Below are 71,434 nucleotides of genomic sequence, written 5' to 3' on the forward strand. Positions count from 1 at the left end.
TCTTCATGACTACAATGGTGTGGTGACTTGATTGGGATGTCCCTATCTCAGCCATTTGAATATTTGGTTCCTGGTTGGTGGATATTTGAAAAAGATTAGGACGTGTGACCTTTGTTAGAGGAGGCATGTCACGGGGGAGGGGGGTAAGTTTAAGTTTTCAAAGACTCTGCCATGTGCTCTCTGTTTCTTGTTTATGGGTCAGGAGATGAGATATCAGATGCTCCAGTTCTATGCCTGCTTGTCTTCAGCCATATTCCCCACCATGGTGGTCATTAACTCCAACTCTCTGCAACTGGAAGCTCCAAATAAACTCTTTCTTCGATAAGTTGCCCCAGTTATGGCATTTTATCACAACAACAACAAAAGTAACCAATACAGACTGTAAACGGGAAGTGTAAGCAGAGACTGTAAGCTCCTTCCTCCCAAGTCCCCATGGTCATGCCAGTTCATCACAGCAATAAAAATCTAACTAGAATACGTGGGTTTTAGGATCTAAACTCAGGTCTTTATCCTATCACCGAACTCCCTCTCCAGCCTCTAGAATTCTTTAGATTAACAGAAAGGCATCTGAAAGCAGTGTGCTAAACTAACAAAACTCACCTTTTCTTTATTCCCCTTGGTAAACTGAAAATCAAGTGAGGATTCTACAGGATCAGATATTAGGCTAGTCTCATAATTAAGACTATCAAGAAAACTTGACACTTCACGCCAGAGTTGCTACCATTCCTCCCTTAGCTTTCCAGGCAATACTATGGGTAGTAAAGAGAGATGTGTATCTGAAACCTCAGTGCCTGGCCTGCCAGTTTCCACACCCCATACCACACAAACGACCTCCACATTCCAGTGACCTCTAATGTCCACTTAGAGTCTACTATCCCTCCCTAAGACCGAGCAAGCCTGCGTCAGAGCAGCTAGCACTGCACTGCTTCCATTGGACATTCACTGCCACAGCAACTTTAAGATGTCTGGGACAAACCTCCGAGATCCCTCACTGCCCTTGGCTGTCCTTTGCTTTACATTTTTTTCAGAGCTCCATGAAGAGCCACCATTAAGTGTGTACATGCCCAAGGTTAAAAAAAAATTTTTTAAAGGAGGGTGTCTTCTGACTTTTTTCTTGACTCTCAACTAATATATCAGTGAGTTATATTGGTTCTAACTCCAAAATGTATATCCTAAATCTATAGGATTTATAGATTCATTTATTGGTAGTTTCAATAAAAATGGTCATCCTAAGCCCGTAGGAAGTGGCGCTATGAGTAGGTGGGGCCTTGCTGGAGCAAGTGTGTCACTGGGGGTGGGCTTGAGGTGTCAGAGCTCAAGCCTGTGGGGGATGTGGGAATAAACCTGGTAGAGGAAGAAGTAGGATGGAGAGCAAGGTGCCACAGTGTGCGATCTGACATGGATCCCAGCATACCAGTGAGAAGTCCAAAGGACCCAAGGCCAGGGTGCAGGCTGCCTCCTGTCTTCACGTAAGACATGGGATTGAACCCTCCCCTACAGGCTCATGGACAGGTGAGTCAGATTCTGCTAAGCAACACAGGTTACCCCCCCCAACATACACCCTCACCCCTGCCTACACAGTTTGCCCTTGAATACATAAACATATCCTAGCTGGCTAAAAAGCTATAGACAAGCTTATGTGATAAACAATAAAGTTAGATCTTCTCTGGTGCTGGTTTCCAGAGTCTGACTCCTGGCATCTTCGTGGGCTCTAGCTCCACTTTCTTCCCACACAGCCGGCCCAGTGCTGCTACCTCCAGATCCAGATGTGGAACTCAGCTGCCTCTCCTGTACCGTGTCTAGGTGCTGCCATGCTTCCCACCTTGACTAAAGTGGACTAAACCTCTGAAGTGTAAGACAGCCCCAGTTAAATATTGTCCTGTATGAGAGTTGCTGTGGTCATGGTGTCTCTTCATAGCAACAGCAATCCTAAGACATCATCCATTTTTACGAACCATATGAATGTGCTTAGACCCAGGTGTAACCCTCTCCCCACCTAGATTACTGCAAGTTTCCTGCTGGTCTTCCTGCACCTTCCCTTGCTATATAAGATTTATTCTTCACACTACAATCAGATTAATCACTTTAAACTGTTTAGAGGCTGTTCAAAAACACTCCAATGGAATTCTATAATTAAAATAAAATCTAAACTTCTTTAGGCCCTGTATGTTGGTGCCTTCTCTTTAAAGATATGGTACTTTCTTCTTCACCCACCAATTAGCTTTACTGTTTATCTTTCTGCTCCTTTCATGGGTTGCTCTGACCTAAAAGAAACTGTATGTCTCTCAAGTTAATATGATGAAAGCCTTATCCCCAGAAGGATGACATTAGGAGGTACAGGAGCCAGTTGGTAGCAGAACACACACATAGAATTCCTACAGCCCTGGAGTCAGTTCCTAACACCAAAAAGTAAACTAGGCCATGATTAATTGCCTTTATAGAAGAGGCCCCAGGCTTTTCTCACACTTTGCACGAGGAAACAATAATGTATATATGAAGCAGGAAAAGGGCCTCCATGGGATATGACCTTAGCATCCCAGCTTCCAGAACTGTTAGGATTAAATCTTTGTTGTTTACAATCTACAAACAGTGTACAGTGCTCTGCTGCAGCAGTGCAAAGGAGCTAAGATGTGGTTCATTTCCATTCGGCTTCGTGCTCTCTTTTCCCCACCAGGAACTCTCTCCTCAGCCCTTTACCTGACTGGCATCTTCTCAACCTCAGCTCTTTGGTTCAAATACCACAATGAATTTTCTCCCTGAATTTCCTCCTTCAAGCAGGTTGTCTCTCAGTCACTCTCCTCTCGGGCTACTGCACTTGTCCAAACTTGAACTTATATTACTCATTTGTTTCCCTGTTCACCGTCTATCTTCTTCTAGTGGGATATCATCCCAAGATGTCTAGACTGTTGTCTGGTTGCTACGTTTGAAAAAAGTCCACCAAAGTTTCTCTAGGAAACACTTGTATTTACTCAGTGAATAAATATTTAGAGTTGATAGAACATTTTAAAAATAATGGTATTTAATTAAACAGAGCAGCTTCTGTGGTGAAATGAAGATAAATCTCAAGAGGACTAATAAACGAATGAGGATTTAAAAATCAAAATGTAAAATGTAAGCCTTTAATCAGCATGGCTGCAAGAGCCAAAGAGGCAGAATGAAAGTTAAAGGAAGATAAGGCTGTGGAAGGTTCACTGCCAAAAAGGAGAAAAGTGTGCTTCTTTCTTTTCAAGAGACACCTTTCAGAATCAAACAAGTACTGTGTCTCTCAATAAAATGCAAATAAAGTCTGCACATCCATAGTCTGAAAATCCAAACCTGAAACCCTCACAATTCCAAAACTTTCTGAGCAACAGCATGAAGCTACAAATGGAAAAGTCCATACCTGACCTCAGGAGAGAGGCCAAAGTCAAAACCCCAGTATACCAAAAGTGTTATAGAAAATTACCTTCAGGCTATTGATATAAAGTTCATATGAAACATAAAGTAATTTTCTGCTTAGATTTGGCCCCATCCCTGGGATGCATCATGTACATGCAATATCCCCAAATCCCCAAACTCTGAAACTGCAACACTTCTGATTTTATTTCTGATAAATTTATTTCTGATGAATGATATCTAATCTGTATAAACAAAACCACTTCAATACTTCCTTAAGGCCAGGACCAGTGAGATGACTTAATTGATAAAGGCACCACCAGGCCTGACCTGATGACCTGCGTTTGATCTCCCAGGACTCACACAGTGAAAGAAGAGAACCAACTCTCACAAGTTCCTCATCTACATATGTGCACTGTAACAAGCATATACCCTGGCAAACAAGTGTGCAGGCACACATACACATAAACACACACAGTTGTTCTCTAACCTCCTCATTCATATAGTACAGGCGCGCACTCGCACACACACACACACAGCTTCCCTAAAGTAATGCAGGTAATGAAGTTCTACAACAGAGAAAGAATGAAGACATACATTAACATTGATTGTGGAGGGGCAAAAAGGTGAGTAGCATGAGGAAATTCAGGCAGTGAGTACGCTGTACTCTGACACAAGAATGAGAAAAGCAAAGGTACGTGAAATTTTAAATAAGCGGTAAATTCTGAAGAACTTTCTATCTAATGGTACTTAAAATTTTCAGTGAAATACAAGCTAAGCATTATATGTTTAAAAATTATTAGCAAATGGTGAGAAGGGTAGGGGGGTAGGATGGTATACAAAACCAAGATAAAACAATATATGTGTATGAAATGTTAGTGTGAGATGTTATAATAAAAAAGGCTATTTGTATACTAACTCTCCCCCCTTTCTGGCCACCCCCTCCCACTGTATACTAACTTTTAAAAATTAGTTTTAAAATGTATCATCGGGGTCAGGAAAGTACGCACTGTACACGTATGGGGATCAGAGATCACAGCATCCTTGTAGAAAAGACTGGGCACAGCAGTGGCATGTGCCTGTAATCCCAGCACTGAGTAGCAGGAGACAAGAGGGTCACTGGGCATGCTAATCAGCCAGACTAGCTGAACTGACAAACTCCAGGCTCAGTGAGAGATGCTACCTTAAAATTAAATAAGGTAAGGATTGAGGGGGAAAAAACCCACATTTGTTTGTGGCCCCCACACACATGGACAGCATGTGCATATAGCACATAACACAAAGTATTGTTGCACTTTAAGCAAACTGAGTCACATAATATATATTTGGCAAGCACCTATTATATTGATAAAATAATTAAAAATACCGGAGTATTTTCAATTCAGTCCTGAAAACTGGTTCTGCAAAAGCTAAACTTTTTAAAGCTAGTGTTAAGGTTTTGTTTTGCTTACAATTCTTTCCAAAAGTTAGATTTACAGACTCATCAAAGTAAGAAAGAACTGCCTACCAGGAGATGTGGATAACCATACAAAAATGTTATGAATGTTGTGTTTATATTTATGACAAAAATAAGTATGTTTTGAGAACTCACTTCAAACAAAATATTAAAGTCATTAAAGTTTGAACTTAAGGTAAACAACAACATCTTTCCAGTCATTCCAAACCAAGCTCTTAAAGTGTCTACAATCCAGTCTCTAAAGAAACAAAGTATGTCCTCAATACAGAATGAAACAATGGAGAGGTGGTGTTTATCAAGACCTTAGAAACACAAGAATGAGGTTAGTTGTTCTCTGAAGGCTTCTCTGGATCAAAGGGATTAGTAATTTAAGACTAAGATTAATGGTGTAACTAAAACAAGAAGCCTCTCCTCAAACCTGAAATGCATATATCTTAATATCCATAACCCTGTCAGTTATTTTAAAACCTACTGTCCACCAACAGTAAGTTGTGATTGACTTTTACAAGTAAATACCTTCACATGGAACACTAACCGGCAAACTACTTAGAAGCAATAAGGATACAACCTCTAAGTGTTAGTACAGAAGCCGTAGATTTCCCTTATATAAGCATAAGAGGCAGAGTGTAAGCTGTGTGTTCACCTAAGATGGTGATAAAACTATTAGGAAAAGCAAGAAAATGGGGAACAAGGGAAGAGCAGGAACATAAAATTTGTGAGGAAATAAATTACACTTGTTCTGATGGCCTCTACTTGTGGAAAACTTTAAAATCAAATTATTTTTAAACATATTCGAAGAATGAAAACAGAACCCAGAGACTCTCTTTTTGCCTGATTATATGCTGGGCTACAATAGTGATTCTTCTTTGGAAAGTAAGTAAGACCTGTTTCTTATCCTAACAAACTATTCTACTCTGAAATCACTATGACTTTATGTCCTGAAAATGAACAAAATGTACTCGAAATCCTGAAAACCAGTAGAATATATTTAAAACGACAAATACCGTGGGACACGCAGATCTGCAGGGGCTTAAAGAAAACACTGAACACTCGCTTGTGCAAACCTTTCTTAAAGTCTAAATCGCTGACTGAGGGATATATACAAATACATACATACTTATGTGTATACTTCGGCGTTTTTAGATATCAAGTGCATGACAGACGCCTATTTGAGTCTTGAATAAGTTTTTAAACAAAAGCCAGCCTACTCCACCTTTCACCTATACAAACTATAAAGAGATTATGAGATTTTGTTTTCATGCAAAATCTCAATTTATCCCTTCACCTGCCTTCTAGTCTATAAAGAAGAGATTGAGGAGTTCAAAAAACAGACAGGCTGAGCTTCCAAATGCCACAGCTTCATCTCACAGTGTCTCTAAGCAAAACAGTCCCCCAACAGCCAAGCTGAGGCAGGCAGCGAAGCGGTCACCATAGGAACTGGGCTCAACCACGAACTCTCCAGAAACTAGGGTATGATTTGCTTCTGGAAGCCATCCTACCCTGCGGGCTACCCAAGACGCAGCCACCCGGGGAAGCGATGCCCACCCCGGGCCACCGTCAGGCTCTCCCCACCCTCTTGCAGCCGCCCCGGGATGGATCTCTTCTAGTCCAGCGCACCTCCGTAGCTTTTCCCTGGAGCTCCGCAGCCCTCCCCCGGCCTCCGTGGCCTCCATCCTCCCAGGAGCTCATCCCGGCTACTGAGGGACCTCCGGCCTTGCCAGAGATCCAGCCCCACCCCGGCCTCCATTCTCCGCCCCTATCTCCTCCTTCCCGCCCCCTGGCCCCGCCCCGCCAGAGGCGGGCGCTCGTCTGGGCGCAGCGGGAAGAGGGCGGGAGCGGTTAGATCCCGGCTGCCCGACGCCCCGCCCTCACGCTCTGTACCTGAGCGGGGCTCTCCTTCCACCTCCCCGGCGCCTCCGCTCCACTTCCGTCCGGCGCGCCCGTGCGCACGCGTACCTAGCTCGACACGCCCTCTCGCGGGGATAGGGACTACGGATCGTGCGCGCGCACCCGAGCGAGCACGTAGCGACGTGGACAGCCGCCAGCCCGCCTGTCAGGGCTCCGACCTGAGGCCTTTTCCTGGCCCATCCGCGCCGCGCAGGCGCACGGCCACGCAGCGCCGAGATGGCGGACCCGTGCGTCCCGTCTCCTAGTAACCATCCTCCCGCCGGCGCCTGCGCGGGAGGAGGTGTGCTAGCTGTCTGAACGCACATGCGCCGTAGCCGCCGCCCAGCGCTGTAGCTTTTGCTGCGGTCCCGGTAGCTCCAGGCGTTCGTGACTGAGGGAGGTGGTTACTCCCTAGTGCTGCTGGGCTGCGCAGCCATCGTCTGGAAGCTGTGCTGTGGGAGCCTTCAGGTGGTGTGCCCTGTTGCAGCTTCTAGACGGGAGCCGATCTGTCCCGGTGAGCGTGGCACCTGGCCACCGGTCTGCTCGGGTCAGGATGGACCAGGGAAATGTCAGATCCAACACTCATCTCCCCCATGCGGCATTTCTTTTCTACAGGCCAGTACCCTCTAGCACGCTTGGCGATGAAAACCCAGAAAGACAATAAAACCTCGCGAGATGTTAAATACTTTATCTAAAGTTTTTACCCCAAGTCTGGCTTCTCCCAGTGAGCAGATTTGGGTCTTTTCTTGGCCAAAATCTGATGTGGTATTTTTGCTATTCAAGGGCCTTAAGATGGCCTCTTGAATCTTTTTAAATGGAAAGAAATGAGCACCGCGCTATACTGCCATTGGTTTTTCAGTTTAGCATGAAAGGTATTTTTTTCACCGCTTTTACTTGTGTTATTTGGACGCAAAGTAAATAGGTTTCCTTGTGGCATTTGCATTGAGAATTTGTTCCTGTTATTCCTCCTGCCCTTTTTCTGCCACCCACCGCTCCTCTTGCCCGTTTACTCCAATGACTCCAGTGGATCTGTTACCCCCAAACCACTCTTTCCCGCCTCACCTTGCTGTTTCGTGACACCTTTATATACCCTCTACTCAATACATTTAAAGCTAGAATCAGCATGCAAGAAAGAACGTACAGCATTTGACTTAGTGAGTCTGGGTTATCTCTTTTAAAATAATTTCCAAGAGGGCTAGAGAGATGGCTCAGTGGTTAGGAGCACCAGCTACTCTTCCAGAGGTCCTGAGTTCAATTCCCAGCAACCACATGATGGCTCACACAACCTTCTGGAATGGGATCTGATGCCCTCTTCTGGTGTGTCTGAAGACAGACAGCTTCAGTGTACTCATAAACATAAAATAAATCTAAAATAATAAAATAATTTCCAAGACTTTGTTTTGTGCAGGTTTCCTGACTTCATTTTTCTTTATAGTTGAGCAGAGTTTCATCGTACATGTATAATGTTCGCATTATTGATTTATCTGTTCAGGATCTAGGCTGGATCCATTTCCTGGCTATCGTGAATAGTAGAGCAATGAGCATGAATGGAAAGTGTCCCTGTGGTAGCATATGAAGACCTGTGGGCATGTCAGAAGCAGTAATGCTAAGTCACGAGTAGCTCTGTCTTTGGGGGGGGGGTGTTGTTTTGTTTTGTTTTGTTTTGTTTTGTTTGAGAAGTCTTCACACTGAGATGATGTCAGTTTGCATACCCTCCAGCGCTGTAAAAGGGCTCCTCCACATCCTTGCCAGCACTTGTAATTTATTTTCACGATGAAAACTATTCTGATTTGGGGTGAGATAGAACCTTAATTTTCATTTTCCTGTTGGCTAATGCTGTTCAGCACTTTTCAAAACATTTACTATTTGTTTCTTCTTTTGAGAATGGCCCATTTCATTAGCCCATTTACTGATTATCATTTTTATCTTGGGGGGAGGTGTTAAGTTTTAACATCTTTGTAAATTTTAGCTTTAATTTTTTGGTTATTTATGTGCACTATAAGTTTGCCTCATAAAAACCACACTTGGTTAGAGTTAACCTTGGCCAGAAGTCTTCAGTTGAAAACTTTTCTGGTGACAAGATTTGTGGTACATGTTTGTAAGGAGAGTGCTTGGGAGGTAGAAGCAGGGGGAAAGCCAGTATCATCTCTAGTGAGTTCAAGGTCAGCCTGAACTACGTGAACTGGGCTACGTGAGACCAGTTTCAAAAAAAGAAAAGCTTGGGGCTGGAAAGATGGTCCAGTGGTTAAGAGCACTGGCTGCTGCCCTTCTACAGGACCCAGGTTCAGTTCCAAAAGATCAGGTGCTCTCTTCTGGTCTCCACAGGCACTGCATGCACACAGTGTACACATACATGCAGGCATAACATTCATTCATACACCTAAAATAAAAATAAGTCTCAATAAAAATTAAAATTGTATTTTTATTGCTGAAAGTTTGATGTTTTAAAAGAGAAATCTTCCATTATAAAACATTCTGTTTAGACTGGGCAATGGTATCGCATACCTTTAATCCTGGTACTCAGGAGGCAGAGACAGTGGATCTCTGATTCTAAGGCCAGCCTGGTCTACAGAGCGAGTTCCAGGACAGCTAAGACTACACAGAGAATCTCTCTCCCTCTCTCTCTCTCTCTCTCTCTCTCTCTCTCTCTCTCTCTCTCTCTGTGTGTGTGTGTGTGTGTGTGTGTGTGTGTGTGTGTGTGTGTGTATGTGTGTGTATATGTGTATGTAGATAAATAAATTTTGTTTATACACACACAGATACATATTCTTTGTATACTTTGCTCTGCCATTATCTTGGGAATATGTAAAATAGTTTAAATATGTACTTATTTAGTAACCCTATAATTCGTGATATTTTTAAGTTTCTTTCTGTTAGCTTCATTGGCCTCTTGGTTACAGATTATATTTTTTTCCTGCTTGTTTTCATGCCTAAAATGTTTGCTTTCAATTTAAAAATTAATTTAGTTAGCATGCAAAAATGGGTTTGTATACCATTTATGTACATATGTACTTACATAAAACTACAAATTTCTGTTTTGCATGTTTCTCCTATTTACTCCCACATCGCCCCCACTTGTTATTCTCCTCCCTCCCCAGTGTTTCCTCCTCTCTTCCATGTGATTTAGTGCCTTTATTATTCTTTGTATGTATGTTTAGTGTGTGTGTGCATGAGAGTATGTTTATGTGTAAATGGAAGCACACTGACCTATGTGTGTGCATAGGTGTCCTGAAGTTGATGCTTGGTGTCTTCCTTTGATAACTCTCTGCTTTTATTGATAAGACAGGATCTCTCCAAGGTCCTGGGGCTTGCCAATTGGAGCTAGCCCGCCTCAGGGATGCTCTGTCTCCCAGGGGCAGAACTTGGTGGCAACATGCCAGCTTGGCTCTCCTATGGATTCCAATTCCAGTCCTCATGCTCAATGGTAAGAGCTGTATTCACAGAACTGTCTCTCTAGCCACGTGTATGTTTTTTTTTTTAAATCTAGATCATGCATACAAAAGGCTTGTTTTAGCATAATGTTCTGTGGTTCCAAGAGACATAATTTCATCCTTCTCTATGTCTGAATAAAACTCAGTGGTGGATATATGCCACCTTTCTTTTCCACTCCTAACTGTTGTTGGGCATCCAAGCTGAATCTAGACCTTGGTTGCTGTGAATAGTGTAGAGATGTGCAACTGTCTTTCTGGAGTGCGGACTTAGAGTCCTTTGGGAATAAGCGAAACAGTGATAAACCTGGATCTTACAGTTTCTTGAGCCTTGATCCATAATTATTCCACCATTCCTGCTGGCTATGAACAAGGACTCCTCCTCCCCTCCCTTCTTCAGCCTCATTTGCAGCCACAACATTCGGCTAGCAATGGGGCAGGAGAGACCGCCTAGGACAGAGAATAGCTAGGGGTAGCGTGGCATGATGCCCTGGAACTTTATGCCACCATTTTTTTTTTAATTACCCCAACAAGATGTGACCAAGGAAAGGAGGCAAGTGGATGCATTGCGGTTCCACAAAGGGATGAGAGAACTCAGTACTGTAATTTTAGATAGATCAAGTTTTCAACAATGGGATGGAGTTCAGTTTTTAATTTGTGTGTTCTTACATCCTGGTCTCCCTTACGGCATTTCTTGTAAACCTATGTTGCTGGGTTCCTCCATCCCCACCCCCATTTTATGAACAACTTTGACCCCATTTGGGAGAATACTACACTTGGGTGAACATGACTGTCTGTCTTGCACCTCTGGGAGCACAGACTAATAAACTACTAATTCCTGGGAGTAGACAGGGAGCCACCCTATCATGGTGAACTAGTATGGTGAAAGCCATGGCTATATTGAAATATCAGAGGGCTGTAAGGTGGGCTCAGCAGGTAAGGCACATGCCACCAAACCTCACTACTTGAGTTTGAGCCCCAGAACCTATTTGATAGAAAGAAAAAGCCAACTCCTGAATGTCACCCTCTGACCTTCATAGCGTACACACATAAAAAAAAACTAATGGAACACCAGAAAAACTGTGCCCGAGAACATACTAGACACATAAGCCATGGAAATTGGACCCCACAGAGGTGCAGAGGTCTATGACTGTGATGCTAATGGCCCCACTATCCTATCGTCTGACCATCCAGTGTGGGTCTGTGTGAGAACCTGACAACTCTCAGTTCTCCCAGGGGCTTCAGCTCTGCTTTGTCCCAGCTTGTTAACACATGCTACTCAGAGTACCATCTGCATGGCTGTTTGCTTATCTAGACCTGCATCCATCCATCCACCCATTTGTTCCTATGGACCAGGTCCTTCCCTTTCACCTCTGCAGCTGGACTCAACTGTACAGTTCAACTCTGACCCCGTAGCCTGACTCTCTAGTAGCAGCCACATCCCTCTCCAAAAACTTAAGCCGTTTTTGTATCTGACAGCCATAGACTCCTTTGGTTTTCTGTCAGCTTCTAGCTTTGGATTTTCAGGTCTCTTTGAAATGACTTAAAACGCCTTGTTTCTTTAACCCTTTGTAGTCATCCCGTGTAGTGGCTACTCCTGGTTGTCAACTTGACTACATCTGTAATGAACTACAATCCAGAGCTGGAAGGCTCACCTGTGATCCAGATCTCGAAGTTTCTGACCTGGATCTTGGCTTGAAGATCTTGAGGCCTAGTGACTATGAATCCCAGGGAGCAATAATAGACAAGGAGTCTTGCCTGTGGTGTGGCTGGTTTATATACCCTGGATTAGCTCTGTTCATTTACTGTGTTAACAGTACCAAACCGAACACGAGTGCTTCTTACTCCAAGAGGCGAGGCTGGAGGGTTTCCATTCTAACTGAAGAAGAAACTGGATTCCGTGGAAGATCAAGGAATGACTACAGATTTTGGGGGCTCTGCTCTTCAAGAAGTGGGTCCATGATCTAGGTCCTTAACTATAGTCTGACTTTGTTGTTCCTGAGGCCGTAAGAATGTGGTTGGAGTGCTGCTTCCAACTGCCTTAAATCGGACCGCCCCAGCAGCTAAGCAGCACCTGCCTGAGCATGAACAGACATCATTTTGGACCACCACACAGTTTAGCCAACTCTTCCTGAAGGAAACCAGCGTAGGAATCACTCAGCTTCAGAGTCCCTAGGACTTTATATCTTTTGATAGCTACTCGAAAGTGACCTGTGCCCTTTCCATGAATCCAGTTTTAAATGCATTGCCCTGCATTGCATTTAAACACCCTTAAAACTCTTGAAAACCTAGCAGGGGCAGGAAAGAAACAGGACCTCTAACTTCAGGTTTAGCCACGCCCCCTCGATATCCTGGGGGGGTGGTTTATCCAGGGGGCGTGTTTTCCTGAGGGCGTGGCCTCCTGGGGCGGGCTTCTGTGGGCGTGGCTAGAGGATCCACCAGCAACTGAGTCTTGGAAGCTGGGCGCTCTAGGTCTCACGTGTGTTGATTGAGTTTTAATTTGCAGAATAGCTGCTGCGGGCGCGACCGGAAGTGGCAGGTGAGTGAAACCGGAAGCAGGTCCAGTGGATTCTTTGCGGGTTGTGGAAGCACACGCTGAGCAGGAGTGGGTGCTGCGGCCAGCACGCACGCGTCGCTTGGGCCCCTCCTGCTGGTACCGAAAGCTGTGCAGGTTACACCTGGTGCTCCGGACGCCGTAATTTCGTTGTTAGGAATAGCTAGTTTCTAATACGGCGGAGGGTAAACTAAACAAGACATCCAATGATAGTCGCGTGTCTGCTCAAGAAGAGTAAAACTTGCTTAATAAGTCCGTAATCTCCTCCAGGCTTGGATCGCATTGTTAGGAGGGTAGCAGCAAACAGTTTTGGTAAGGCCATGTGAGGAAGGTGGACCTGTGATTTGGTCTTGCTCTCTGTATGGGAGAAACACGTGTTGGCAGTGCAGAAGTGTCTTCCAGACATGGGGAAAATATTAGAACACTATAATGAAGGTGAAAGCAGAGACCTGGGCGTTGCTCAGCGGCACAGCTCAAACCTAGGTTGAGCCAGTTCCTGAGTTCCGCCAAAGCTTTTAAAATAAAAGTGTAGATGGGTGTATCAACCACATCTCAGCCCAGGAGGAGTAGTTAGCCAACATGAAAACAAGCCCCACAGACTTTTGGGGGGAGGAGGGACTGGAGGGGTGAACTTTTTGTTTTGCCATTTTTTTGTCTCTTGATCTTTTACTTATTTTGACTTTAGTTTTTATAGGTTTTTGTTTTTTAAAGACCATAAAGTTGGGTGGCTAGAGACATGATGGGATCTGGGAAAACGGGGAGGGGAAGAAACATCAAAATACATTTTATAAATTTTTTTTAACTAAAAAAGAGAAATATGAGTGTGGGGTGCTATGCAAAGTGACTTTGTAGAAGCAAAATTCTACCAGGCTTTCAAAAGCTGGACTTTTTCATTTAGTCGCAAGTCAGTCAGCTACAGAAGAGAAACCAGTCTGTCTCAGTGGGTGTGTGCAGGCCTTTAACTCGGAGGCAGAGACAAGTGGATCTCTGTGAGCTTAAGGTCAGCCTGGTCTACTGAGGGAGTTTCAAGACAGTCAGGGGGTGGGGAGATTATGTGTTCTAATAACTAAAATAATTTGTGACACATAATACTTTGTCTAACTCTTTAATCTTGGTTCACATGTAACCATTTTAATGAAGCCTAGATTAATAGTCCTATTTAAACTCGACTCATACAGATTTCCCGTCTTCTCTATTCTGGCCCTGGGCTTTCCTTCCCTGAAACTCTGCTCACCTTTCTGTGGTTCACGGATGATTCCCAACTGTCAAGGACAAAGCATGCCTTGTAGTAAAGGAAGAATTTGTCAGATTATTCACCTTTGTTATAGTTTATTCACACTCTATATCTATGCCTGGATGAATGGAGGTTTTTTTTTTTTAATTTTTTGGGGGGCACTGTTAAAATGCATGAATCAAATGAATCAAACCAACATTCAAACATGCAAACCATGCATTGGGCTAGCTCATGAATTGGATCAGTTCTAGAACCCTTATTGAGATTCCAGTTTGGGCTGGTTCATTGTGGACCGTAGTTAATATATCAAGGTAAATTCCAGTTTGACATATGGACAGCACAGTGAAGTCTCATCTTGGGCGGAAAATGATTGGAATAATGGTACCATTACATTTTAGAAGGAAATATGTGTGTGTAAAGATGTTTACACATGAACAGAAACAAAAACCATTGTTTATACTAAAATGTTAATTATCTCCAGATGGTAAGATTCTGGATTTTTTTATTTTTCTGGGGTTTTTTTTTTTTTTTTTTGTCGTTAATCTATTTTTTTTTGTCAATGAAAATGTATTGCTAATTTAAAATAATTTATTTTGCTTTGTTGTACATTAATGTGTTTACTCCATTCACTTATTTCAGTTTGGTTGAAATTAAAAGTTTATCTTTATTAATTTCCTTTGGTTACTCTATTAAAGAGCCACTAAAGACTCAGGGTAAAGATGAAAAGAAGGCAACTGGTCTGGACACTTGGATAAGTTTTGGATAATTACCAAATAGCTAAAGAATAGAATTTAATTGTCTTTATTTAATTAACTAATCTTCTTTTTTTCTTGTTTTTAAAAGCATGCTAATTCCATTTTCAATGAAGAATTGCTTCCGATTACTTTGTCAGCACAAGGTCTCAACAGCTGGCTTTAAAAGCCCACCCACCCATGGGCTCATTTTACAGTCAATCTCCAATGATGTATATGAAAATCTGGCTTTAGAAGATTGGATCCACGACCACATACATCTAGAAGGCAAGCCGATTCTTCTTCTTTGGAGAAATTCTCCTTCTGTCGTCATCGGTAGGCATCAGAATCCATGGCAGGAATGTAACCTCCATCTGATGAGACAGGAAGGAATAAAACTGGCTCGGAGGAAGAGTGGAGGAGGAACGGTGTACCACGACATGGGTAACATCAATCTCACCTTCTTTACCACCAAAACCAAGTATGACAGGATGGAAAATCTGAAACTAATAGTGAGAGCTCTGAATGCTGTCCAACCGCAGCTGGATGTGCAGCCTACCAAAAAATTTGACTTGTTACTCGACGGGCAGTTTAAAATCTCAGGAACCGCATCGAAGATCGGCCGGACTGCTGCGTACCACCACTGCACCTTGTTATGCAACACCAACAGGACAGCACTGTCTTCCTCGCTGAAGAGCCCGTACCATGGGATAACGAGTAATGCCACGCCCAGCATCCCTTCTGCGGTCAAAAACCTCCTGGAAAGAGATTCAACGCTGACCTGTGAAGTTCTGATGGGTGCCGTGGCTGCAGAGTACGCGGCATATCATCAAATTGATGATCACGTTAACCTAATAAACCCTGCAGATGAGACGGCGTTTCCCGGAATAAACAGCAAAGTCAAGGAACTGCAAAGCTGGGAGTGGGTATACGGCAGGACTCCCAAGTTCACCGTGGACACCACGCTGCATGTGCCGTGTGAGCAGGCGCATTTGGAAATCCAAGTGCTCATGGAGGTAAAGAACGGACGAATCGAAACCTGCGAAATTAAGGCACCTGATCACTGGCTGCCACTGGAAATAGGTGACAAATTAAACTCAAGTTTTATTGGCAGCAAATTCTGTCCTGTTGAGACCACGCTGCTGACAAATATATTACTGAGGACATGTCCAGACAATCATCACTTACAGAGTAAATGGAACATTCTGTGTGAAAAACTCAGGGGGATAATGTAACCCACTCCTCCCCCATAACTTTCTTTACACTGGCAATTTCAGTGAGAAAAAGTTCTAAGTTGCAGTTTATTTTATGTCTCTTTAAAAAAAATAAATAAAGGTGTCAGGTTCAGCCTGCTTCAGGCTTGAGGTGGCCTGTTCCTAGTTTCCATTCCTCAGGTTTTGTCACAAACTTTGATTGATAATCTGTTAAGAGTTTTGGCCCTCGGAAATGAGCCTTGCAGGGCCCGTCTTCTTTCATTTCTCCTTCCATTAAACTTCAGAGATGAAACTGTTGCTTTTCCTTAAGGCCCACACCCTGTCTGGATTTTGTCCTCTCCTGCTTGTAACCATTGGTTTGTTTCTGTTAGGCTTTGTTTTTAAAAGGGGGGGGGGGCGTTAGCCGGGGTTTCTCTTGCTGTGGTCACACACTGTGGCCAAGAGCAGCTTTTTACTTCATCTCACAGTTCCACATCACAGCCCATCACTGAAGGAAGTCAGAGGAATTCAGGGGAAAAACTGATGCAGAGGCCATGGAGGGGTGCTGCTTACTGGCTTGCTCAGCCTGCTTTTTATAGCCCTCAGGACCACCAGCCCGTAGCTCTGCCCATAGTGAGCTGGGCCCTCACTAAGAAAGTATACCACACCTGCCCACAGTTCGATCTGAGCAGGGGTGTTTTTCTCAATTGAGGTGCTAGCTTGTGCATAAAACCAGTCAGTACACAGTCTCGACATGCTGCCCTCACCAGGGTAGAACTTGCTGTTTGGCCTCAGACTCAGAGATATGGGTGCTTCTGACTCCTGAGTGCTGGGATTAAAGACGTGCCCCTCCATGGCCAGTGATTCATAAAACCTTACACCTGGCCTTTCTATTGGGTCTTTAACCAGTCAGTGAGCAGCATATCCTTTTCCCTAAACTTTCCTGCTGAGATCTCATTCTTCATAGTTTTAATTTTTCAACTTTTCACATCCCAGACTTTTTCAGAGAGTAACGTCACGATTGGCTACTTCTTAACTCTACAACTAATCCACTTTGCTCCTACAGTCCTGGGTATTGAGTATACACTGTATACCAAGCACTATTAGGCACTTCACAGTATATGAAAGTATCCTGTATCAATGTAAAGAACGCTCCCCAATTGTCTCTGTTTGGTTAATAAAAAGCTGAACAGCCAATGAGTGGACAGAAGAGATAGGAAGACTGAACTAGTGATGGAGGCTGGGGGAAGTGTCCAGGGAGAAGGGTGGGAATGAGGAAGAATTGCCAAGGGAGCTCTCCATGAGGACAGACAGCAAAGCAAACCAAGAAGAGACCAAATACAAGTAACTTGAGGACTTGAGGGCAAGTGGCTGGAAAGCAGCTAAGACAGGTTAGTATCTGCTCGGTCACTGTACTTAACACCTGTTGATTAATCAATAGGTCTCTGACTCAATTGTCTGGGAACTAGCCAGGTTAGGAAAAAATGCCAGTCTTAAATTTCATCCTATAGATAGATAAACACAAATTTAAAGAGTGCCCATTTAAAGATATCTGATAGCACACACCTGACTCTCAGCATCCGAGGTTTGAAGCAGGAAAACCACCCTTCAGAGACCAGCATTTGCTAAACAGTAAAAACCCAGTCTTAAAAACAAAAGTGCCCATGGTAAGGCGGTACAAAGGCTACTCCCAAACTTAATGATTCCTGTAGACTGTGTGCATGAACAGATAGTGAGGAAATGCAAAGCCAACTCCTCCAAGAAGTTTTGTTCATGGAAAATAAATACCAGGGCAGCACTTGCTGGGAATTTGTGTCACTGGCTCCTTGTTGAGTAGGTTTCAGGCTCCTGGGTTGGAGCAGGTGTGCGCATGTGTGGACAGACTGAGTTGTCAGAACTGTATGAAAGAGACTAGTTTCTCCTCTGGCTGGTACCACGCTTCAAGTCTTTGTCCAGCACAAGATTCTTGGGGAAAGGCCAGTGTACTGGGGGTCATCATTGCAGCAGGAGGAGGACAAGTCATCTATCAGAGTATCTCTGGGTCCTGTCAGGACAGTTCTAGGAGGATAACCAGACAGGCTATCATTTATTGCTGTGTTTGGAGGCAGGTTACCATCCAGTCCAGATTGGCTTCAAGCTCTGTATGTTCTAGAATGATCCTGGATTCAAGATCCACTGGCCTCTTCCTTACAGCAATGCCCCAACAAACCTGGCTGACAACTGTTTTAGCTGAAGTCACTCTGCTTGTTTGTGGTACCAGACGTGGAAGCCAAGACCTGGCACACGCCAGTCACATGCTGTGCTCTGAGCTACAGCTTCAGCCACACATACATTTCTTTTCCTCATGATTAGGCTCTCAGCCCATATGTCTCTTACAATCACTGTAATCTATGATTTTCATTTAGGAACACTATTCCTAGGAACAAGACTATATCATCCAGTTTTCCAACACCTGGTGAGCTACTCTCCAACAATCAAATGGAAGCGGGTAAAAATCTTTCGGTTAACTCTGTGACTTAAAAGGAAACACCGTAAATCTGTGGAACAGCCTATTACAGAGGAGTGGATCCAGAAATTAGTAGAAATATAAACATTTATTGTTAAATTCATACATTATAAAATATGTTCAGAGTAAATAAAAAGAAGAAGCAAACCCAGTATTTGCTCTGATTTGCATATGTCCCTAGTAGTTTATGAGTTAGACTCTTGGTCCCTAGGTGAGCAGTATTGAGAGGGGAAATCTCTGAGGTGTCAGGCTCTACCTCACAAGCCTGCTCCATCTTTCTTGCATTATGCCATGTGGCATGCAGAAGGAAGATCCTCCCCAGATATCAAACCCCAAACCTCCATCCTTTACAGCATGTAGTAGTCAGTTCTAGCAACAGAAAACGGGCTGAGGTCACCTACAGTGGAAATGTTTAGGTCATTATGCATCATATTTTTTTCGTGTGCTTGTTGTGAAAAATGTCCACCGTTGTTTCATGACAGGGCCTCAAGTCTAAATCACAGTATCCAAGAGAAAAACGACCCTATAAAGAAAAAAGAAGAGAATTGTTAAAGTGAATTTTTCATACAGAAAGCCAAGCATGACATTCCATTTAGAGTGCCAGCCTCTCCGAAGGCTAAAAGCCCAGGACTCCATCAGAACAAGCAAGAAAACAAGCAGTGCTCACACAGAGTCATAAAGCCATAGCCTACCTGTGGTCTCTTAAAATAATCAAGGCCCCTTCCAATTTTAATCATCCATCCATTGTTGAACCTATTGAAATCAGTGTACAGTATTATATTCGAGTCATTGAGTCAGACAGGTTTTTAAAGCCAGAGTCGGTTAAGAATCAACAAGATCTCCCCCTAAACCAACATGAGTGGAATCAGACTGGGGTTGGTCCAGAGCTGCGTCTACGAAAAACAAGAGGAGCATTGGATACCATCAGCTAACCTGATTAAGTGAGTAAATGAGCCAAAAGCCACTTTTGAATTTCAGCTTGACCAAGCTCTTTTCCGCTAACAAGTGGTTTCCAAATGTTCTGTCCCTCTGGAGAACCCTGACTACCACAGCGCCACTATGCGGGGCAAAGATGGGGATTGGGATCCCAAGGACAGCCCAGACACTGACCTCTGCTTCAACAACAGCAACACTGCCATCCTCTTAGTTTCTGATTTACTCTTTATTAGAAACAGGGTCTCTTTGTTGTATCATATGAAGTGTACTATGCTAAAGGGAAGGAAGGCTCTCTAAGAAGCTGTGTATACATTTCCCACATGACATAGAACCAGTAAATATCTCTTAACTAAGAATTAACTCACTCTAAGAGGTAAATCAAGTTTTTTTTTTTTTTTTTTTTTTTTTTTTTTTTTTTTTTTGTCCAGTGTGAAATTACTAAATTTGAGCTTGATTTGAAGTTTGGATATTTAAACATACGTATATAATTATATTACATTAAAATTTTCAAAGTATATGAAAAAGTAAAACATCATACACTAACCTAATTTCTCGGTCATGTATAGATGAAGAATAGTTTATTTCCAACACCACTCCACGACTCCTGAGGGACTGCCTTATTTCTTCCAGGCCACTACTTTGCTGTGTGTTCCCAAAACCCTATTGATAACATGAAGCATAATTTACTGCCTCAATTATTACTAAGTTAAATAATTAATAATTTACAAACTATACAATAAATACTGCAGAGAGATTAAATTGAAAAGATTTATATCAGTTTCAACATTGCTGTCTCAAAGAAGCAATCAATGGATGGTAATTCTTTTCTGTTTATACTGTTTTGATACAAACAGTTAAACAACTGTGAAAAGTCACAGGGCTCCCTCCTATCTCCACCTCCCTGTGGCTGGCAGCACAGCCATGTGGCACCATGCTCAGCTTCTTAAATGTTTCTCCGTAACAATGCTCCGTTATCCACATGAGACTCCCACTGATTAGACTAACCCCGGAAAGTACAAGTCTTCGGATACCCTTCTACTCAAGTCAGAATCAAGAAAGACAAGCGGCAGTCTAACCCCAGGCCCATGACAGGACAGGACAGGACATAGGACAGGACAGTCACTAGCACAGACTGCAGGGTCACTGAGACCACACTGACAGATGCAAATTCATAGAGTTCAACAACATGTCGGGATACAAGGTCAAACCTCTCAAAACAACAGTCTTTTTCTTACGGCACGAAGTGCTGGATCAGGTAACATGGGACAGACACAAAGTTAGGAAAGAATGAGGCTTTTTGGATACCTACCTCATCCCCAGAGGTGAGAAGGTGAATAGTTCTTACTTTACACGGCTTCTTAACCAGCATCTCACAAAACCGAAGGAAGTTATATACCTGGAAGGCATTAGGATGGATTAGTACCAGCTCCACAGTTTTCCAGCAAGAACCGATTCTACAGTCGTCAGCTGGCCGGATCAGAACCATCCTGCAGAGAAGGAAGAGTCTGAACACCAGCACATAGAACTGGAGAAAGCCCACAGGCCCATCATAACCAAGTTGTACCAGAGCTGGCGGCACACTTGGAGGAATGCCTAGTGGCCTCCCTGGTGGGGGAGCTCTTGTGGTGCTTCTTCAGGGCCCACTGGTGAAGAGGTGGATAAGACCATTGAAAAGAACTGGTTCTAGGTTACCTTTCCCCAGACAGAATCTAAGAAATCCACAGATGGTTTCATCCCTTATTTTAGGTGATGCAGTATCAGCCCAGAATGCAAACACCTCCTCCTGAGCCCTTTAAATCACCCCTAGACTACATATGACACCAAACACACGGTAAACATGCATTACCACTGCCTTGTCGTGTCTGTATGTGTTCAGTGCAGATGGAATTTTTAACCTGGATTTTTGATCCTCCACTAACCCATAAACCCAGGCAGCTGACAGTACGTTTAAAGTTACATTTCATTACATTTTAGTAAACTACTTACCTGATGAGTTTGTCTAATGTAAGGGTCTTCTATCCAAACCTCTGTAACCGTCTCGTGCAGGTATTCTCTAAAAAGTGACTCATAGCTGAAGCCAGTTGCATTCTCTTCTATTTTAATTTGCTTGTGGTATTTGCCATCTGCGAAACACAAGCTACAGTGATGTGACCAGTGACCACTTTAAAAAGTTACGTCTTTCATTTTCCCTGTGGGGGCAACTCACATGGGTCCCCAGGGATTGAACTCAGGTCTACCCACTGGACCACCTCAGCAGTGCCTGTGAGCGCTTACTTTATACACAGTTATGTCTCACACAGTGAGTAATCAGGACAAGTAACACTCTTTTAAACTCACTGACTCAGAAGCTATGACATGCCTACTCAAGGCTGCACGCTGCAAAAATGTTTCATACACATAAGGAAAGAAGACAAAATACTATTCCAAAGGCGAGTCCTGCTAAGCAAAGGGGACCATCCTTTTCTTTTTTTTTTTTTAATTAAAATTCTTTAAACCTTTTTTTAAAATTAAAATAAAATTGTTTATCTTATGCATTTAAATGTCTTGCCTGCATGTATGCATTTGAACCACATATATGCAGTGTCTGCAAAGTTAGAACACAGCCTGAGCTTCCCCAGAATGAGTTTAAAATGGCTGTGACTGCCATGTGAGTGCTGAGAACTGAACCTGCAAGAGCAGCCAGTGCTCTGCTGTGCATCCCTCCAGCCCACAAGAGGTTACTTGAAAACGCTTTCAGGAGAGGACTGACTGAGCCAGGCAGCGGTGGTGCTCGCCTTTAATCCCAGCACCGAGGAGGCAGAGTCGAGTGAATCTCCGAGTTCAAGCCTGGTTTACAGAGTGAATTCCAGGACAGCCTAAGCTATATTGAAAAACTACCCCCCACCCCTTCCCAAAAAAAGAGGACTGTGGTGGTTTGAATGTTTGGTCCAGGGAGGTGTGGCCTTGTGAGAGTGGGTGTGGCCTTGTTAGAGTAGGTGTGGCCTTGTTAGAGTGGGTGTGGCCTTGGAGGAAGTGTGTCACTGTGGTTATGGACTTTCCTCCTAGCTGCATGAGGATGCCACCCTTTTCCTGGTTCCCTTTGGAACAAGATGTAGAACTCTCAGTTCCTCCAGCCCCGTACCTGCCTGGATGTTGCCATGTTCTCACCTTGATGATAATGGACTGAACCTCTGAACCTGTAAGCCAGCCCCAATTACATGCTGTCCTTTATAAGACTTTCCTTGGTTATGGTGTCTGTTCACAGCAGTAAAACCCTAACTAATACAAGGACTGACTGTACCAAAGTGTGGCTTAGACCCTGTAACAGTGGGCAGAACGGGATACACCCAGTCTCGGATCACCTTCTTTCCAGGCTGGCCGCTTCATGTCTCATACTTTGGCTAATGTGAGCATTAAACATAAAGGCACCATGGTGATTAGAAGAAGGATCCTAGCACTGTAAGAGGTTTCTTTAAGACTTTGTCCTGAAGACAAGGTCAAATGTAACCCAGGCTGGCCACAAACTTATTATGATGCCACTGGAGTTTGCTTAGCTATTCTAATGATTTTCATTTTTCATTATATGAGGTATTATATATATATACATGAAATATAGATCCAGAATCCACATTCTGAACTCTTCTGCAATATTCTTAAATCGAGGTACATGCAGGATCTTTGAACTAAAGCCCCACCCCCAACTCTAAGCTCTACCCTAAGTCATGTTGCAAAACAGAGCGTTTTACCTTCTTTTTCTTGATCTAAGTATTTCTTTATGTTTTCTGCTCTATCCATGTAGCCAGAGATTTTCGTTCTGAGAGTACATCTTTTACTGGACTCTTTGGTGCCTATGAATTGGAAAAAAGAACAGGGATTTTTCTGAAATTTCAAACAGCTTTTCTATTTAGTTCAGCATTTGTCAGGTTTTCCACAAAGTTTCTACCCTTTACAATGTGCTCACATTCTGTGTGCTAGAGAACATGGAACTGCTAGGTTAGGAGCACATCTTCAGTACTGCTCACCTCTTCCTCATTATCCACACCTTGGGAAGTCTAAATAGTTAAAATACAATTTTCCCGATTACCAGCTTTTCTTTTAGGCCTCTGCACTGTGCATTAGAGTGAATGCCAATCATTTTTCCAGCCACCAAAAAAAAAAAAAAAAAAACAACAAACAAAAAAATAAAACCCATACAAATATTATCAATAAGGCTTACCCTGCCCTATTCCACAATACATTATCAATAAAGTTGACCCTGCTTCAATCCCCCAATCACATCTGGTTTTTTGACATTATTCATAGTTTCCTAATTATTTTTTAATTTCATTTTTTAACATCTTGTGTTGATGTGTGTGTGTGTGTGTGTGTGTGTGTGTGTGTGTGTGTGTGATCAGAGCCTAATGGATGCCCGTGATAACATGACAAATAGATAACATGAGTTATTACTGAGCAAGATCCCCAGGCCTCTGAATTAACTTGTGCTACATACCCAAGGTGAAATGAACAGATAAGCTATGCTGTGAACCTTTCTACAAACCTTAGTTGCAGAAGGTCTGTCCTTTTCAGTCGCCTGCTGTCTTTTCATGAGTAAAGAGAATTTATGCATTGGGCCATGCGTGTGCTTTGTCACTGATTATAACAAGGGTTGGTTTAGATTTCTCTAGTGATCACTATTCCTCTGTAGGAGAGTGCCTTGTGGCCTTCACTGTAGCATCTGCTGATGTGTGGGTATTGGTCTTAACCTGTGGTGCACAATCCAGAGCTTCCGTCAACACTGTCTGATCCATTTTGAATTCTTTCTCCCTCTTAGGTTTTTGAGAAGTGGTTGTTTCAAGACAGCATCACCCTATATATCCCACTGCTTATCCTGCACTGGCCTCAAACTTGTGATCTTCCCACCTCGGCCTCCATGGTGCTGGGATTACAGACTGAGCCAAGAGGACTGGCACTCCCTGACTTTGATGTGACATGTTTTAAACTCACCTGTGTTAATGCAACATGTATTCCTTGTTCCCTCCTTGTGTGACCAACCATTTTTCAGAAACCCAAGTCTTTTTAAAGAAGAGTAGTTTTATAGAAGGGACAATCCTACCATGGCTTCTAGGCTCTCTCAGCCAACCAGCTAGAAGTTCACATAGGTTTGCTAACATGCACACTTTACAAAGTATTTCTGTTCCTATCTGACTTTGTGTGCATCTTAAAGCATGAGTTATGCTGACAACTTTGACCCAGTACAGTTCATTCCAGCCTTGCTCCTTTCCTTCCTTATAAGTTACTTGACTACTTAAAAATAATTTATTCACTTCATTGTAGGGTACACATAAGGAAGTTTCAGGATTCCCACCCATTGCCTGTGTGAGAAAAAAAATTTACCAGCCATCATATGATGCTTGCATGCTACTGGAGTTACCTTTTTGGGCCCTTCTACCTATTTTTCCCCTATCCCCTTAAGACAGGATCTCATGTAGCCGGTATGGCTTCAAATTAGTCAAGAATGACCTTGAACCTCTGATCTCCTGAGTGCTGGGATTATAGGCATCCAACTTGGTGCCCAGTTTTATACAGTCCTGGGAATGAAACCCAAGGCTCTGTGCAGGCTACATAAATGTTCATCCAATTGAGCTTTATCTCCAGACTATCTGCCTCCTCCTTGTGCTCTTCAACTGAGAACCTTAGAATGCTGTCATTCATTCTTGATTCCCCCCTTCCTTTTTTCCTCCTTCCCACCCCTTTCTCACCCATAATGCTTTAGCTATAAACATTCTAATTTGTTTCTGGCTTTCATCCTTTCTGTATTTCCTCTGAACAAATAAAGATCTCCTTTCTTCTCTTGGATATAGTTTAAGTGTACATGCCCAACGAACACCCAACAAAGGTTCGTGAACAGAAGGCTGAGTCCTGTGTGACAACATTAAGAAGCATAGAGCCTCTAAGGGGGGGGGGGTCATGAGGTGCCTGCCCCTGAAATGGATTGATGCAGTTCCCCTATATTGCCAGTTATAGAAGCACAATCCAGGGGCCAGCAAGATGGTGGTATAGCAGGTGTGATGATTTGTATATGCTTGGCCTAGGGAGTGGCACTATTAGGAGGTACGGTCTTGTGGGAGTAGATGTGGCCTTGTTGGAGTAGGTGTGGCCTTGTTGGAGTAGGTGTGGCTTTGTTGGAGTAGGTGTGGCTTTGTTGGAGTAGGTGTGGCCTTGTTGGAGTAGGTGTGGCTTTGTTGGAGTAGGTGTGGCTTTGTTAGAGTAGGTGTGGCCTTGTTGGAGTAGGTGTGGCTTTGTTGGAGTAGATGTGTTATTGTGGGAGTGGGCTTTAATACCCTAGTCGTAGCTTCCGGGAAGTCAGTCTTATTCTAGCAGCCTTCAGACCAAGATGCAGAACTCTCAGCTCCTCCTGCACCATGCCTGCCTGGATGCTGCCATGTTCCCACCTTGATGATAATGGACGGAACCTCTGAACCTGTAAGCCAGCCCCAATTAAATGTTGTCCTTATAAGAGTTGTCTTGGTCATGGTATCTTTTCACAGCAATAAAACCCTAACTAAGACAGCAGGAAAAGGTGCTTGCCACTAACTCTGAAATCCTGAATTTCATCCCTGGGACACAAATGGCAATGAGAACTGACTCTACCAGACTGTCTTCTCACCTCCAGATATGCACACTGTGGCATTTCATCACTAATCACAGATCTTACTGGGGCATTTTCTCAACTGAGGTTCCCGCCTTTCAGATAAATCTAGCTTGGGTCAAGGTGACATAAACTAGCCACCATGCCTGGGGACAGAAGAACTCGCTAACACGGACAATACTGATATTGGTAAGTATGCTGGAGGGTGTTATGTCAACTGGCATAAGCTAAAGTCAACTGAGAGGAGGGGATCTCAATTAAGAAAAGGCGTTGCTGGGCGTTACGGCACATGTCTTTCAATCCCGCACTTTGAAGACAGATCTCTGAGTTGGAGGTTACCCTGTTCTACACACAGAGAGAGTTTGGACAGCTAGACTTACACAGAGAAATCCTGAGTGTGTGTGTATGTGGGTGCCTCCATAGGTTTGGCCTCTAGCAAGCTTGTATGGCATTTTCTTTATTAGTGATTGATGGAGAAGAGCCTAGCCCATTGTGGGTGGTGCCATCTCTGGGCTGGTAGACCTGGGTTCTATAAGAAAGCAGGCTGAGCAAGCCAGAGGAAGCAAGCCAGTAAGTTACATCCCTCCATGGCCTCTGCATCAGCTCCTGCCTCCAGGTTCCTACCCTGTTTGGGATCCCATCCTGACTTTCTTCAGTGATGGATTATAATGTGGAAGTGTAAACCAAATAAACCCTTTCCACCCCAGCTTGCTTTTGGTCATGGTGTTTCATCACAGCAATAGAAACCCTAACTAGGACAGTAAGTTAATTTAAAAATATATATTAAATTTTAAGTGGAGGTATTCTCTATAGATAGATTAAGCTTAATCCCAGAAACATGACTTACAAAAATATAAAAATTAAATAAATAAATAGATTCCAGTGCTGGGAGTGGGCTACCTGTGAGGTCCCTCAAAACAATGCAGGATTGCCCCTGCTTTCAGATGTCCACCAAAACTAGTTCATAAGACTCTATTGCTGGGGCTGGAGAGGTGGCTCAGTGGTTAGGAGCTGCTCTTCCACGGGTCCTGAGTTCAATTCCCAGCAACCACATGGTGGCTCACAACCATCTGTAATGGAATCTGATGCCCTCTTCTGTTATGTTTGATATGGTGTGTACTCATATAAAATAAATAAATCTTTAAAAAATAAAAAAAGGACCCTATTGCTGGAGACACCACACGCCCTGATCATGTCAGAGAGAGAACAAGCTGGAACTGGGTTGAAAGCTTCCACCTTGTTGGACAAATAGCTCCATGGTGCTGAAAGGTGCTACCCAGGCTGCTGGGGGAGAATTGCCTTATTCAGTAACATACTCTGTTAAAAACCAACCAGATGGGCAAGATGAGCCCATTGGTGCAATCATGATAAATGTGGTACCCAAATGCTTTCCGATTGGATGTGAAGTCTGCTTGACAAGAGGGAAATCACATCAGGTATTGTACACCTGACTAAAAATCAAGACTGTGGCGGTCCTAGGTCTTAGGGGGGATGCTACTGCTGTAGTTTTAGTAAATCAACATGATGTATCTGTCAAACTGCCCTTTACCTCATTGTGTTTATACCCATAGAAGATCGCTGTTGTCCGAATGGTTGGAGAAGCCTCCTGCACCAGTACGGAGTAGCGACTGCAGGGACTGACAACTGGTTGCTGCACACAGAAAAAATGGTTGTGGAATGCACCCCTATCTTGAGAATGAATATCTATAATCAGTGATGAGGGAGGGAGAGACAATTTACTCAGTGGTGTAGTCACTAGTAAGGTGCACGGGTAAGATCCAGTGAAACTCTGTGGATGTTGGGGTGATGGCAGGAAAAGACAGAGGGAGGAGAAAAATCATGTCACAAACTGACAAAAACGAAGAACAAAATTCATTCAAACGCAAGATCTATCAAGTTTATATTTGGTTATGCTTCTTACATATTTCAGAAAAGAAACGCTCCTTCGTGATAACAACAGTCTATTGCAAAGGCCACCACCTCCGTGGTCCTGCAGAACATCAGAGTATACCTCCTGAATTTGAATACTTCCTGGTAGTTAAGAAGTTTCGTTTTCTTAAGTTTCGCTCATACCCAGACAATGCGGAAACCGAAACTCGCTCACCTTTCAGAACCTGCAAGAGCATGTCAATCCCCTCCTGGTAACACACCAGAGCCTGCTGATACCGAGACTCTGCATCCAGCTCCACTGCCCGCTTTAGCACCGCCACCGCGGCCGTGCTGTCGGAATCCTGTCCTAGGCTGGATTTAGCCATCACTGTGACGACTCCCAGGCTCTGCCAGCAAATTCCAAGGGCTGACCAGCTGCGCTTCCAGGAAACGCAAACGTGACGCCGCTGCGCCTGCGCCGTCTTCAACGGCGCTTTGTGAATGGGCCGGGACCAAAAAAGCCCTTCCCGGAACCAAAGAACCGTATGAGCTGTGACAGCAACGGCGTGATTTGAGTGTCGGACTGGGTCCTCCTGCCTCCGTTCCGCTTCTTCCGGCTGCAGGGACATTTGGAGCGGAGACAGCGGTCGCTGGTGAGTGCGGCCGCGGGAGCTGGAGGCGTTGCGTGTTTTCACACACACTCTGCAGTTAGGGACTGACTTTGTTTCCGTTCCGAGTTGGAGGTCCCAGAGACCCATTTCTTGAGCGTCTGAAAAGCAGCCGGGTTGTCATTTTACTCGAGGGTTGCTGCGTCGCGTGTGTCTCTGAGAATCTTGTGTAGATCTAGGTCCGTGCCATCCAAGGGTCATTGACATTTTTTTTTTTTTAATTAAAGAAAGGAACTCCTTTAATTTTAAATTGTTGCGACTTAAAATGCTGAGTTTTTGGAATTGCTGTTTATTCAAGACAGTGATTTTGCAGGCTACTTTGATTGTCACCTGTTCAAGCTGCTGCTTTTCGTGGCTAAGAGGCCGTTGTGGCTAAGAGGCCGGCTGCTTACTACTTTTACTCCCTGGGAATTCGAGTAAGAGAGACATTTGTTGATTTTAGAGAACTCCGTTGATTTCACGGGAAATTCTGCGTTCTACATTTTCAGGACTGTCCACTCCTCGTTATAGATATATACCTTGTCTCTTTAGAAAGAGAAAGAAATGAAAGAACCACCTACGAGCTGATATTGTAGTTTGCGGTAAAGAGCCGTTTACCTGCATAGTCATTGTAAAAAGCAAAACAACAACAAAATCCCAGCAAAACGTTGGGGGTGAAGGAGAAGAAAAATGGCTTTGCCAACTTCCAGTTTTTCTGTGTATACACATATATTAACATATTAGAAAATAGAAATAGACTCTAGATCTCACTGATAAATGATATTTTTCAGTTTGTTTTTATGTGTATGGGTGTTTTGCCTGTCATATCTACACCATGTGCATTCAGTGTCCACTGAGGCCAGATTTGTCAGATCCCCTGGGACTAGAGTCAGAAACATTTGTAAGCTTCCATGTAGTCACTGGGAATCAAATGTGAGTCCTCTGGAAGAGCAGCCAATCCTTTTAGTGACTGAGCCATCTTCTGGTATTTGCAACAGTAGAGAAGAAAGTTGTTGTACAGTAGATGGCAGTGTAATTGCTTCAAGGTCCAAAAGTTGCACATGTAATAAGAATAATGTCTACTTTATTGAAATGTAAATTTTGAAATGAGCTGCAGCTCAGAACAAGTAAGTTCTGTATGCAAGGCTCTAGGTTCATTCCCCAGTACCTACCTTCCTCCACCAAAACCAAAACAAAATGAACAACAGCCTAAAGCAGTTTTGATACCGATGCCTGCTTGTATCTGAGAGTTAAACTTCAGCCGAGAATCTTGAGTGCAGAAGCTGCTTTGAGAGACGCATCTTTGACTTGAACAGATCCAAAACAAATATAAAATCCTTGTCTTCTGGCACTGTCCTGTATTTAGAGAGGAGACAGCCACTAAATGGTTAACTAGCAAATCACAATAGAACTGGAGTATTTAAGTAAGGCAAGGGAATGAGGTGTTAGCAGTGGTGTGACGGGAAATGTTGAGCTGTTTGGTGAAGGCACTGAAACAGTGTGATCCAGGTAGACCTTGTTGACAAGAGAAGGTCTGAGCCAAACACTGAAAAAGCCATGTTGTTTTAGCCAGTTGTAGGGAAGAAGACCTCCAGCTTGGCTGGCTCAAGGCCATGGTGGAAAGCCAGCCACTCTGAGGAAGCAGAAAAGTAGTAGGAGATATAGGGACGCATGGTGTGGAGGAGGTTGGCAGTGACATGCAGTAACTTTGTATGTGAGGATTACAGACTTTGATTTCCGCCTTGGTTAAATGGAGAGACACTGAAGATGATACTGGGTGTTGAATCCAGGGACTCATCCATGTCAGGTAAACGTTCTGCCTCTGAAACATTCCTAGTTCCAGCTTTATTTTATTTTATTTTATTGTGAATGAACTTTAGTTTTAGCCAGTTTTAGGTTTCAAGAGAAGTGGTGAAGCTTGGTATAGGGTCTAGTACCTTCCTTGCTCAGTTGCTCTTTTTAATGTCAAATATTAGTGTAGGGTGCTAAACCAAATTGGCATATTATTAACTTCATTTGCTTTACTCAGACAGATATATTTAGCTTTGCATGGTGTGCAATTATATTCCAGGATCCAACTCAGACACCAATGCATTGTATATTGTGCATAATGATTGTAGTTCTTGGGTTCTTCTTGGCCCATTTCTTGGATTTCTATGACTTTGGCAGTTTTGAGAAGTGAGATATTTGAAAATGTACTAATGAAATGTTTTTCTATAGTCACTTAGTTAGGGTTACTGTTGCTACAATGAAACACCATGACTTTAAAAAAAGAAAGCAAATTGGGGAGGAGAGGTTTATTTGGCTCACACTTCCACATCTTTGTTCATTACTATGATAGAGTCAGGATAGGAACTCAAGCAGAGCTTAGAGCAAGTTGACCTAAAATTTGCAGCATGCGCAGTGGCCCTCCATCAGGGGTTTTCCTGTGGAGTTAAATGCACAGGCTTTGTGGTAGAAATTATTTCATTCCATGTCCTGGTGTCAGGTTAGGTGCTAGAAACATTTTGTTTTGCTTTGCTACAGATTCCCACTATGTAGCCCTGATTGGGCTGCTGCCCACTTTGATCACCATTGGTGTTCCGCATCCCTGATCTCCTGGTGGAGTGTTACATGTCCGTTTGTTTTCCTTAACAACAGTAATCCCCTGATTTTCTGTACAGCACTCCTGGGGAGCAGTGCTCCAGTTCATTTACTTATGTATGTAAGCATGGACTGATTCATACTTGTTTTGGTTCCAGTTTTAAACTGATACTTTTTTTGTGGATTTGTTTAAATACAGTCACTCCAGTTTGGCCATTGGGAGTTCTTTCAGTTGTGTCTGTGTCTCTTTAATAAGCTCTCTTGGGTTTGCATTTCTGAGTAGCTACTTCCTGATTCTTTAGGTTGCAGCAGACTGTCAGCTGTCTCTTGAAGGAGCACTAATGGCTCCTTTGAAGAGAATGCTATTAGTATCACTATCTGAACAAAGGGTGTGTTTGTGGCTTCTGGTGTAATTGTTCTGGGTTCTCTCAACAAACAGAGCAAGCCCGCGTATACATACATGTGCAGGCCCCAGTGGTTGTCAGGGTTCTTGAGAGAAGATAAGTAGTCTTGGAGAGAGGATTAAGTCAGGCTCGATGGTCAGGGGAACCTTGCAGCTCTGACTGACTAGCAATCAGGGTGCTTCTTTCTGTATAGAGGTTTCACAGAACAAAGACAGACTAACGATTATCTAAGAAATACAGATTATATAATTTTGTCTCAGACATGTGTTTGGTTTTTCATTACATGTCTGGGTTACAACTTCAGGCAGGATTAAAATGTACCAACTGAACAGATTTTATTTTTATTATCAACTCTATAACTTTAATTCAAAGAATCTAAAGAATGTCTGCCAAAGCAAACATATCTGTTATCTGACAGCCTGACTTTAGCGGTTGGAGTTTAAAGCACTCCATACAGACAGAAAATACCTGAACTGGTGCTTTTATGAATATCAAATACTGATACCTAATTTCTTTCACTTATATCATTTCATCACCTACACTATAAAGTAGGAAAGGTTATTTTAGACAATCCATCTTATTCATTGAGTTCTAATCCTCCAGGGGTGTGCCCTATGCAAACCCCTATCTTTAAACTAGGTTTTCAAAGAGCTCTAAGTGTACTGTTAAAAGGAGACCTTTAATCTGTTACCAGTTCTCCTGGTCAGTTGGAGTTTGTCAATGATCTCATAAGTTTAGCCTGGTCCAATTACACTGTTTGAGTTTGCTCAGGGGTGGATGCTCCAAGAAGATTCCTGGGGTCACAGCCTCATTTAGAAATTCCTAGCTTTGTGCTCATTTGTGCTTATCACTATCTCTGGGGCACAAGGAAGACTCCAGACAGGGCCAGATAAAGTTATTTCCCTAAAAGCAGAAGGGATAGTAAGTTTAGGATGTTCCCAAGACTCAGACATAATTTTCTCAGGAAAAGACATAAAACGAGCCATAATGCAGAAAGTCGCCAAGAATGTTGAAAACAGAGACCAAAACCCAAAAGTGGGAGACAGAATGACAGCCATTGCAGCATTTGGCTCAGCGCTGCTGGACCTGTGTCAGACAACTGTGCTGGCTTCACGACTCTCACCGTTTCCTGTGGATATGGCTGTGCCACATACATGTCTATAATTATATCATATACATCAGTGTTTTTGATTAGCTGAACACATGTTCCAGCGCTGATACATTATACTAGGGTTAGATTAGCCTGCCTTCCTTCCTTTCTTAAAATGAACTTTCCCCTTCAGCAGGAATCTGGCCTTTTGGACGATTTTAAGCATAGAGGTATAATGTACTGAGATGACTTTCTACTGTGACAGGCAGGGGGAAAAGAAAGCAAGGGAGAGGGGAAGGCAGAAAGAAGGCTAGTTCTGGGGACTGTGTTGGAACGTAACTGGAAAGCTAGCAAGCGATGCTGAATTAGTTGGGCTCACGGGTGAGCTTAACTTGGAAGAAGTGTAATCGAGTAGCTTGGCACCTGATAACTGTAGCTCTGGGCAGCTCTTCTCAGGTAGCATTGAGGATGATTCTTCCAACAGTTACTTCATTGACATCACAAAAAAGGGGTTGTAGATATTGTGAGCTGGGATTTGGTCACTGGGGCATAGAGCTAATATTTCTGATGTTATATAACATTGCTTATTTGTAAGACAGATACTGTTTTCTTGAGAAGGAAAATGGTTCACATGAGAGTCTACCCAAGGTATACATAACAGTTCATGAACCTCATCTGTCTGCCCTTGGTGTGCTTTAAGGTACCCCTCCTTCATGCCTATTTGAATAATACAGCTTTTTGAGAGCTGAAGAAATTATTTTTTAAAACACAAATAGGCAAAAAGGTGACCTTTGTGTGTGTGTGTGTATGTGTGTGTGTGTGTGTGTGTGTGTGCATTATGCATAGCAGTGTGCATGTGTACATACATACATACATACATACATGCATGCATACATACATAGCAGTGTGCTTATGTATGTGGAGGCCAGAAAATGTCTTCTCTGGGCATTCTCCATGTTATTTTTGAGATGAGTCTCACAACGTAGAGCTTTCCAATTTGGACGGGCTGGCTGGATCTGCGTGTCTCTGCTCTGTAGCTTGTCTTTGCTACTTTGTGGGTTCTTTTTTTTACCTTTTATCCTCTCCCTAACACTAGATAGGAAAGAAACAAGGATAGAGGGGAAAGAGGAATTAAGAAAATCCCTGAATCTGATTTCTTTCCTTTTGTTTCTTATTTGACCACAGCTACTAACAAACCACAATCAAAAACCCCCATCTCTTGGGGCTCTAGCATTTATATGCCCTCTGAAAAGTTCCCAGAATTCCAAACATCAAACACTTATATTTGTGTTTTTAAAGAAACCAAAATTCTAAAATTGTCACTATAATACTCCTCTCTAGCTTTGGGGCTATAGACACAGCCACCAAACCTAGCTTTTCAACAGGTATTAGATGTTTGAACTCAAGTCTTCATGCTTGCACAAAAGTGCCTTAGCAACTGAACCATATTTTCAGCCCCAAACTGATTGTTTTGTTTTTTTATTGTAACAGAAAAATTAATGATCTAGGGGAAATGCACTAGACCACTAGGTAGGAGAACTGGGTTGGAGTACATGTACCTTCCCCCCACCCCACCCCCTCCTCCGCCCGTTTGAGACAAGTTCTTGCTATGCAATCCAGGATGGACTGGGACTCAGTCTTTCTGCCCCAGGCTGCCCAAGTGTAGGGTCAGAGTCATGAGTCACCAATGTCTGCCTGTACATATTTTCTTAATGGCTAGATACCTTGGGAAAGTGATTGCTTTCTGGAAGTTGTTTTCCTCATATGTAAAATAAGAGGGCACTTGGTTCTGATTCTTAGAGGTAGAATTTCTTCCATCTTGTCTAGTTTTGCATTTTCTGTGATTTCTCTGACAAAGAAAAATGATCAAATATTCTTTACACTGTGAAAAGTTTCAGGTGATAGAAACCCCCATTTTCCAGTTTTGTGGAATGAGCACGGACACTAAGCTTACTAGATGGAAATAGTGTTGTTGAATACATAAACTACCGTGGTTAATACATAAACTACCGTGGTTTTATCAATACAGAAGGGGAACTTTGCCCATCTCTAATGTATTTGACCAGCAGTGTTTCTACTTCTCAGGCTCTGAAGAGAAGACTTACCATACCTATGGCTGGGGTTCTGCACTCAGTATTTCAGAGGCCTCTGGGCAGACTACAGGTAAGCTTTAACTTCCTATGGGTTTCTCATATAGCTAGGGCTGACCTTAAACCCACTGTACTGCTGAGGATAAACTTGAACTTCTGCCTGCCTCTATTCCCCAAGTGCCCAGTTTTGTGCAGTGCTGGGGACTGAACTCAGCTTTATGCATGCTAGCAAGCTTTGCACCAACTGAGCTATGCCCTCAGCCTAAGAGTTTGTATTTTTATTTTTGTCCTCTCTTGTTGACTACAAAACACAAAAGCACATTAATCTTTTTAAAAGCTCCCTTTGATATAAATTAGTTGGTTTAGGTCTGCTGTAGTTGTGGTGCAAAACCTCAGAGCCCTGTGAGCACAGGGCACACACTCTAGCCGAACTATACCTGGCCCTTGTTTATGTCTGCTGTATGTGCTATTTCCCCTAAAGATTTCCAACCTCAAAACACATTTGCCTGTAGATCAAGCCAATAAAAAAGGCTACTGCTGATTCCCCGTGGTCTGTTTTAATGTTACAGTTTTAGGGGAAACCCTTCAATTACAGTCAAACAAATATAGAAAAAGTAGAAGATAAGCAATCTCCTAAAGAAAAGAATCTTCTCCTAGTGTTTAGAGAGTACATTGGGATAACTAATGTACACATATTGACCAGACTGGGTACAGACTCGACATAGGCTGGGTCTCAATACAGAACACCTCCTGGCTAAATGTCAGCTACTTCCATTTGGCTCATGAACTCACTATGGTCTCCTTTTGGTCCTGTGGAAACTGATCCTCTGGGATCAGTTTGCTTAGTGTTGTAAGCAAAAGAAACGGGATTAGAAGCTTAGGATTTCTGGCATATGCAGGACCAGGTTTCTCCTTCTCACCCCGTCCAAGACTTACCCTCTAGTTGTTGCTGTGAGCTCTGTAGTTCAGGGAAGGCTGGGAGAGAAAGACTGCAGTGAATCCCTGTATCCAATAGCAAGAGTGAAGGAGGATTGAGCAGTAAAGTCAAGAGGTGATGCTGGGCCTGGTGGTGCTGTTAGGACTCGGGACACTCACTGTGCTTTGTGTGACGTTGGTTTTAAGACTGTCTTACCCTGTAGGCCTGCCCCAAACTTGAAGGAAGTTGCCAACTCTAGATGGGAAGTGCGTGTGGTTTTGCTTTGTTGTTCATTAGTGCTTCAATGAGATATGTCCATTGTGAGGGAGCCGAGTTAGACATTAGCTATTGTAGACTATGTTAGATCAGACACTTGTCACCTAAAGGCCTGTGGACATAGACTTTCACACTACACAGAGTTCTAAATAACAAACGGTTCTGTTTCAGACTGTGAAGAAAGGTGCAGAATCTCTCATTGGTACAGAGTGGATTCGTCACAAATTTACCAGATCAAGAATTCCAGATAAAGTAAGACCTGATTCTTTTTAAAGAATATTTTTAGATACCAATTTTATACGATTATAGGTTATTTGCAAATTTATTACATTGTGTGTTGCATTGTGTCTGTGTTTCTTTGTGCACATGAGTATGCACTTGTGTGTGGAGGCCTAGAAGACAATCCTGAGCTCAGTTCTCTCCTACTGTTATGGGGCTACTGGGGAGTGGACCAGCTCCCAGCCTGCTAGTGCACATGCCTGTAGATAGAAACAGTGTAGACTTGGAAGCACCCCACCAGGTTTTGTAGGAATGGGCTCTTTTATATGTGTGTGTGTGTGTGTGTGTGTGTGTGTGTATACACTGCAGCTGTCTTCAGACACGCCAGAAGAGGGCATCAGATCTCATTACAGATGGGTGTGAGCCACCATGTGGTTGCTGGGATTTGAACTCGGGACCTCTGGAAGAGTAGTCAGTGCTCTTAAACACAGAGCCATCTCTCCATCTCAGAATGGGCTCTTATTACTTCCTGTCCTGTGTATTCTGCTCGTGGGTCTCCCTTTACATACTGTGATCTTTATCACCATCATCCTGAGAAGACGGTGAGTCAGGCTGGCCCTGTGTGACTCTGTTTTCACTTCCTGAATCAGCCATACAGACGAAGCTCTCCTTTGATTTGTTGATTTTATTTTGCTTGGGTTTCACTTGTTTTTAAGGTAACTGAACTTTATTTAGTAAAGCATTCTAATGATACAGAAGAAAATGATCAGAAAGCAAGGAGGCCTCCTCTCTCTAACACAGTTTCCCATCAACATAGATGGAACATTTCATACATTACTGCAGGCTGTCATGTGCACTCGGGGTCCGTCTGCATTCTGTGTGTCACGCTGTGGGCTCTGGTGAATCCATAAGATTATGTGTTCACTACAGCAGTGTCACACAGGACTGTGCACTGCCCTACATGTCCCCGTGTCCTGCCTCCCACAATGTCTGATCCTAGCGACCAGTGATCCTTTTTACCCACTTTCTGGTTTTACATTTCCCAGAATCCCACACAGTTAGAGTGTAACGTCACCTGAAGTGACAGGATATAGAGGGCAAGATTTACCACTTAACCTCAGTTTCAGAATTGAGTTTGTCAGCTCTGGGGAGATTGCTCATAGTGACTGCGATGGTTGAGTGTCCCATGCTAAAAACTTGAAGCTAAAGAACGTAATTCTCAGACCCTTTCTAACTGTTCAAGCTGAGGTTGGGGAGGACAGAAAGATTAGGGGTGGGATCATCAGGAACTTTTGTACAGTTTTGTCCACGTTTTAAGGCATAGGCAATGTATAAAAAGTGTAAGTCGGGAGAGTTACCCGTCATGACCCTCCCTCCCTAGGTATTTCAGCCTAGACCTGAAGATCATGAAAAATACGGTGGAGACCCCCAGAACCCTCATAAGCTGCACATTGTTACAAGAGTAAGAAGTACAAAGAGGCGTCCATACTGGGAAAAAGAGACGATCAAGATGCTCGGACTGCAGAAGGTACGCAGCGACCCTGATAACCAAGTCGGCCGATCGGCTGCAGGCTCATACTTGAAACCCACACTGTGGGCATTTGCTGTCTCTTCTGTTTAAATGTGTCACGTCGTGTGACCTATTCATAAGTTAGTATACGAAGGATGGTCCTTCAGTGCGATGTTTTCCTGAAATGGTACCACTGCCTGTTAAATTGATCTGTGATATTGTTCCTCTGGTTCCTAGGCTCACAGCCCTCAAATTCACAAGAACATCCCGTCAGTGAATGCAAAGCTGAAAGTGGTTAAACATTTGATACGCATCCAGCCCCTGAAGCTGCCACAGGGACTTCCCACAGAAGAGACCATGTCCAGCACGTGCCTCAAGAGCACTGGAGAGTTGGTTGTGCAGTGGCATCTGAAGCCTGTGGAACAGGAAACAAAGTCTTGACACCACACAGCTTCAGCTCACAGATGCACTTCCTGAGGAAACCGTTCTCATTAAAGTGTGTGAATCCAGTCATTTCCGCTGATGGAGTCCTGATGTTATCACTTGTTTAGTTCTCTCCCTTTGTCCCCTAAGAATTTAGTCTACAGTGGGCAAGAACGGCATTATTTGATCAGCTACAATGAGGCCCTCACACTGACAGTTGCCATTGTCTCCATGGAGAAGCTGTTTTCTTCGTTAACTGCTTCCTCACTGAACTCTAGAGATGTGAGAAGCTGTGTAGTGGTCAGTCCTGTGTTGCTGTAACAAATTACCCAAGGCTTGGGTAGCTTATTGGGCAAGGAGGTTTATCTTGGTTCTAAGCTCTGAGGAATCCAAGCGTGGGTAGCATATTTCCTGAAGACCTCCTATACGATCCCCTGTCATGTCACACCATTGCTGGTATTTAGCCAGTTTAGTATGGAATGTTTTTTTAAACTATGTGCTACATACATGTGTGGCCAGGAGGAGGCAGGAGCTATGGCTTCTCACAATCTACAGGTCCACCCTGTAGTATACCCCAAGGGCTCTGTATGTGACAAGCTCTTCAGCTTGGTGTTCCTTTGCTTTACATGGTCTTAAAACTTTGTAAAGACTGGTTCCTTAGTTATAACCACATGTCTCTAAGAATTATTGATTTAGATATTTCTGCTTAGGGTTACATTTGTCTGGCCAGAGGTTTGGTCTGGCCTGTGGTGATCATCTGACCATTTTTCTAATAAGTGTCAGATATAAAACACCAGTCACTAAGTAAAGTTTATGCTTAAAATGGCAGTCAGCAAACTGAGAACTGATCTGTGTATTATTTCTATTTTTACTTCATTGCAGTTATTAAAATATAAAATGAATCATCTTATGGACGTGCTGAGTGTCCCAAAGGCACTGTTTGACAAAGTTCCAGAGCTTAGATGACCTGGGCTGAGCCTTCACTGCCCTGGGTAGAAATTCGATACCGTTATGCTTACCTTTCCCACTGCTGAAGGCCTCTCTCTGAAAGCTAGAGTTGGGACAAGAAGAAGCTGCTGTAAACAAGTGCCCTGGGAAAAACAGTTCTGCAGAAAATTGAGTCTTTCCAAGAACTTATTTAGATACATGTTTAGATTATTAATGAGTTTTACTAGTAAGCATGAGACAGAATTTGAGAAAAAATAGTAAAGAAGGAAAACTTAGGGAAATTCTAGAAGCTGACAAATGAATTGAATCACTAGGTTTTTATGTTCAACTTTAGAAACAAGGAACTAGTGTGAACAGGAAGAGATTTTTATCACACAATTAATGACACGCCTTGGTACCTTCCTGAGTGCAAAGTAAGGATACTGTGGACTGGAGAGATGGCTCAGTGGTTAAGAGCACTGACTGCTCTTCCAGAGGTCCAGAGTTCAATTCCCAGCAACCACATGGTGGCTCACAACCATCTGTAATGAGATCTGATGCCCTCTTCTGGTGTGTCTGAAGACAGCTACAGTGTACTTATATAAATAAATAATAGGAATACTGCTGTTCTATTCTTTACAGAATTGTAAAAATAAGAATCGTATTAAAACAAGTTCACGACAGAGACACAGAAAGGCATTTTGGCTCAGTGAACTGCCTGCCTTCCTGAACAGACTTGTCAGACCTGAACTTTTTTAATATTATAGACAAAAAACAGACTACCTCTGTTTAAGCAAGGGGCTGCACAGTATTTTGATCACACAATTAATGAATCTAAGAAAAGGATGGTGGTCTTATGTCAAATGTAAAAAATATAGAGGAAGGAAAGGAAGAATTAAACAGGCCAGAGAGTTTGAACCTTTGTAAAAAGCCAAGCTTGATACTACAGGTAGTAGGAAATAACTTCTGATCTGTTAATTTTGTGCCAAACAGAAACAATCAAATTCAAATAGTCATCCTGTCTAGTATTTTTGTAACTGCAAGGCTTTTTGACACCAGTCTTAAGGAAGAAGATACTTAGTTTAAAGAAAACTGGCTTCATCACAATGTTTCTTTTTTAGTTGTAAGATAGCTGTCTGCTTGCTTTGCTCCTCTTCTGACATTCTCGTGTAAACAAGGAAGACTGAAGAAGAAAGTGTATCTTGAAGAGCTGGGTTAATCGATGATTAAAGTTTCTGAGAAAACGACTTTGTGTATAAATAAAGCCTGTGAGATACACAGGTTGTCAGAGTAGGTCAAGCCATACTGAGAAAACTGAATGGTGCCCCCACCCGACTGGATCTTCCCCTGCAGCTTTGCCTCTGTCCGCTGCAAGCCCTGGCCTTTCAGCTGGAGCTGGTCTCTGGCAGTTGTAGGCACTAAATCTTCATCTTCTGTTTGCTAGTTTCCTTCTATGGAAAAACTGTTAGTCAGTAACAATAATTATACTACGGGCAGTGATTACAAAGAAATACAATGAGTATGGCTTTCACATGATCATGCATACCTGCACGAGGAGATTGAGAAAAAGACTTGGGAGTCTCAGGCCAGCCTGGGCTGCATAGGGAGATGTTGGTTTGCTTCATTTTAAAACATTTATTCCGCCGCTACACAAAAGAAAACACGAAGCTTTATCAAAGCAACATGTCCTGGTAGGGAATGTATGAGGGAGCAGAGCTGCTAACCTTGTGCAGTTGGAAATGAACAGGAGGAAGATGGAGGGGCTGGAGCTTGATATCCAAGTCCAGGGTATGTCCTCCAGGGATATAAAACCTCTCAGGAGGCCCGGCCTCTTAAAGGTTCCACTCTTTCCATTGATGCCAAGTTGGGACCAAGGGTTGAACTTGGGGGCTTTGGCGGGGAGGGCTCCAGATCCAAGCTATAACAGTTCTCTTCACCCCAGTTCCAGAGAAAATTTTAAGAGTGAGAAGTAAAGTTTACAATGAAAGACCTGATGCGCAGTCATTATCTTTGAGAGGAACACAGGCAACAATATAAAGAAATTGAGACAGCTGAAGGTGCAAGACAGTTTAATGGACATTTGGGTTGACATCTTAGGCATTGTTCTCAGTAGATTCCTGGGAGTTGGCTGTTGAGCTACTGGTGGAAGGAGGATGGAGACGGAGACTATTAGGTCCTGTTGGCCATTATACTAGATTCTGCAGAAGCCTGGCACAGGAACCGGGGACACAATAGCCTTGTGTATTTCTTTTTCTTTCTTTTCTTTTTTAAGATTCATTTATTATATATTAGTACACTGCAGCTGTCTTCAGACACACCTGAAGACGGCATCAGATCTCATTACAGATGGTTGTGAGTCACCATGTGGTTGCTGGGATTTGAACTCAGGACCTCTGGAAGAGAGGTCAGTGCTCTTAACCGCTGAGCCATCTCTCCAGCCCTAGGCTTGTGCATTTAAAGATTATCTGTAACATGTTCTTCAGTCAGAAACGGAAATAGGAAGCTCTGGAGCGATGCTTGGTCTCTCCTACAGCAGATGCTGCCAGTACCTCCTGTGCCCCTGAACCTGTCAGAATCCTCACTTGATTTTCCAGACTGTGCCCCTGGCTTCTCACTCTTGGAAATGTAGAGCAGGGTTCCCCCAGCTGTGCTCATTTAGCACATCAGACTAGCAAGAAATGATACCCTCTCCCTACAGGGAGGTGCCTCCACCAGTGGCTCTCAGAGGTTCTGTGAAGACTCCAGTTCTGCACCAGCACAGGTAGACTGCTCATGGCTTTCCTGCAAGGCTGAGTCCCGTTGCCAACTACGGTAGCGGCTTGGTGACAAATGCTTCGCTATTCTCTCCTTCCATATCACTGAACCGCTTTATAACAGTGTTTTCTGTGTCCCCAATAACTACTTACACCCACATTCTTGTCACAGGTCTAATTCGGAGGGAGCCAAACTAAGACTCCTTTACTATGTTGCCTCCTATAAGACATCTCTGAGTGGCAGTCAGAACAAGAACCTGAGGAATGTTTCCTGTTTGGAGATACCTGGCCTACACATTAGCGATCTTTACAATGGTGACATCAAAGGGGCTGGTGTTGGGTGAAATTAATGCTTCCAGGGGAAAAACCCAAAAGGAATTATCCATGGCCATCTGAAGAACACTCAGTCTGCATACATACATGCAGAGACAAGAACAATATTTAATAGTTGGTAAAGCTGGGGCCTTGTCAAATCCTAAGAACTGATTACACAACAGGTATGGGGCTCATACTTGTAATACCAGAACTTGGGAAGCTGAGGCAGGAGGATTTCTATGAGTTTGAGGACATCTCGGGATGTGGAGCGAGACCTTGTCTCTAAATTAATAATTCCTGGTTGATCTGGTCCCTTTTGGGGCTGGGTTGAGCCATCACTGGGCAGAGTAAGGTTTACCTGGCTCTTTCCAAAGTGGCTAAAGGAAGGATAGTAAACCTTTGGTTTCTTCTCAGAGAGGAAACAGGCAGAAAATAACCAACAAACATCTCAAAAAAAAAAAAAAAAACCCAAAACAAACAAACAAAAACAAACCCAGGAGCCACTAGGCACAGATGCCAAAAGCCTCATAATCTAACAGGTTATCGTGTCCTCTCCCAACTAGGCAACCATAAGGACAACCAGCACCCGTGTCCTAGAGAACTATCTCTGCTCCATCTATTGCCCTGCGGTGGATCCCACAAGCAGAGTCCTAGCAATTGGGGTAGATACCTCAAAAGGGATCAAGGCTCACTTCTGATTAGTAATTCTGGTAGAGTATAGATGATCATTAAAATCTTGGGCTAAAATGAAGCCCAGTTAGACCAAGCACATGCTGTGTGCTGATATTCATACTGACCACAAAGAAATTACATTTATGTCTATGTAGGTTTCCTAGGATCCATACGTGAAGTTGGGGGTTTTTTCTTTGTAATAAAATGGGAACTGGGGCCTTGCACATGCTAGGCAAGAACTCAAGTAGCTAAACAGCTGCACATCCTCACCTCTCTTCCTTCCTTCTTTCCTTCCTTTCTTTAGCTTACTTTGATTGAAAACTCTGGAGATGAACTTTTCTTTTATAATTTTAACCATTTCTTTGCTTCTATCGAATGCAATGGGCTAATATTAATCCTTGAAAGAGGGACCAGCTCAGTACCTCACGGATGTAACTTGCTCTACCTAGAAGCCATGTCTTTTATAGAATTTGGCACGGGCAATGACGTCATCCACTAAGTCACCTTCTATGTCTGCAGGAGTGACAATAGTTTCCATCCCAGACTTAAAAGCAGTCAGGCCACCTGAAATGAAACACATGGGTTTAGGTTCCAGTCTCAGCTGTCAGCAGAAATCAGACAGGAGTTCACTACCCTCCAGGCAAATAGTCCAGGGTAGTAAGGTTTCTGTTTTCTCTTTACATAGCCCAGATCTGACAGAACTAACACAAGACTGGAACATTTTCTAATTTATTCAACAATTCATTCATTCATTCATTCGTTCGTTCATTCATCCATCCAACATGTTTTTAAAGCACCTATTGGGTCAGAAAGGTTCCTCTCAGAGTACAAGCTACCCAAGACTTGTTCATTTCTCACGGGGGCTTGTGCTATTTTTCCCTAGAAGCCCATCTGCAGTTATTACTGGTGTATTTAAAGGAGTTGTGTCTGATGCTGGTTGTTCTCATCCCTGCCTTTGAAAACCTTGAGATCGTAACGGAAAACTCTTTGCTCCTATTAAAGGATGGAAAGAGATAATACATGTAAATATGAAATTCACGATCCTCTAAGAGGCAAAACGAGACATTGATAGGTAGGAAGAAAAGGTGAGTGAATCTAAGGGGGGGGGGGATTCTGTTTTCCTGGCTGTGATGACCAGCTGCATCAGAGTCTGTAAAAACAACAAACAAAAAACCAACAAAACAAAACAAAACAACAACAACAAAAAAAAAAAAAAAAAAAAAAAAAAAAAAAAAACAAAGCAAAACAAACGAACAAGCAAAGAGGAAGCTATGGCCCTGGATTTAGTGAGTTACTTCTGGCTAAAGCTGCTGACCTTTAAGGCTCTGAGTTCAGCCAAATAGAGATTTTTTTTTCACTTAGACTTCTCCAAGTTAACTGAAGCTCTGAAATTTCTCAGAGTAAAAGTTTATTCAAACAATGGCCCAGGAGAAAAAAAAAAAAAAAAACTATGAGAATGTAAACAGTGTTTTAAATTATTCTGTTGATGCTTAAGGTGTTGGTCGGTGGCTTCATAGTTCACCAGAGGTATAATCAGAAGCCCAACGTCTTGCAGGAGAGTAAAGGATGTGAAGTCTCATGGGGCTCAGAGGATGCTAATGCATTCTGGAGAGGGACTGCCTCCTCTGAGCCAGCCCAGTGGGGATGCTTCCAGGGGCTCTAGGGCACAGCAGTCTCATTTGCTGCCTATTTAAATGAAGCACAAGGCATGGAGCCTACCTTTCAGGTGCTGAGCTGCATTCCATGTGGGAAATTTCCTCTTCATTGCCTTAATTCTTTCTGTTAGAATTCCAACAGACTGTAGAAGGTGTTCCTTGCTGTCCCATGAACCAATAGGATGGTACATATTTTTATCAAGCTAGAAAATTCAAACAGTCATATCAGTATCTGGGCAAGGTGGCAGAGTTTCTGCTGTTCCTGGCGCTCTCCCATTGTATTCACGTTCAAATAGGTTTCAACATCTTTCCTTTAACCTGGGAAAGTCTACATTGGGATGTCTTGTCTCTCATAGAAACAGAGAAAGCCGTTTGGAGAAGCTCACTAAGTACTTTCTGATGTGCAGAAAGAGAAGGGGGAGGAAGGGGGAGGAAAGGGAGATTTCAAAGCAAATACTTAGTATCTGATTTCTAGGCATTCGTGTTGAAAATAATTGTGCAACTAATTGAAATATAATGTTGTTTCTAGCCAGGCTTGGTGATACAGATAATCCCAGTACCGGGTGGCAGGAGGGGCGGCGGAAGCTACAAAGTGTCTGGTTGACCAGAGCTACAGAGTGGGGTGCTGCCTCCAAATAAACAATTAAAAAGGCCTGGAAACAGGTATCTAAATAGTTATCCTTCTCTCCTCCAGTTAATCCAGCAAAAGTGGCTGGAGCAGGACTTAATTACAGCATTCAATCTATGTTCATGAAGTTTACTACTTCAGAAGCCCCAAGAGGACAATGACTATTATTATTATTACTATTTTGTAAAGGTTATTATTAGTAATAACCTTTATAAAATGTTTTTAATTGAAGTATGGTCCATGCTGGTTTTGACAGATACAGGTATAGTTTGATTTACCTGCGCAGTTACCACACACAGGAAACATTTGAAAGAAATGCCCAGTGGCTGTCTTGAAGGAAACACCGCAGGTGTCCCAGAGCAAGGTATGCCCAGACACCTTGGTGTTCCGTCCTGGAATGGCTTTTGAGCTTCTGCTCGGAGATGGAGTTAGGGTGATGGGAAGTCTCTGGCTCCCTACCTGCATCAAGCCAAACCTCTGCCCCTTATGGTCCCAGCCATTTTGCAGGACTGCCCCGCCGTGGCTTTCCCTGGAGATAATGGCGGCGATGAGGGCTGGGTCGACGCAGTGCCTCTGTCCCACTTCTTTGATGAGGATCCGGTAAGGCTTTATGGCTTTCAAGTCCATCTCGGCAAACATTTCCGAACCGTGGATCCCTATGTGACAGAAAAGAAACGGGTTCCTTCTGCTGTAGAAGGAGACGGGTTCCCAGTCTACTAGTTCAGCCTCAGCTTCTGACCACGCCCACCGCTCAGGGCAATCATCCCAACTGCTGAAACCCACCAGGAACCTCTGCAGCCTTTTCTCCCTCTCCTTCCTGCCAAAACGCTGCACCAGGACTAGGAATCGGGGTTTAATCTGGCTCTGCAACCAGCTAGTTCTGTGCCAGAAGTTGTGGCCTGTGAATCGAGAACACGGACTTATTTGTGACCTTGCACGGGGAAGGCTTGGCGTGGGGTGGCGAAGGAGAGAGGGGTCAAGAACAAGAGGTTCTGCTTGCTTAGAATCCTCACGCTGCACCGTGAAGTGAGCACAGCAAAACCAGAGCTGAACCTTTGATTCATGGGATGGTTTCGCTCTGTCAACCAGGCATGGTTTAGAAAGAATCAGGAGATTTTTTAAAAAGTACGTTGTTAGGTTAGCTAGGACTTTGGGGGGCGGGGTCTCACAGAACAGCCCAGGCTGGACTAGAACTCAAAATAAGAACCAGTGGTTCTTAACCGTCCTAATGCTGTGACCCTTTTTAATGCAGTTTCTCATGTTGTGACCTCCAACCATAAGCGTATTTTGTTGCTACTTCATGACTGTAGTTTTGCTACGGTTACAAATCATAATGGAAATATCTGATATGTGATCCCCACCCCCCCCCCAATAGGTTGGGACCCACAGGTTGAGAACCTTTGTTCTGCCTACGGAGCGCCGGGACTCAGGTGTATGCCGCCACACCCGGCTTACTTATTAACTTTTCATTTTTGACTCGTGGTTGTTACTGTCGTTGTTCTTTAGAATGTTGGCGCCGTGTCAAAACTAATGACCTCCAAAGTAAAACTCTGCAAATGGCAGTGGGGGCCCTGCTCCGTTTCTACTTACCACAGTTCATCAGATTGTTTATGTCACAGGGGGCCCCAAAGGTCTCCATGGTCATGATGTCTCCATAGCAGCCATGGTACAGACGAGGTGGCATATGAGGGTTCACGGAGTGAGTGAATGAGTGTGAGCCCTTGGCAGTGCCTGGAAGACAGAATAATTCTCTATGTAAAGCCTGTGAGAAAATATTGCTTGACCCGAACACATACACACATATGCACGCGCGCGCGCGCGCACACACACACACACACACACACACACACACACAAGCTATGCAACAGTAGAGGTCATAATTTATCCTGCTCAACAACTTTTTTTCTACCAACGATTCATCAGACAACGCAAAAGTGACCTTTTCCCATTTTGATCACAAACTTTGTGTTAACTTCTGGACATTATTCCAGAGCACCTTGGGAATGTGTGTGAAAATCAGTGCATACAGGTTTCAGGTATATTTTTATGCATTTCCGCACAAGAATGAAAGTGGCCACAGGACTTTTCTCCCCGGCACTGGAATCCAACTAGGGGCTGCCCGCATGTGGCGCATGCGCTCTAGCACTGAGCTGTGTCCCTGCTCAGTCCCTGTCCCAGACTCAGAGAAGGCTCTAAAGCAGCTTCTGATACAAATGCCTCTGGGCATGGAAATAGCTAAATGAAAACATCACGTGATGGGATTGTATGTTCTTGTGCAATCCCGTTATGTTTATGTTTCCAAAGAAACAATACAAAGATGAACCAAAGACCAATGAGAATCGCAAGGGGAAGGAACAGGGCTAGATACGAGATGTTGAGGGTTGTCTGGTGCTGCTTGTATTCAAAGTCTAAATTTTGTACCCTGAGATCTAGTTGCCCCAAGATGAGCAAATTCCCTGTATACCAGCCCTTGTTGTATAAACCCTACCCCAAATTTAAAAAATTATTAAATAAAACTGGCAACAGCCTGTTACTGGGGGGATAGAGAGGGATGGAGTTTGAGTTACCAGACTGGGAGGTCATAGGTAGGGAAGACTGCAAGGATTAGTAGAAAGATGGCGGCAGGGGGTGGGGGAGAGAGGAGAAAGTCAGGAAGAGAAGACAGAACAGGTCTCCCTCAGTCCTGATGGACCAGCAGCACTCCCCGAGTGAATGCCTACCCAGAACACCGGATTGCTGGAGCAGAAACAACCCAGGAAGACTCGAACAGTAAGTACTCGTGGAAGTAGCCAGTTTAGCGTTAGAGAATTAGATTAGGGGTAATTCTTCAGTAATAGCGCAGAGCCTAATAAATAAATCATAGTTCGAGTCTCATTCATCTGACGCTGGACAGGGGATCAGCATAATTCATATCAGTTTGCAAGTAGACTTTTCTAAACGTTATAGATAGTTTTTACTTTGGAAGCATGCGAATGCTGCAGTAGTTTAAAAATGAAATTGACTAAGAAAAAGGAATTACAAAGAGACAAACGCAATGCTACACAAAATTGGAAGATTAAATTAATTAAGATAAAATTATTTCAGATGAACTTATGTCTATGTACATCCACCACAGGCACATATATAGATATGTTATATGAATATATTATGTCAAAAAACAATCATAAATTATATTCAAAGGTTCACTGCTTGATATTCTTGATATTCTTCACAAATGATAACATATATACCACTAGGAAAAAATGTATGTAACGTTGCAGAGGTACAGGTATAGAGCCAATGTAACACTTTTGTGTTCTTAAATGTGAACTTAAAATATCTATGTGATTATAAAATTAATTTTCTTTTGAAAAAAGATATTCATTTTCTAGCTTTTGCCACTTCAAAGATCTGATGGTATCAGCAGCAACCTAGCTCCCAATCCGTGGTCTCTGAGTACCACTCTCTTCCAAGAAGGTCCAGGTACAGAAAAATGGCTGATTCCTCTCTTGGGACAAAAAAAAAAAAAAAAAAAAAAAAAAAAAAAAGTGTGTGTGTGTGTGTGTGTGTGTGTGTGTGTGTGTGTGGCAAGCCAGAAGCAGCAGCTCCTGCCAGAGAAGATCTTACATTTTGGTGGTTAAATGTTTTGTTTGTTCTTTTTCCGTTTTATTTTTTGTGTATGGCATTTTGCTGGCCTGCATGTCTGTGTACCATGAAGGCCAGAAGAGGGCACTGGATCCTGTGAAACTGGAGTTAGACAGTTGTGAGCCACCATGTGATACTGGGATACTGGGAATCTGACCTGGGACCTCTTGAAGAGCAACCAGTGCTCCTAACCACTGAGCCATCCCTCCAGCTCCAGGTAAATGGTTTAGATTTGGTCTAAAAGACTTCAACCAAAGATATACACACCACATATACATATCTATGCACACGCGAATGCGCGAGCACACACACACACACACACACACACACAGAGTAAAGCAAGGTAGGAGTGGGGAGCTAGATAAAAGTGGCAAACGTTTAAGCTGTTAAGGCTGGTTAGGGTTTGTGAGAGCTTACTATACAATTCTCTGTCTCGTAGTTTTGAAATGTTCTACAGCTAGTATTATCAAAGCAAGTAGGGATTATCACAGGAATAGAGTGTGTGTTCAGCACAAACCACACACACACACACACACACACACACACACACACATAAATCGCTTTGCCAGAGAGCCTTTTTTTATTCACCTGTATAAAAAAGAACCATCTTCACACTTCACTCCTTGGTCCCTTTACTTCCATTGTTATAAATAGATTGACAGACTCACTGTCCATTCACAGAGGGGCAGCCTTTGCCATGCTCGCTGTGTGACCACAGCCCACAGCCCTCAAAGCAGCCTGAGCTACGTATTAAAAATGCTTGCCCCTGGGGCTCCTCATACTGCTGAGTCAGAAATGTTATCCCCAAGACCAATGAGCCTGCTCTTGTGTAGCGTCCTCAGCCGACTCTCACGCATGTTTGAGAACCATTGCTTTAAGGCCCTGCAGTCGACCATGGGCCAACATCAACGACACACAAGTCCTTTAAGAATTGTCCATCCTTCACTTGCACAGAGAGTTCCTCGGCTCATAATTAATGCACTGGCTGCACAACTCTGCTTTTAACCGACAATTAGAAATGAGTAAAAATTTGCCAACATGTTGTGCTGCCTTTGACCACAGATAAGTACAAATTACTGCTCTTAGCTTGGGCTCCCATTTCCAGATTTAGAAGACATTCCAAGCACTTCCTTTTCAATCTGTCATGACAACTGGAACACTCTTTGCAAAGGGTCTTCATTTTTTCTTAGGCTACTGTTTCCATGTTTTCTTTCCTTATTTCTATCTATGTATCTAGGTTTTTTGTTGTTGTTTTGTTTTTTGTTTTTGTTTGTTTGTTTGTTTGAGAAAAAGTATCACCCTATAGCACAGGCCAGCCTGGAATTCACCACGAAGCCCAGGCTAATACCAAACTTGTGGTATTTCTTCTGCATTGGCCTCCCGAGTGCTGACTGCCACCAAACCTGCTCCATCTCTTCCTCCTCCTCCTCTTCTCCTTCTTTTTCCTTTTCTCTTCCTCCTCTCCCTCCTCCTTCTCCTCTTCTTCCTCTTCTGTTCCTTCTCCTTTTCCTCTTCTTCTTTCTCCTTCTCCTCTTCCTCTTCCTCTTCTCCTTTCTACTTCTTTGTCCCTTACTGTTCCACTAACCTTATCCAGCTCCCACACAGTGGTTCACAACCATCTTGCAGTTTTAAGGTATCCAGTGCCCTCTTCTGCCCTAAGCAGGCACACACATGGCACACAGACATACATACACAGGCAAAACACCATGTGCAGGAAATAAAGTAATTGTAAAAAAAAATGAGAGGAACCTTCTCTTCTGGCTCATTCTACCCTGAACACTTCTCCAACATCTCACCACAGTGTTCCACTAAGTCATCCTTCCCTGCAGCAGGTACATCCTCATATCATGACCTCCCCGAAAGCCTTTCAGGTCTGACCTTTGTAGATGGATGTGAACTTTGCCTTCAAAAATCCCACACTAATGAATTTTCCCTCTACATATCTCAGCTAACGCCTCTCATCCACTACCTAGCATCGAGAATTTTCTCTTCATGTAAGAAACTCGGCCAAATGGGTGCACTGTCAGAAAGCACACAGACTAATTAGTATTTAATTATTTTAAATCCCTGCTAATAGCTCCTTTGAGTGCTTAGCAAGCAGAAGATGCTCTTAAAAATGAGCAGTTGGGCCAGACAGTGGTGACACACACCCTTGATGCCAGCACACAGAAGGCTAGAGGCAGGCAGATCAATGAGTTTAAGGCCAGCCTGGTCTACAGAGTGAGATTCAGGGCTACATAAAGAAACTCTGTGTTGGAAAAAAAATACAAAAGAAAAATTGCATTTGGCCAGGGATAGGGAGGTGGTTTCATTGCTGTGTTCCTTGAACTAGTGTGACAGCCAGGCTAACCAAATCAGAACCTCCAGTTTCAGTCTCAAAAAAAAACAAAAAAACAAAAAAAACCCAAAAAACAAACAAATAAACAAACAAAAAAAAAAACCAAGGTAGCAAATGATGGAGGAATGATGTCAATTCAGACCTCTCCCTGTGTGTACATGCTACTATGCATGCACACACACACACACACACACACACACACACCTGTGCACATATGTACATACATCACACACAACACACCTGTGCACATATGTACACACATCACACACAACACACCTGTGCACATATGTACACACATCACACACAACACACCTGTACACATATGTACACACATCACACACAACACACCTGTGCACATATGTACACACACACACACACACACACACACAAGCAAACAAGCAGTTGGTAAATAGCCAAGCCGGTCATTTTTTTGTTGCATGTGATCACCGTTCCTTCTGACTCTTCTAGAAAGCAGACAACCCAAGAATAAGGGAAAATTGCTACTTACCAATGAGAGCAGTGAGTCCCCAGAACACCACCAGGGGTACCATGGCCGTGACTCTTATCCTTTGGGACCTTTTCTGGTTTGAAATAGAAACAGCTTACTCTTAAAACTTGAAGGTTTCTTAACAGAAAGTTTCTGTCATCTAAACAATACATTGAAAAACTTAGAATCATTTCCGGTTCAACGGTTGCTTCCCAGATCCCTGACAGCATCCCTGCAGCCCTAAACATGCCTGCCCTTAGCACACACAGTGTGACTCCTGAACAGCATCCCTGCAGCATGAAGCATGCATGCCTTTAGCACACTGACAGTGTGACTCCCAGTGGATTTCAATCCAACATCACACCTTACTGCCCCACCGTACTCTTAGCAGAGGGTTGTATTCTGTCTCTTCCCAGATGGGCTCTTTCGCTGGTTTTGTTTCTGAAGCACGCTCAGTGTTTCACAAGATGCAAAGAAAGCTGCCTCTCACCTCCCCTGCCGTCTCCCAGAGAAGCCTTCAAAGAAGCCTTTAGTGGCAGCAACCTGTAGATGAAGATCTCACACAGCGATGGCCTTTACAGCATGTCCTATAGCATAGGTGTGACAGTCGGAGACTCCATCAGGCAGTGGCTCGCTGTGCCTCTGGCTTCCTTCAACTGAGCAGACCTCAGTGTGGCTCTGCCCCTGAGAAGGAAGCTTTTAAACAGCAGAACCTAGACTCACCTGCCCCGTCTGCTTTTGTCCTGTACCAGTGATTGGTAGAGGAGTTTATATATGATTTAAAGGGGCCTCTCTTTAAATCATTGACCTCATTAGACCTGATTATAGTAGTGCTTCGGATTTAGGTGGCTCCTTTAATAAAAGGACTTCAAAGTGTTTGTTGACTACAATGAATCAATAAAGCTAACGAACCCCCTGGGTTGCACTGGAGGCATCTGTTTGGTGGATTGTTTCTGGATACCTAAAATGGTATTAGGCACACGTCTTCTGAATTTCAGTATAAGATGCTGATAGTTAGCCTAGAAAGGAGACATGAATGGGAAATACTAGCTCGTTTCTGAATAGACGATTCACCTGAAATGCTGATTCCCATATTCCAGTATCAGAGGATTCCCGTGTAAAGAAGCAGTACAATCTTATGCCAGCATGTTTCTCAACCGTGAGAGATGAGCTTGCCTCCAGGATCCAGGATCACCTCTAACAGTGTATCTGTCTGTTGTGGAGGAGAAACACGAAGGCAGGGAGTAGCCATCTGAATGTCCATTGCCCCCATTATTTCCTGTGTGTGCACACACATGTGTGTGTGCAGAGAGGCCACGAGTCAATCTCGGTATCCTCCATTTTCACCTTCTACATTATTTTCTGAGTCAGGGTCTCCCCCTGAACCTGAAGTTCACTAATTCAGCAAGAATAGCTGACCAGGCAGGGGTACTCTTGTCTCTGCCTCCCAAACATTAGGAGTACACATGCATGCTTCTGTGCCCAGCATCTTACATACTTGCTGAGGATCCGAAGTCAGGTAATCTTGTTCGCCTGCTGAGCACTCTACTGACTGGCTCTACTCTTTTGACCTCTGTCATCCCCAAAACTTTCTAAGGAAGCAGGAGGAAAAGATTTTGCTGAGGGTAAATATATCTCCAAGGAGACAGTATCCCCCACCCAACACATACTCTTAGAAGAACACACACAGGAAATGAAAGAACATTCTTATACTAGGCAAAGCACGTTTCCCAGAATGGAGGGAGAAGTCTAGCCTGGTCCCTCCATACATCAGAGATGCTTTTAAGACCACGCACAATTCTTCTATCCACCAGAGGAGGGAAGGATAGGTCACTGAACTAAATGACATTCCAGCTCCCTAGGACAATGACAGAGCCTAGGAGAAGTTGCCCCCATGGAATGGGCCTCTATCTCAGGACACCCACTTCTGCCCTGTGTGCTGTATTGTAAAGCAGGTGCATCCAGAAAGGCAAGGCTGGGGATGCCCTGAGCCGCTGGGAGGTTCCCCGATTCCTGCTTTGGGTCTCAGGGAGTTGAGTCACAGAGGGCCTGCTCTATCTCCACTGTCAAAGCTGCAGTCAGGGCCTGCTCATTAATGAGGGGTTTTGCACAGGACTAGCTGCCCTGAGGCGGCCTTCAGAAACACAAATGTTATTACTGGCAACAATGTCACCCTACAGGTCACAGCGAGGCATGTGTTTGTGGCCTGCCCCAGTGTTGGCCAGGAAGGAGTTAGGCAGGGAAGGAGTAAGAAGAGTTGGAGAAAGAAGTTAAAGGTGAAACCAGGTGGGGGCTCATGTTGTCCCTTGATGCTCCTGGAAATTGCCAGCATTCTTAGAATCCTGTTGAACATGAAGCCCACTCAGTCTCTCTCTCTGTGTGTCTTTCCAGGCATAAGGACCACAATGTCTACGTCCTCTGCTACTTTAACTATTGTTTTCAAGTGTGAATCATTCTGCTCTGCTCAAACTGTGGTGGAGGGGGGAGGTGAGAGAAGAAATTTTATTAGACATTCTTCAAATGCCAGACTCCACTGTGCTTACAGTATCCCAAGCTCCAGTAGCCCTGTGAGTGTGTGTGTGTTATTATTTCAGAGATAAGGGAAAACCTAATCGGCTTATCAAAGATAATCGGTAACTGTGGGCGGGGTCAGGATTGGAACCCAGGTCCACGAGACTCCATAAACAATGTTTTTGTACAACAACAGGAGGATCGCACTCTCTAAACTAATGACCTTGTGGAGAGCAGCTGTTATAGACGTCTGTGCACCAAGCCCTGGAGTGTGTGGTCTGCAGGAATAATGCCAGCCATGGAGAGTCATGCTGGTGTCTCTGTGGATAGTGCTTGAGTTCTAAGGCACAAGGTAATGTGAATGGACTAAATCCACTGGGCTCTGTTTTCTTTGCAGTGATTTGCTTAATATATACTGGACTTGAGCATCGGGCCTGGCAGGATGCTCACAAGGGCATGGCAGGGGTGCTGTGCCCCTTGACTTTAACGCCCATACCCTCCCGGACCAGACGATGGTTAACTTCTAACACACAAGGATCTTAACAATATCTTGACATTTTACTAAAGAAACCCCCCAAATGATTCTCCATCTCTCTCCGAGGATGGCAAGAGTGACTATTCCCAGAAGGGTCTTGAGGAAACCTTGTCACAATCTCCAGTAGACCTTCAGGGTGTTCCAAATAGAAATGGAAAATACACAAGCAACATCCTTGTTATGAAAACCAAATCGCCCGCGCCTAAGACTCATCAGTATAGCAATCTGTGGCCGCCTCTGACGAGTCTTGATATATTTGAGGGCTGCTCTGAGTAGTGGGGAAAGGTCTCAGCCTTTAACCCCAGATTTCTTGTCTGTCTGTCTAGGCCATTGCAGAAAGGAACCCTGCTTCTCAAATGCTTGGCCATGTGTGAGTCAAGACTTAGGTGAGAATTTCCCACAACAATGGAAACACTGACAAACACGGTACATTGAAAGTCAGGATGGTTTTCATCAGAACCGTCAGTCCTGGTTGCTACTGCTCATAGTTTGAAGCCAGGAGGTGGAGAGGATGCCACTTAGAGAAGCCATTGTGGTACTGAGACTCCATGGCAGTGGTGCTCAGGTAGAAGTCCACCACATCTTTTCTGTTCACACCTTTCCGGCTCCCTAGCCCCAAGTCCTATTTCTCCGAGGTTAGTCATCGCATCCTATCACTAACGGGCGATAGAGACTTGAAGTGATATCTTTTTTTTTTTTTTTTAAGAAGCAGGATATGCGGGACCTTGATGGAGTCTAATTTTTCCAAGTGGGGAATGAATCAGCTCACCCGGGGATCCTGACACCAGAGGCTGGAGATGGCATGCCTGTGGCAAAGGCCATTATTTCTATAATAAAAGGCGTTGCAAAGTCCACGCCTTCCTGTTGGAGAAGAATGTGAAATCCATATGAATGTTCAAGACAAAAACCAGCATCATACTCCAAGCCTCTCTTGCAGCTTTGCTTCGAGGCTTTCCTCCTAGTGCCCCAGAGTGGCCCTTACAAGCTCTACCAAGGGAGAATTGCAGAGAAAAAGTTTAGAGTCCACGGCCAGACCACCTTCAACATGTCCAACATCATCTGATGTCAGAACTAAAGTGGGGCCAGGCTTAGCTGGTGTTTGGATGAGATTAACAGGTATGGCCGCTCTGGGCCAGTAAAGTCATGGATCCTGAAGGAGAACCTACGAGCAGTGCTTTACTAAACCAACAGAGTCTAAGTACTTGCCCCACCCCTCACCAAGAAAACCTCTTTTCGACACACAAAAGACCATTAGAGAAAACCACAGCCAATGCAGAGTAGTGGGTCCCAGTGTCAATGGATACATCTACAAAACATACCCCACGCCTAAGGCTGGGGAAACATTGTGAAAGATGGAGTGGGCAGATTCAAGAAGCAGAGGATTGGGGAGTATACTCTGAGATTGTGTGTCCTGGCAGAAGCTACACCCATAAAATCTCCACTCCGTGGCTGCCTAAGCATGATCTGCACAAAGACCTACTAAAGTGCTACACAAAAAACAAAAGGCAGCAAAGGGATGCTCAGCGTGGGAGAAACAGTCTTCTCCCAGGGAAAAGAAGCATCAATTGGTTATCCAACGCCAAATGGTCAGCCCTGAAAACAAGCATACAAGTTACATTGTTCAGACTGTGTACTGGCTGGTTTTGTGTCAACTTGACCCAAGCTGGAGTTATCACAGAGAAAGGAACCTCAGTTGAGAAAATGCCTCTATGAGATCCAGCTGTGAGGCATTTTCTCAACTAGTGATCAAGAGGGGAGGGCCCAGCCCATTGTGGGTGGTGCCATCCCTGGGCTGGTGGTCCTGGGCTCTGTAAGAAAGCAGGCTGAGAAAGCCAGGGGAAGCAAGCCAGTAAGTGACATCCCTCCATGGCCTCTGCATCAGCTCCTGCTTCCTGACCTGCTTGAGTTCCAGTCCTGACTTCCTTTGGTGATGAACAGCAATGTGGAAGTGTAAGCTGAATAAACCCTTTCCTCCCCAACTTGCTTCTTGGTCATGATGTTTTGAGCAGAAATATAAACCCTGACTAAGACAGACTGAGTAGGTTATATTAGGATTACATATGAATATACATATATATCATATAATATATATATGTATGTATACATATACACATGTGACAACACTATTTAAAAGGCCATGAATGTACAAGCAAGTAAGGAGGGATATATGGAAGTGTTTATACAGTGGGTTTAATGCGCCGTGAGGTGGCACATGCCTATAACTCTGACATCTAAGCAGCAAAGGTAGGAGGATCAGAAATTCAAGAACGTCTTTGGCTACAAAGAAAGTCTGAGGCTAGCCTGGGCTACATGAGACTTTGTTTCAGAAACAAACAAATAAAACTAAATCATGTCCCAAGTAGAAGGTGATCAGAAGCAGAGTCATGAGTCCTGCCCACAGGAGCACACTTGGAGGGCTTCCTCTGTGTCCTGAGCTAGCCTAGGTTGGACCCCTTCAAGGTTGGAAGGAGGTCAGCATCTCATCCTTGAACAACACTGCTGTGTCTGCCATGTTGTTGTCCGTGAAGACCAGCCACAGACCCCCTTTCTCAGAGGGAACAATGACGGCCGTGCACGGCTCCCCAAACATCCCTGAGCCTTAATTTTCTCTCTTTGTAAAATGCAGATGATAATGATGCCTAGGGACTTTGTTTTGAAGATAAAAATAAATTATACACGTGGAGCCGTGTTATAAACCTCGGCGCCACCTACCCACGGCAGTTATTACCATGATGAGTTGTTCTTGGGCTCAGCTTCCTGTTGATTTATTCATTTGTCTGTTGATTTTTCCACTGGCTCAGGATAAAAAAAAAAAAAACTAAGGGTTGCTTTATAGGGCAGGTGGCGGCAGGCAAAGCTTCCCTTCGAAGGAAATAGAGCAGGACAAATTGTTGGGACTCTGAAGGTCTCCTGCTGGGACCGCAGCAGAAGTTGCCACACGGGTGACTCCAGCCAAGCAATTGTTCCTCAGCTTAGGCACCGACAGAAGCATGTTGTCCGAGACATGTGACAAAAGACACCTCAGTGTCCCATGTGGGAGGCATGGCAGAAGGGGAGCTCTGTCGTGGAAATCTCACTAGAAAAAAATCTCACCCAAACCCCGAGAAAGCCAGTTTTAAACAGATCATTGCTTTCTAAATATGGCGTGACTTAGGTCAACCTTTTTGAAACAGGTCAGGCACTGGTACCATCTGGAAAAGAGGGTTTACGTGGTGGCTTTACTGTCTAGCAATCGAATGTTGAACCAACCTTTCAGAAAGGAAATGTACGAAAGTCCAAAAGAGTTTGTGGGGAAAGTGGTGTGTGTGTGTGTGTGTGTGTGTGTGTGTTACATGAAAATGAAAGTTTCATTGTCTCACATATTGGTAAAAATATAAAGAACTCCTATTCACTACTGGATGAAATGAATGAAGGTCAAAGCTTCCCGTAATTACAAAGTTCTAACCAGTCCATCCTGCCAATGAAGTCTTCAAAATGGACGTAGGCCGTTTTCCCCAGAACCATAGCAAACAGCTCTCCCTGTCGGCAAAGTGTCCACAATTTCAAAGGGTGTACGAGCTAATTCTGAACCATGTGTGACTGTGGTTTGAGAGCACAGACTCAGGTTACCCCGAGGGTGAGGGAGAAGTAACCCAGGAAAGGAGATTCGGAGGCACTAGATGGAAATCTGTCTTGGCCTGAAGTGGAAGACAGCTGGCTTCTAAAGCCAACTTCTTGGTGAGTTCAAACAGCATCTGGCAGTTCACTGATAGAATAATTAAGGCCTTACATTAAGTTTCTCCCGGGGATTTTAGTTCACCCTGGGATGCAGGAATTTCGCTCTTAGCTATTTTTCCAAGGAGAATAGATGAAAGGAAGGCCTCCAAAAAGGCTAATGAAAGATTATTTATAACAGCTTTACTCTTAACAGCCCCAAACTGGAAAAAAAAACTGAAAACAAAACAAAAAAACGCAACTCAAACAACAACAATAAAAACCATCTGTAGAAAAATGGTTTAACAGTGCCAGCGTAGATTTTTTAAAATAGAATAAGGTGCCTGGAGAGATGGCTCAGTGGGTAAGAGCAAGTTAGATTTCTAGCACACTTTTTTTTAAAAAAATCTGTCATGGTCACATGTGTCTGTAGCCCCAGCACTGGAGATCCCAGGGGCTTGCTGCCAGCCAGCCTTAAGGTTCCGGGAGGAGAGACTCTGTCCCTCACTTCTCTGGTTGTAGTAAACATACATACTTAAACGTGCTTTGTTCTGGTTCTTTCCCAAGCTCCTGCTTTCTTTCTGCCCCTGAAGTCTTGAGACGTTGGAGAACTGAGCCCTATAGAGCTCTCTTTCTACATGCGATGTTAAGGGGGTGGATGTTGAAAAGAATAATGTGTTCACAGGGCTTGGGTTGTACCACACCGCTTGTTACAATGTATACAAATGCTTGTGATCCCAGGCTGCCTGTGCAAAGGGCTGTGGCCTTTCTTCCATCCGGACTGAGGCCCTCAAGGTTCAGACGAAGCAGGGGTTAGGGCCCTCAGCTAGAGGCTTTTAATAATATGCTTCCTATTTAACAACAGGAAAACTGTTTATGCCATGTTGTTTAACTCTTTGGCTAAGGAGGTTATTAAATAGTACTAGATGTTTAAATGTTAAGTGTATGTATATGCAGACACACAGTAAGTCATGGTGCATTTTGCTATACCTGATATCATAAAATTGTTTTTCATAGCCATAAAGAACACCAGGAATAAATTTCCACACCATTATCAAGGTTTCCCTTTAGCAGACATAAATAGGAAAATGTCTCATTTTACTGATTAAGGTCGGGTATCTTTTTAAAAAAAATATTTATTTTATTAGCGTTTTATCTGCATGTATTGCTTGTGTATCATGTGTGTGTCCCTGGTGCACAGAGAAGCCAGTAGAGGGCTTTGGGTCCCCTAGACCTGAAGTTATAGATGATTGTGAGCTGCCCTGTGTATATTGGGAACCTAAACCCAGTCCTGTGCAAGAGAAGTTAAGTATCCTAAACCTCAAGACATCTCTCCAGCCCCAGGGTATATTATTATTATTATTATTATTATTATTATTATTATTATTATTATTATTATGTGTGTGTGAGCTTCACCTCCTATGAACTCCCCTGCTACTGATATTTTTGATCCCTTTACACTGCATTATTGGCTTTTTTTAATTTTTAAAATAATATTTTTTTAGACATTTCATTTCTGGTCTGTGGGGGTGGGCATGTGAGCCACAGCATACAGTGGAGGTCAAAGGACAATTTTGTGGAGTTCTCTTCTTTTACCCCCATCTGGATCTCAGAGATCAAAGTTTTGGTCCCCAGATTTACATCAGTGGGTAGCAAACACTTTTACACACTGAGCCATCATGTGGGCCTGAAAAATAAAATTTCTTAATGTATTACAGTCTAGAGGAGTAATATTTATTGATATATTATAGAGGAGTAAGGAAGAAGAAAAGAAACAGGAGGAAAAAGACAAAAAGAAGAAGACATTTTATAGCAAAAGATAAAATATTTAAACATAGTAATTCTCTCTCAAGTATCCTGCAAAAACTTTATTTATCTAATGAAAAAAAAGGTTGCTTAAAATTATTTAGAACTTTAAGAAATCCTACTTTTTCTGTAAAAGTTGGCCAAGTCTGACCCCACCAACCTCGTAACTGCAGCTGGTGTAGAGCTTCCCTGGACCAAGAACATTTTCCAAAATTCCATCCCCTTTGGTGGATGGGGAAGTGGGATAGCCAATCACAACTCCTCTTACTTCTCAGGTTTAAGTTGGGGATAAAAGCTAGACTCTGAGTTTTGATGCAGTTAAACTAGAGGGAAATAGCTTTATATCTCCTTTCATGACCCGTGTGCCCCTTTACCCGCCGTCATTCAGTCCTTCCTCGTCCTCTACTCTCAATCTCTCTGTCTCCGCTCTGACTTTTAGGCTCCACCCACCCTTCCACAGTTCACTTCCGTCCAAATCTGCTTCTGTCTAAGCATTGTCTGAACATTACACAAAAGCAAAAACCCAAATCCATCCTTTTCAAGTCTGATAATGCTGTCCTTCTGGGTGAAGTGTGTGTGTGTGTGTGTGTGTGTGTGTGTGTGTGTGTGTCTGTCTGTCTGTCTGAACATGCGCGTGTGTGGTTGTGGTCCCCATTGCTTCTAAGGAAACTCTGATGGTCTGCAGGATTCCTAGCCGTTCTGAGGTTAGAAAAACGGGCAGAGGAAAAAAAATTAAATAAACAAAAGAGAGCTTCACAAGTCCCTAAGACTGTCTCTGGATGGGTCGATCTTCCCGACCTCATTCAGCCCAGCACCAGCCATTTTTAAAGGATATAACCAGGTCTTAGTGAGTAAATCTAAGGATCCAGTCTATAGCTCCAGGTATTGGGATTACCCGAATGAGAGACACACTGACAACACTTACATGCACCTTTACTGTCCCCACTGAGCAAATTCTTTCTTTGATGCTCTAATGTCTTTTCAAAATGTTCTATTTTTCTGTCAAAGCTAGTTTGTCTGGCTACGAAGAAATAGATAATTCAACCCTGTTTAATGTCTCCTCCATTATTAGCAAAAAAAAAAAAAAAAAAAAAAAAAAAAATCTCCATCACACCTGGGTCCATCCATATGTTTGGCTTGCACTCTCTAATGTTACCTGACTTTAAAGTATATCCCAGGGGGGCTGGAGAGATGGCCACCCTTGAGGAAGACCTGGGCCCGGTTCCCAGCCTTGTGCGGTGGCTCACAACTGTCTGTAACCCCAGTTTCAGGAGAACTGTCATCTTCTCCTGACCTCCACGGGGACCAGGCATTCACGTGGTACACACACTTAGCTACAGGGGAAGCACTCAGGCACATAAAATAAAAACAGATAAAATCTTTAAGAAAAATAAAAACAACACATATCCCTAAAGTCCTCCTACAGGTCTCACACCTCAGATGATGAACCCCCCCCCAATTCTGGCATCACTAGGAAGATTTGCCCCTCCATCAGCTTCTGGCACAACCATCATCCTTGAATCTCCCCCTGCCTTATATGGACATCTGGGTGAAACTAAGACAAGCCCTCTGCTTCCATGGCACAGTGGGCTCTTGCCGTCCTACATTCTTTACTAAGGAATACAACTCCTTCGTCCCAGGATGCTGTTCTATTTTTCTATCACGGTTTGGATAAACATAGTGATGGCCTGTCCCTCTTATCCATGTATTCCGTATTCTTCGCCGTATTTTCAGTCCCGGCCTCCTTCAGTGGCTAATCAGATTTGTTTCTTCCAGAATTCAATAGATGTCCCGGTTGGACAGCCCCTGCCTAACATCTCCAGATTCTGATTGCTTTCTTGTTTTAACTCTGGTTTGTGATTTCAGCCCTTGCTCACTCTGTGACCTTCAGGTATCATTGGTACCTTCCAGCTTGCAGGCTCTTAAACTACAGAGGGAATTATCTGAGGGACATCAACCAGGACCATCAACACCAACGCCTGTCTCTAAATGATGTCATGGTTTGGCCTTTTTGACCTCTTGCAATAGCCACACCCTCTCCTCAAACGTAAGTATTAGTGGTTTTTACAGCCTATATCAGACCAGCAATGCCAATTAGGGCCCTTTGGGGCTCCCGAAACCTCAGTCCAAAGTCGCTTCTTCAAAAGACTTTTTCCTCCCTCCTAACTGATTTGACCTTGCTGAGGATATTCAATGGCAAAGGTCAAAAGTCGAAGCAAAACCACTACACTGCTTTCAGCCTCAAACATTTGGAGCTGGATCCGTTATATCTTACACAGGTATAATGCCTTACACAGAAATGTCCAAGTTTCTACACTTATGCTAAAAGCACCTATGTTAAAATAATGGAATGTGGAATTGGAGCCCACAAGAGTTCCATGAAAATAAGTTCTTCCTCAAGCGCTATAAAAGAATTCCTGCCCGTCAGTAGCACAGTACCAACTCTGAGAACATCACTGCTTCCCTTCTGAATACAAATGTTGGAAGAAAGCTGGGGGGAGGGGTCCCTGAAAATCGGGCTTCACAGGCACAGGGTGGTTCGGCCCACGGTGTTCTCAGCGAACACAATCCTAAGGGTTTTATTTCTTCTGACAATGTGGAAATGGAATCGTACGCATGCTAGCAGAAATGTTTGCCATGCTTTTCATAGCTTGACTCCTTTTCTTCTCAATCTGGGCAAGAAGATCGGTGCCCCGGCTTTGACCTGGCACCCGACCTCACAGCATTTCATTGACTCCCAAGTTGTCAGATGTGGTGCTGTCTTTCACTCGTGACTCGCTCCATTGCCTAATTCAGCGTCAGCAGTCTCTAGCTGTACAGGCAGATTCAGGGTTGGTGCTGGAGAAAGTATCAGTGGCGCATGCGCCAGCGTTGAAGCTGGGCCTGCTAGGGTAAGTTCCTCCTACAGGACTGAATCCTCATCGTGGTGATGGAAGACTTCAAATAGAGAGGTGAAATTACTTCCAAAAGGTCCATCTGAAACCACCTCTCCCTCATGAGGTCAAGTTTCTTTGTTGAAGTCACATCAGATATCCTCAGCCTGCCTCGTTAAGTGTTCCTTTAGCTGGGTCGAATATGCTTTGAATAGCCCGTGTGAGTGCGTTACAGAATTGACTTTTAAAACGGTGGGAATGTTGACAAGAGCAGGTGGGAGTCTGCTGAGAATGAAGAACACATTCCTCCTCCCATTTGATTTATATGAAAATATTATAGAGAAGGCGTTCTGATTTATTCGGCAGACCTGGGTTTGAGGCCAATCAGATTTCAAGGGAGAATAAGAATGAACACACTATTCCCAGTTTTCTGCCTGCCTTCCTTCCTTCTGTCCTTCCTTCCTTCCTTCCTACCTTCCTTCCTTCCTTCCTGCCTTCCTTCCTTCCTTCCTTCCTTCCTTCCTTTCTTCCTACCTTCCTTCCTTCCTGCCTTCCTTCCTTCCTTCCTTCCTACCTTCCTGCCTGCCTGCCTTCCTTTCTTCCTTCCTTCCTGCCTGCCTGCCTTCCTTCCTTCCTTCCTGCCTTCCTTCCTTCTGTCCTTCCTTCCTTCCATCCTTCCTTCTTTCCTTCCTGCCTTCCTTCCTTCCTTCCATCCTTCCTTCTTTCCTTCCTGCCTTCCTTCCTTCCTTCCTTCTTTCCTTCCTTCCTTCCTTTCTTCCTTCTTTCCTTCCTTCCTTCCTGCCTTCCTTCCTGCCTGCCTTCCTTCTTCCTGCCTTCCTTCCTGCCTTCCTTCCTGCCTTCCTTCCTTCCTTCCTTCCTTCCTTCTGTCCTTCCTTCTTTCCTTCCTGCCTTCCTTCCTTCAGACAAGATTTTGCACAGTGCCTATACTAGTCTCAAACTCGTGATTAACCAGCCTCATGCTCTAACTGGGGGGAGTCACAGACATAGGTCACCTCACCCGACTCCACACTACACTTTTAATGTCATAGAGATCCCAAATTAAAGGTCTAGGCCTGCATCTGCTTTAAAACACGCTCCTTTCCAGTTCAGGGGTTACAAAGCGTTAGTTCTAAGAGGTGAGCCCTCAGGCTGTGAGGGCTCGTACCACCTGAATGAAGTCAAAGGCCATAGAGAAAGGTCCATGTGCCATTCTTCCTCTCAGAAGGACACACACAGCAACCCAGTGCCATGCTAGAAGTGGACAGCAACCCCCCTTACACAATGGACCCCCTTGACTCCTCCCTCTTGGACTTCCAGCCTCCAGAAGTCTGAGGATCGACTTCTGCTTCTTGTAAATTACAGATCCAGGCTGGGCAAAATACCTCCCCCATGTTAGGCACTGAGATGCTTCCACAGCCAACGCTGAAGCAAATCACCCAGATGATGGTGTCAGGCCTTTCTCTAGGAGCTGCAGAGATAAACACGGAAACTAACATAAGCCTCAATTACATCGAAAGTGTAAGAAATGCAGCAGAATTATTTTTCATTACGATGAAGGTTATTTCGGCATTTTACAAAGACAAAGCAAGAATAAAAGATTAAATATTCATATTATCAATGTATATCATGAATTTATTAAAAAGTCCTATTGATGTTAGACAAACTGAAAAAGTGAGCAAAATCTAATTTTTTTTCAGAGCCGAAATGTAAATTTCTCAAGCATACAAAAAGATTCTCATCTTCATAACACAGACACACACGCATACACATGGAAGTATATAAATGCACACATATGTACAAATCCACAGAGTAACACACTCACAAATGCATACATAGACACAAACACAGACACACATACAAATGCACACATACAAACACACAGGTTCACACAAATACAATACCTACTGTCTTAATTGGGTTTCTTTCTCTTCTCCTCTGTCTCTGTCTCTGTCTCTCTCTCTCTCTCTCTCTCTCTCTCTCTCTCTCTCTCTCTCTCTCTCTCTCTCTCTCATGAGACAGGCTTTCACTTTTGTAGCCCTGGCTAGCCTGGAACTAACTATGTCCAAAGACATACAAATCCACACAGAGTACCACACTCACAAATGCACACATAGACACTTAGAACTCACAAAGATCCACATGCCTTTTATCCCAGAACTAGAGAGGCAGAGAGAGGAGGTGGATCTCTGTTAGTGCAAGACCAGCCTGAACTACAGAGCGAGTTCTAGGACAGCCTGGGCTACACAGAGAAACCCCGTCTTGAAAAACAAGAACAAAACAAAAAGACAGAAGGAATAGAAAAGTTTTGTGGAGACACAAAAGGAGTGACAGGGTGCTTAAGCACTCCAGACAAGCTGCTCCCCAGGGGAGCAAGAAGCAGGTGTATACTCCAGACAACCTCTGAGAAGAGACCAGTAGTCCAACATGGAGGACAAACTCAGAGCTGCCTCAAGCCTCAAATCCAGCTGTGGGTCTCCTAAGGAACTGACTTGTCTGGCAGGATAACTCCACGATGAAGTTTCCTTAGCCTACAGGCTCATAGGTTAGAAGCATCTAGAACAGGAATTCCAGCTACTTTAGGAGCCTGAGAACAGGAAATTACCATAAGCCAGGGAGCCTAAATTCAACCCAACACTGCTGCAGGGTGGGAGATGGTCCTTGGCAGCAACTGTGGAGGGAAGGAGGGCCTGATGCTAATGAGCTGGCAAAACACAGGTGTCAGGAGCTGGGTCCAGGCCATCATGTGTATAAAGAATGGCAGACACCCCCTCTGCAGTCTAGGAGTTGACTAGCACCTAGGAGGCTGAGGTCAGTAGGTCAGTCAGTCTTGGCAATCTCTAATTCTTAGTCCCTCCCCTCCAAAAGGTGAGTCACACTTAGTGTTGGAAAAACTGCAAAACTAAGTATACCCAGCAGAGGGACCTAGACACAAAGAAAAGCTAATAAAGCTAAGAGTCCCGAGAGAATAAGAGATCCAGGACAGTCCCGGTACCAGCACAAATCACAGGGAAGACCAGAGCACACAAGTTCACGGTTGCCTCTGCTTGGTCCCCTCTAGTTTTCAAGAACCTGGAAAGAAGCCAGTTTAGTGGGCTGCCGTCTTTGTCTTTGCTTTGTCCCCTTGTGTGGCTTTTCTTTTTATAGTCCTTTTAGTGATATTTCTATTTTGTTGTATTTTTAAAAGTTTTATGTCTTTCTGTTTTGTTCTTCTTTCTACATTTAATTAATTCATCCACACATCTATTTCCTTATTGGGAATCATTTGTTTCCTTTGGACTGCTCCTCCCCTACTTTTCTTCTATTTTAAGGCATATTTCAACTTTAACTTGCTGTTTAAAAAAAATTTACTTTCTGTTTTTATTTTTATCCTTTTAGAATAGTTGTGTGTGTGTGTGTGTGTGTGTGTGTGTGTGTGTGTGTGTGTGTGCATGTGTGTACATGTGCCCATACAAAGGTGTCCACAGAAGTTGGAGTTAAATCTCTTGGAGTTTTTTGATTGTGAGATACTCAGTGCGGGTGTTGGAATACAAACTCCAGGTCTTAGCCAGAGCAGCAAGCACTCCTAACTACTAACTCATCTCTCCACCCCTTTTATTTCTCTTTAAAATTATTGAACTTTGGTTCTGCATGTGTTCCTTATTAGGAAATATTTTCTTGCATTTATCTTTTGATTTACTGTAATTTTATACTATCGTGTTCTTTTCTTTTCCCATCATAACATTCTTCTCCTCTTTCCTTCTTCAATTTCTCTCAATTACTCTTTCCATTCTCGTAATTACTCCATCCCTGCCTGCTTCCTTTATTTCATCAATTTACTGTTTCTATATTTATTACAGACTGAGATTTTTATTTTTGAGATGGAGTTTTGCATAACCTAGGTTAGATTCGAGCTCGCTATATAGCTAAGGCTGGTTTTGAACTCTTGGCTCTCTTGCCTCACTCTCCTGAATGGCAGGCCTGAACCTGGCTCTTAGGTACATTTTGAATTCATAGCATACTCTGCATTATTTTTCCATTTGTGTTTTATGATCATTAGTGATGTATTAATGGGCAAAGCACATTTTTTTGCATCTTGTTTGATTAGGTGTAGCTGTTGTTACAGAAATTTTTCTTCTACCCTGAGTGTTAGCAGAGACGGAGCTCTCAGGAGTAGGCTGCTCAACAAGAAGACTCTCCAAACACAACCAGAAGAGGTGCACAACCCGAGACACATGCAAAGCACAGCACAGAAACGTGAAAATCAAAGGCCCCGTAATCTTTTCAAAAGATTCAACTACCGAATTCAAAGATACTGAAGTGGGGGAAATCCAGACAACAATTTTTACTTATAAAGGGACTCAACAATGTCGGAGTCACATACACAAGCCTGTGAATAAAGTGAGATAATCCATCCCGAAGTTGGGGAGGAAGTCAGGATGATGGAGGATATGGTTAGAAGGGTGAGTCAGGAAATCATCCACACAGTTGACAGTCAGCAAGGTGGAAGAGAAACTCAAGAAACCATGACCAGAAGATGAACCAAGCAGAGGGAAGAGCCCTGGGGAAGGATGAAACCAAGGAGGTATATTGGTCAACAGCAATAAGCACAATTGTGAAGACTTCTAGAAAATAGTAAAGATAGCAAATGTAGGAACCCACGGGACAAACAGAAGAGCTGAATTTAAAATGGAAAGCACTGTGTAGCTAATCAATAATGGGGGGGATCCCAAAAATCTAGAGAAGGCAGTTACCAGCAGAATACAAAGGCATTTAGAATTCCTAGTCTAAGAAAAGTATCTCAGTGACGTTTATGAAAAAAAAACTCAAAGGAATCAATATCAAAAGCTGCAAGGAGAAAGCACCAATCAATTGGGAGAGGCAGGTACATCAGGATAGCATCAGGTCTCTAGTCAGCAGCCCAGAAATCCAGAAAAACATGGGGCAGTGTGTTTGCAACCTTGAAAGTAAACTACTGCCCACCAGTATTGCTGTTTCCAACAAATATACCTCTTAAAACTGATGCACAAGTGAAGACATTTCAAGATGATTACAAGCTAAGGTAGTCTGTGACCACTAAGTCATCATTACAGAAGATAGTTAATGGAATACTATACACAGAGGAGGGAGAAAGTCTTAACTATGAGAGACAGAGAAAATGTATCTTGTAAGAAGAAAATGATGAATGAAATACAACCAATAAGGCTCCATTGTGTTCAGCACAATAAACTAGCAAACCAGAAACACTGACAATGGAGAAGGTAATAGACAACAGTTGAAGCAGGCAGAAGAACAGCCAATTAAGTGACAAAATCTATCAAACCCCCCTCAATTTATACATCCAAGTATAAATGGCCTCAACTCCAATAAAAGAACAAGATTCAAATATCCTTAGTCTCTGAGAAACACATCTCACTGGTAAAGATACCCACCTAGTGAGAATCAAAGGAAGTTCATCTGTCAAGTAAATTGACGCTTGAAGCAAGTGGGGCTAGCTATTCTGGTCTCAGATAAAGTAGACTTTGAACCAAAACTAGTTAAAAGCTATGAAGAATATAATATCAATAGAGTAAACAATTCAAGAATGTGCAACAATTATCTATCTACCTATCTCTATATATCTATATCATCTATATCTATATATATCAAATATTGAAGATCATAAAACAACCACTGCTAATAGACACAAGAAGACATTGAATCCTTGATTTAATAGCAGGTGAATCCAGCACCCATTCTTAGATAGCTCATCAAAGTATATGTCAACAAAGACATTTCAAGTTCATGTACATTATAGATGAGATGAAGCCACAGAATGTTTCATCCAACAAATACACTGCATGTTATCAACAGTTCATGGAACCCTTTCTAAACTAGATCACATTCTATGGTGACGTGGTAGAGGGGAGCATTGACTCCTGTAGGCTGTCTTATGACCAACACACACACACACACACACACACACACACACACTGGCAGATGCATGCCCTATCCTATAATCAAGTGCAAAGAAAAAAATTAAAAGAAATAAGCATCTATTAAAAAAAATTAAAAAGAACTGTTGGACAATATTTCCTGAACCAAACAGCTTCTGCTCAGTAAAACAGTCTACCATCAGTGAAGAGACACCGTACAGTATGAGAAAAAACATTTGTCAGCTATACACCAGAGGACTGATATTCATCATCCATTTGATCCAATTGATAAAGGGGCTAACAAACTCAAATAAAGAAACACAAATAATGGACAATAAACACAAAATGGCACAGGGGAAACTCCTGAAAGAGTGAGGAAGAGCAGTGCTCTTTATTTCATACTTCCGATAAATGGCTGGCCGCCAGCAGATGCTCGCAGCATTTGTCAATCATTGCATAATCAATATGTACTTTTCAGATGACTGTTGACTTCACTGCACTGTCTCCCTGTAGCTTTAATTTTTCCAAAGTCTACTTTTAGTGATAGTTCTTAAACACTTTAACCTCCCTTGTAGCTCACCACCCATCAGAGGTAGGGAAAATAAAGGATACAGGGTGGGGGAAAGTGGACCTGTTTAGAAATGGTTCTTTGTAGTAACTCCCATCTGTGTTGTCTGGAAATTGGCAGTTCATTTCACAGGTCAGCAGCAGCAGCAGCTCGATCTACTCACAAACACTTCACAGATACACCAGCAGTCCAGCTTGGTAGAGTTGAGATAGCAAACATGAATCAGCAATGGTGGTACTACCTAGCAGAGACAGCCAAGCCTCAGCCTTGACTCAATTCAGTGGAGACACCTAGTGATCTTTGCTGTGTCTCTCAGCAGAGCAAAAATCAGTGAAGATGCAAAGACTCGAGACCTACAAGCACTGCACAGCTAGCTCTATAAGTAAGCCTAGCTCAGCCTTTGTGAGTCCTATTTATATTCCTCCAAACATCACATGTCCTCCACAGGTCTTGTCTCAGTATAGGTCTGGCTTCAGCACGTGCATCTGTCTCAGCTGACATCACTCCGCCAATCTACCTGAGCCTGAGGAAGCAGCAAGAAACCACAACACACCACCAGAAGTCTTTTGTTGAGTTTCTCTCTACGGAGTCACAACAAATGCAGCTCAACTACACAGTGTAAGGCAGACAATACATGTGTGTGTCATTAGCAGAGAATCCTTCATCATGTGTCCTTTCATGTGTTTGCTTTGACAGAACATTCTCTCTCCTGTGTCTGCTTCAGCCAAACATTCCTTCACGTGTTTGCCCCAGCAAAGCACTATCCAACACAACTGACTTTCTGAAGCAGCCTTCAGTTCCCACATCACTCTCCAGTGCTCCCTCTTCAGCAGCATGATGACTTTAGTACACCTTGGATGAAAACTGCTACCTGCCTGTATACATGCTAGGTCCATCACTGAACACGCACATCCATGGAGGGAACCATAACATGACTCCAGGAGGACTTTTTTTCCCTAATGTTGCCCCTGCAGGCTCATAGCTAGAGCTTCACATTTAAATTTCCTTTACCAGTGAAATGTTTATCTCTAAAGGGGAGGTTACTTCATTTGGTCTTCTCTGTTGTGTTCTGTGGGAATCTATTAGCTAGATTCAAGCTTTGAGCATAGCGCTTTGAGCAGAGAGGGGGTTAGAGAGTATCAAGGCTCCCAGAGACCATGAGGAGGACCATGGGTTGCCAACACAGAAAACAAGCACAATGTCTCTGTGTCTCCCATTGCCTGGCTCTCTGGATGACTGGGGGCCTCTGTGTTAATTAGTTTTGTTTCTGACATAAATACACAGTGGAAAAAAGCTTTATCTCTGAGCCATGGTCTCAGGGAGTTTGCCATAAGGTTGGTTGGTGTCACTGCTTTTAGGCCTTTGCAACTATGGCAAGGCTGAAACATCATGACGGAAAGAAATGGAAATTCTGGAAAGGGGAGGGGGAAAGGGGAAGAGGGGAAAAGGGAGATGGGAAGGAGGGGTAGAGGAAGGGAGGGGGAGAGGGAGGGGAGGAGGAGAAGGGAAGGGGAGGAGGTAGAATGAGGGGTTAGGAAGGGGGAAGGTGAAGGAAGGTGGGGGAGAGGGAGATGGAGGGGTTGGGGGAGGAGAAGAAGGAGGGAAGGGAGAGAAGGGGGAGGGGGAGGGAGAAGAGGGAGACTCTGTATTTTATAGACACCTCTTCAATGACCTACTTCCTTTACTATTTACTAAGCCCATTCAACTGTGAACTCATCAACAAATTACCAAATTTATGATCCAATATCCAATCACACCTCAGTAGCCACTAGCTGAGGACCAGGCCCAAGGGAAGAGTTTACTTGAGCTCCAGCAACTTTGAGTAGAAAATTAAAAAAACATTTGTCTAGAAGGAGAAAGTGGGTGATGTAGATTTATGTTAAGGCAATAGATTAGACAGGGAGAGAAGGTGGGTCAAAGGAGAGGAAACAGAAGAGGAGGAGTCAGGGAAGAAAACGGAAGAGGAGGAGTCAGGGAAGAAAACGGAAGAGGAGGAGTCAGGGAAGAAAACGGAAGAGGAGGAGTCAGGGAAGAAAACGGAAGAGGAGGAGTCAGAGGAGAGGTAGGAGAGGACAGAACAGGAACAAGTTCATGGCAAGTGAGAGGGATTTCTTAGGAGGGGAATAGAGAGTGTAGTGGTAAATCTGCCCAAAATAGACCGCAGTTTGTTTTCCTAATTACTGAGTCATGTTTTCATTGCATGGGTTTATTTGGGTTGAAGAAG

The 71,434-nt window shown here is 43.5% G+C and overlaps 4 protein-coding genes across 4 annotated transcripts; 2 read left to right on the forward strand and 2 right to left on the reverse strand.

Annotated features, from left to right (window-relative positions):
• Positions 1–12,571: 12,571 nt before the first annotated feature.
• Positions 12,572–16,097, forward strand: LIPT1 (lipoyltransferase 1). Its single transcript, XM_080917185.1, has 2 exons — positions 12,572–12,685; positions 14,778–16,097. Exon 2 carries the CDS (start codon positions 14,779–14,781, stop codon positions 15,898–15,900), a length of 1,122 nt encoding a protein of 373 aa, XP_080773311.1. The 5' UTR covers positions 12,572–12,685; position 14,778; the 3' UTR covers positions 15,901–16,097.
• On the reverse strand, positions 15,605–28,162 carry MITD1 (microtubule interacting and trafficking domain containing 1; the record flags this gene model as incomplete). The annotated part of the gene is made up of 8 exons (XM_080917186.1): positions 15,605–15,704; positions 18,766–18,887; positions 19,057–19,117; positions 19,845–19,960; positions 20,610–20,696; positions 21,287–21,423; positions 23,026–23,127; positions 28,012–28,162. The coding sequence occupies 7 exons, from the start codon at positions 28,160–28,162 to the stop codon at positions 18,792–18,794; spliced, it is 750 nt and encodes a 249-aa protein (XP_080773312.1). The 3' UTR covers positions 15,605–15,704; positions 18,766–18,791.
• Positions 28,163–28,367: 205 nt separating this feature from the next.
• On the forward strand, positions 28,368–40,006 carry MRPL30 (mitochondrial ribosomal protein L30). Its single transcript, XM_080916878.1, has 5 exons — positions 28,368–28,429; positions 34,586–34,663; positions 35,954–36,034; positions 37,383–37,529; positions 37,749–40,006. The coding sequence occupies exons 2-5, from the start codon at positions 34,613–34,615 to the stop codon at positions 37,950–37,952; spliced, it is 483 nt and encodes a 160-aa protein (XP_080773004.1). The 5' UTR covers positions 28,368–28,429; positions 34,586–34,612; the 3' UTR covers positions 37,953–40,006.
• Positions 40,007–43,046: 3,040 nt separating this feature from the next.
• Positions 43,047–51,397, reverse strand: LYG2 (lysozyme g2; the record flags this gene model as incomplete). The annotated part of the gene is made up of 5 exons (XM_080917400.1): positions 43,047–43,165; positions 44,321–44,459; positions 45,344–45,540; positions 46,475–46,615; positions 51,355–51,397. 5 exons carry the CDS (start codon positions 51,395–51,397, stop codon positions 43,047–43,049), a joined length of 639 nt encoding a protein of 212 aa, XP_080773526.1.
• Positions 51,398–71,434: the final 20,037 nt, after the last annotated feature.

The sequence above is a fragment of the Micromys minutus genome (genome assembly GCF_963924665.1).
Source record: "Micromys minutus genome assembly, chromosome: 5".
Lineage (NCBI taxonomy): Eukaryota > Metazoa > Chordata > Mammalia > Rodentia > Muridae > Micromys > Micromys minutus.

Excerpts from the sequence above, each read along its gene's own strand:
- LIPT1 (XM_080917185.1), top strand. The coding sequence starts at position 14,779 with ATGCTAATTCCATTTTCAATGAAGAATTGCTTCCGATTACTTTGTCAG.
- MRPL30 (XM_080916878.1), top strand. The coding sequence starts at position 34,613 with ATGGCTGGGGTTCTGCACTCAGTATTTCAGAGGCCTCTGGGCAGACTA. Across the intron at positions 34,664-35,953 it reads GGCCTCTGGGCAGACTACAG|ACTGTGAAGAAAGGTGCAGA; the intron begins GTAAGCTTTAAC and ends GTTCTGTTTCAG. Across the intron at positions 36,035-37,382 it reads GATCAAGAATTCCAGATAAA|GTATTTCAGCCTAGACCTGA; the intron begins GTAAGACCTGAT and ends CTCCCTCCCTAG.